The following is a 69,262-nucleotide window of genomic DNA, read 5'->3' as shown; positions in this document are numbered from 1 at the left end:
ATAAACTTTCAAAAAGTATATTAAGGGTTTAGCTACTATATATATGGGGAGTTCTATGGAAATTCAAGCGGTGCCATACTGCTATCCAAGTTATCAGGGCATACAGTTAAGGAGGACAGAATACCAAGCATTCTTATTGTTCAAAGTGTCCCAGGTATTTTGTCCTTTCCACATATGCATTGATGAAAATGTCCACAAGAGTTGTGCTACCCCAGATTCCTTAGAATTCTATGTATGCATATATACATACAGGAAAAGGTAAAGAGATATCATTATAATAAGTTGAGGCACTAGACAAGCCACTTTTTCTGAAATGACTCCAATATCCTGTACCTACTTTTGTGCTCAGCTTTATAGAAAATCCAAAATCATTTGATTGATGAGGTTTCTGGCGTGTTGTTGATATGAATGAGCTCCAGAGTCCAGATGGTGTTTTGATATCATGATGTTCATCTATCAATGCATTTTACTATGAATCAGGAAGATGACACCGTTTCACCATGTTTGGTACTAGGCACTTAAGGGGTATGCCACTTTACTACCTAAACTATGAAAAGTTTCATATACCCCTCTCAAACGTTTACATGTGCATCAAATAACCTCCTCTGTAGGCCTTTTGTCAGGAAAACGGTCATGTGCGGATCATGTGATCTTTTTAAGTTATTCAAAATACCCAAATTACCCTTTTAAAAGGGTTTTTCCTACATCTGTATGAGATTTTTCACTTACTAAGGGTTTGTTTGGTTTACAAGAATAGGGGTGTGAAAATCTGGATTCGAACCATTTCAATTTGAACTGTTTAGTTGGGTGGAATTGGAACCTCATTTCCATTCTTGGTGGAATGGCATTGCCTCCATTTGAAGGAATGACCATTTCTGTGAGTAAAAACCCCATTCCCATTCTTGGTGGAATGGCATTTCCTTCATTTGTAGGAATGACTTTTTCTGGGAGTAAAATACCATTTCAGCTTATTTTAATTCCCATTCCGATTCCTGTCTGAATCAAATAAACTATTGAAATAGATCATTCTCATTCCGATTCTGACCGCAAACCAAGCAGACCATATGTATGACTTTGACAGCTTTAGAATGGCATGTATGCCCATACAAAACTCAAATAAGTCTTTTTTCTAGATATTCACGTCTGTATGAGTATACTACATGCCATTCTAAAGCTGGTTTGCACAGTCGGAATCAGAATAGGAGTGATCTATTCATATAGTTTATTTGGTTCAGACAGGACTCGGTATTGTCCAATGCCCATACCGATTCCGATTCCCATTAAAGGTAATATGGTCATTTTGCTCTTGTCATTAACACTGCTTAACATGTGAAAGTTTGAGGAATATTTGAAACTTTTCATAGGTCAGGCAGTAAAGTGTTAAATAAATCCCCATTGAAGGGTTTTTGGAGTTTAATATTTGCTGCAATTGAAATTTGACATGTCAGAAAAGTATTTTTACTTTTTCGTTTCTCAATGTGCTGCATAAGAGGCGTGTTGGTGCAATGCCCCTCTTCAAAGAAACATCAAAATGTTGATTCAAATATCACCCCCCCAAAGCAAATATGGTTCACTTTGTTTCCATAGAAAATGCTGATGTGGCTAGTTGAATTGTCTCAGCAGCAAAGAAACGCTATGATACCAAACGTACCCCCAAGTAGAGAAGAATTGTTTAGCATTTTACATTTCATCACTAAGATGGATGTAGAGAGAAAAGTCATGGTTTTCAAAACTGGACCAGGCCGGATGACTGGACTGGAAAACTGGGAACCGGTTACCTAGCCGGTTCTGTTTCGCCCCAAAACCGTTTTTTGGTAACAAATGGTTAATTTGGTCAATGAACCGCTGATTTAGGCGGTTGAACCATCACCTCAGACAATGGTTTTTTGTTGTTTTTTATCTTTTATTTTTATTTTTTTGTCAGAACAAACCAATGGGAACAGTTCCCTGGTTTGGTTTTAAAAAACCTTGGAAAAAGTAGTGGAATTTGCAATGCTAGACCATGGTTCAAAGCAACGTTTTAAAAACTGATCCAGAACTGTTTTAGCCACTAGTTTTTGGGTCTCTGGTTCGAATGAACGGCCCGTTCTGACAGCAAAATTAAAAAATAATAATAAAAAATGGTTAAAAGTCGTCGAATGGATTGACGATTTGACCATTTGGGTCAATAATTTGTTAACTTTTTTAATGGTTTTTAACCAGATTTCGGGGTTGGGGTAAAATGGAACCGGCTGTCTGAACGATTTCTGGGCTGAACGGTCCGACCATCCAGATCAACGGCGGTTGGTTCAAAGTATTGACATGTGCATACACAAAAATTGCATATTGTGCAATGCAAAGGGGCAATGCTTATGGTTGCAAATTGTTTCATGTTTCAAGATTTAGAACAGGCCATGTGTAGGAAGGGTATTAATAATTGTTTAAAAATGCTTTCTTTCTGAATCCTAATATTTGGGCGTTTCAGTGGGTTAAAAAACAAATGCTTATCTTATGCTTCACTCATACGTTGCGATATTTTAAACCTCGGTCATGACATTGGCTCAGTTTGGGAAGAGTGCAATCCAAGATTTTGAATTTGACACCGTACATATTCTGTATTTGCATTTCTTCCCAAAATTAGTCTTACATCCTATTTACATGCTATGACTATGAGAATGAATTGCTTCAAGGACTTTCTTCGTAAACGGCCTAAATTTGAACCAAATTAGGCAATATTTGAATTTGACCTATTAATTATTTTAGATAATTAATAAATATTTTATTTATATAAATATATTATTTATAATTTATATAATTTAATTATCATATATAAAATATTTAAATATTTTATATATTATATATAAATAATAAATAATTGATCAAATTTAGATATTTATTAAATCGAATTAGGTCATATTTGTATTTAGTTCGATTATGTAAAATTCCAAATTCAAAATCAGATTTTCGAATAGTGTTGACACCCAGTATGGTCGTATGGCCTAAAGGACAAACAAGATATGGCTCAACAAGAAAAGATAATTTGTGCAAGGATTTCTAGTTTCCTCAAACAAACAAGAAGCCATACAAGGTCTGACCTGGCATAGAAGAGTTATGGCGCAAAAAGTGTGGCGTCTGTATCATTCAGACTGGGATACCCTATTTGTCATGGACCCAAATGATCCAAAACAGTCCTACATTATATACTGATGTTGGATAGTAGCCATATGAGGTCTTCTGTATCCTTTTATTGCATTGATCTGTGGGGAATATGGTTTTTAAAACCGGACCGGACTGGATGGTTGGACCAGAAAAAGGGAACTGGTCACCATTTTTCCCCTAAAATTATTGGTTTTGATCAGCAAACTGCTGAACCGGCCGGTTAATCGTTCGAATCATTTGAATGGTTTTGACTATTTTTCAAAATTTTTAATTTTTTGTCATAACGGACTGGCTGTTCGGGTCAAATGATCAGACCGTTCAAACCGATAACCAGACCCCTGACCGGTTTGGTTTTAAAAACCATGGTGGGGAACTCTTTGCCTTCATGAAATATGACTGAGGGGAGTAACATAGCGGTCACCACCATACTGGGTCGGATCTCTTTTGCCGTGTCTGAGAAGATTCTACTGCTACCACGGCCATAATAAAGGTAAATCCAAGCTTGATTTATTTATATTTGGATTTGAATCGAATATTTTTTTCCATCGGAGTTAATCAGATTCAATGGAACTGGGGTTGCAATCAGCATTAATAAATTAAACTGAGAAATAGTCAAAATATTAAATATTGTAGATTTTAAAATTTAACCATATATAAATATATCCATTTAAATTGAATTGAATTGAGAGTTTAACTATAGTATATTTCAAATATTTGTTGCACGTTAAATCAAATTTTCAACTAATTATTATGTTAAAGATGTAGTTCGGTCTGTTTGTTTTTCATTATTTTATGTTTCACAGTGTTTTTCCATTAAAGACTTTAACAACGTTAAATATTCAACTGTGACATGTCACCCTATCACTGATTTCAATTTTTTTCGCCTCACGGTGCAGTTTATGCAATATAGGTTTTCAATTATAAATGGATCAGATTTGGGCCACCCTTAACAGGATCAAATTCAAATTCAGATAAAGGGATAGCATCGGCAACCTTTAGCCCAGACTGCAGACCCAAATTCAGAGGTTGAGTTTGTGTATGGCTCAAATTCAACTATGTTTTGTCCCACTTCAAGATTTGCGTATCATCAAACATGTGGAAGAAATGGAGAATGCTTCAAAAATGATATTTTGGTGGATAAATTAGGGATGAACATGAACACAGAGGGATCAGTGAGGGTGAGAATCTAAAATGTTGTCAAAATTAGGGATTGGATTATTCACCCACAGTGGGTTTTGGCAGAATGGTTGGTTGCTCTGTTACAATTTGGGTGATTAGGGTTATGGAGGGTTCCCTCTCAGCCATTTGATCTGCTGCTGCTTGATTTCCACCATGGGTAGACGTTGGTAGCTTTAAGAAATAAGACTGATTATGTATTTTGTTTTGTTTTGTTTTAATGCATGGCTGATATCACTTGAAGCTTAGTTGGAACGGGTACAGATACAAATATAGAATGCAAAACCTTGTATTATATTATTATTTTGTATGTATTTGTTCTGTACATGTTTGTACTCTTTCCAAACTGAGGCTGAGTGATAGATGGCATGTGGCTGACCACATGAGCCAGATGAGAGTGGAGAAACAGTGTTTTCAAACTGCCGTTAATTTAGATGGTCAGACTGTTTGGCCCAGGAATCATCCAAGCAACTGGTTCTATTTTACCCGAAACCTGGTTCTTGGCTAAAAACCATAGAATTGATCAATAACCCCTTGATCCGGGTGATCAAACCATCGACCTATTCAATGATTTTTGGCCGTTTTTTATTTTAATTATTTTTAATTAAAATGAACAATCTATTCAAACCGAACGGTTTAACCATCAACTTAGAAACCAATGATTTCGATTCTTGGTCAATTTTTAAAACCTTGTTAACAAATGAATCTCTTCTTACAGTAAACCCTTTATCCTACTTGCAATGCAACCAATCACCTTCCAGCCAAAGAATATGCCTAACATGTGAACTGCTAAGCCGTAATTAAAGAAGACGTATTATTGAAGTATCATGCACATGCTCTACCAATCATACATTTGAATTTGAACTACCCAAAACCCAGTTCTAGTGTTAATTTGTTATTTTATTTTGTTTTTCGTTATTCTGAGCTAAGGTTGTATTTGGCATGTCTCCCGTCCCGTTTATTTATTGCCATTTTTTTATATGGCCACACTTGTTAGGTGGTGTTCTACAATATCGTTGATTTTGTTTTTTTAAAATATAAATGACCTTTACGTCAGCAAAGACCATATAATTTTACTGGAAAAATATGGACAGGCCCAATGTCATATTTCTAAATTCCATTGTACACCTATAAACATTCAAAATGTCAGAAATCCTCATTCTATACATCAATGCCCACCCATAAATTGACATCAATTCTGAACTGGTACCTACCTCAACTATACTTTGGGCTTAAAAATTCTGACCCTGTGCTGAACCATCATTCTCCCTAATTTTATTGATGTAGCAGTTGCTTTTAATTGATTTTTAAAAACAAAATCAACCACATTACGGAACACCTCCATAATGTTTCGTTTCTCAAAAGTTAACACAATGATGATCTCAGTTTTTATATAGGGGCATTGATTTTAGAAGCACTGTTTTGACCCAAAAAATTGGCAATGTTGTTAAGAATGGAGGGTTGGCAACAAAATGATGAAAGGGAGTCATTAGAAGCGTCGTTTTGATAAAAATTGGAAAGGGATTGATTCAGCCATCAAGGAGACCCACAACCTCCTTATAGTTGCCAAAAGACAACATAATTAGCTTTTTCAGTTCAGCCACTTCAACTATTATATATCAAAGGGTAAATTTCTTAAATTATACTTACCGTTTAGCAAATTAATTAACACTACCCTTACTGTTTAACTATTATCTTAAACTATCCTACTATTTTCGTCCAAAGGACCAAGCCCCGTTGACCGGTTATGGGAGGAACACTCTCTATCGCCAATCATCATCAACGTGACAAGAGTGCTCGTCTTTCCCAATGAGAACAACTAACCTAGTAGTGGGATGATTCGAACCCAAATGTTATCCCAACAAATAAATTATATTTATGTTTAGCATCAACTAAAGATGAAAAAATATTATTGAAAGTTATTATTTTATAAAATAATAGAATAAATGATTTCTCATATCCAAATTTCTATTAAAAAAAGTTGTTCTTAATGTCAATAAATTTATGTAAACAGAAATATTAATAATAGAGCAATTATTTTACTACTTAAAATTTGTAAATTTGAACATGACATCTACCTTAAATTTTTTATAAATTATTAATTAATATTTTAATTTACATTAAATAGCAACATATTTATTATTTACAAAAAATAAAAATATTATTTATAAAATACTTGAGAATATAGTATAAATTGAATTTTTCAAATCCGCTAATTTACTTTCACATCAAAAAGTTTTTTTTATTTCATAAAATATATATAAATAAAAATATTAATAATAGAATAATTAGTTTATTAATCAAAAACTATGAATTTTCATATGATATGTATTGTATAAATGTTAATATATTTGATATATTTTAAGATTATATATTTTTATAAATTATTAATTGAAAGTTTAATTAATTTTATAATAACATGTTTATTGTTTATAAAAATAAAAATATTTTTTACCAAACATTTGAAAATTAGTTTTACTTGATTTTTTTGTTAATGTTAAAAACTAAAAATAGTAAAATAGAAAATAATTGATATAATAGTTGCATATATGTATTGTGCCTTCAACTTCAATAGAAAATAATATGATAATAGCCTTTGTGCATGTATTAATTTGCAAAAATAAATATAATATGTTCTAACACTTTTGATTGATATATTATTAACAAAATTGTATGATTTCTAGGTATTTGGATATAGTAATTGTAATATATCTCTTCACATATACCATTAAAATATACATTTGCTTTAAATCTATGCATCAATTATGGTTATTTTGACCTTCGATATAATGTTATTAATATATTTGTAAAATTTGTATGCATTTCCTAGCATATCGAAGCCTCTTCATATTTTTTTCGTTTTTATCTATCTGTTTCCAAGGCGTATCCATATCCCTATCCTTGGTTTTTCACACCCTCATTATTGGCTTCTCCAAACTAGTGGACGTCAGTTATCTTCGTTGATCGAAGAAAACACTGCAGCATCTAGCATCTTCTGTGTATCGGTGTCCGAATTCTCACCACTGGACATCTTAAATTGGTGTGGATTTGCAACTTGCAAGAATCACCATGAGGTTCTCAAGCTCAGTAGATAGTTCACCAACTCTTTTGTTCATATCGATGTCAGCTTTCTTGCAGATAATATTGGCGAAACAACGATCAATACCCTTGATCGAAGTCAAGGCGAACATGATCTTTTGTTTCCCATCGACGTGTTCATGTTCAGAATACGAACAATGTGTTGGAAATCCTCATTTGCAACAAGAGACATGGTTGGGGCTTCCTCAGCACTCCTTTTGTCTTCTCTGATCCATAACGCGTAGAAAATCTAAGGGAGGAGAGCGGATTACCATGCGTTTTGTGCCCCCAAGAAATCTTTCGTTTCACTTCTCCACTCGATGCAACACCGAACTAGCAGCATCAACACCCCCTCCCCTCTTTCGCATTTTTGCAGGTTATGTGCTAGGGGGTGTGTTTGAGACTGAAATGATGTTGTGAGGGGGACGGAGATGGAGACGGCTTCAGATCTCCCTTCTATGCAGTAGAGCCAAGAACGTAGACGACCAGTGGCTTCAGATCTGTTTTCCGGAATCAGATCTCCCTTCTGTGCAGTAGAGCCGAGAATGCAAACGATCGGTGGCTTTAGATCTGTTTTCCAGAAACAACTTCAGATCTCCCTTCTGTGAGCCGACAATGCAGACGACCAGTGGCTTTAAATCTATCACAGTTTTTCTCTTAATTTATGGGCAAAATGGGCATTTTATCCTTTCTATTACGATTTAATTAACCACCATAACAATTATCAAAAATAGTAGGGATAGTTTAAGATAATAGTTAAACAGTAAGGATTGAATCGATCAATTAACTAAACAGTAAGGATAATTTAAGAAATTTGCCTTATATCAAATGACCCCTTAGAGGAGCACAAATTAGCTGAACTTGATAGATGTATTCAAGGCTGTATAACCAATAATAAAACCCCAAATCAGCCATGCATGTAAAGAGAGAAATTATATAGTTGTGGCCTGTGTGGCATATATACACTTTATGGCATAAAACTTTTATCAAGTTTAACTAATACAGTTACCAACAAAAAAAAGTTCAGCCAATCCGGACTCAACTTAGAGGTATAAATTGAGCATTTGTTAAATTTTGGAACGATCAAAGCTTGATGCAGATGCAGTGAAAATTCTTTTATTTATTATTATTATTATTATTATATGCCAAGGCCCAAGGACTTAAAGGTTAGTGTTTTTATGGGGTTAATGTAGCAAGGAGCATTAACTTGCAGAGCCGGCTACTTAAAAATAAAAAGGATTATACTAGCATGTGAGAGGATCATAGGGTATGAGAAAACTTAAAGCCTCTCATTTCTTGGGAGTTGAGGTCATCAAGTAGGGCCTAGGGTCACAAAATGGCATGCATGCAAATAAAAAAGGGGTTTAGTAGGATCTTCCTGAGATGTCATTGTGAGGCGTTATGTGTGAGGAGCAGATCCGGTCTCGTGTAGAGACGGGGTTTTGTAGGCACAAAATTTCCTGAGTGCCTAATTAGTGCGCTCATCTCTTGTGCCTAGTTGATCTGAACTCGTGGTCTCATAATTCATTCTCATAGCATAAAGTTTATAGTGTTTGCCTGGAAAAACGAAACATGACACAGAGAACCTTTCATTTCAAATGTTTGCCCAATGCAATGGGATACTAAATGATCAACTCAATTAAATAATGTTAACTAGGGATAGGGATGACAATTTTGTGAGAATTTTAGGATATCTAGTCCATTTTAACTCTACTAGGACCTGTTTATCAAAACTCTAATGGATTTGAGATAAATTTGGGTTTTGACTTTCGGGGTAGACGATACCCAAACCCAATTATATTTAATATGGGTACCCACCCCTAATAATATATATTGTAAGAAATAATATACATAGTAAAAAAGAGTTGAAAGAGGATTCAACCCACTATAAACATCTTTCCCACTGCTTATCACACCATTTCTACTTAAGAGGGACATCACATTTTGCTTATGTGATGTAGAATCAGGTGTAAGGTTCAAAGCATAATATATATGTCATAGAAGAAAAACTACATTTTCTTATAAAACATAAAATTAGTCATCTAAAAAATATTTTAAATTGATAATTGACACTGTAGAGGCAAAAAGAATTCACAGCTAATTTGGTTATGGCTCAACATCTGGGTATTTGCAAATGAATTTTCTATACTTTAATATACATGGATATACCTTCCAAAAAAACACATGGATATGATATGGTTCTTATTAATGCTGATTTAGCAAAATATTATAGAGTGGGCTAGTAATTAGAATAATTACATTTGAAATAAGCAGCTTGGATTCAAATCCTTATAACAACATACTAGTGTTATATAGGAATGGTTTCAAATGGATTTAATTGAAACTAATTGAGCTAATTATAAGTGGTGTGTTAAATCAGGTTAATTATAGAATCAATTATGGTGAGCATTGGTTAAGATAATTGCATTTAAATTTCAAATTTGAAAAATGATAACAATGATGGGATATGTCAAATAAGAATTGGGCATTTTCATTGAAAAGCCTTTAATTGAAGAAATTGTTTAGCTCAACATTTCTTTCTTTTATATTTTTAGCCATTTCTATCTTTTTTTTTTTTGAAGTCTTAGCCATTTTTGTCATTAATAACAATAATTTTTATTTAATATGATAAATGCATAATACGAAACATATTCATTTTTTAATAAATTATTTATAATATTTCACATTTTTTTATTTTTTATTAAATCTATGACACCATCCTATGATTCCTATTGAATTGAATGACCCCACTACTTGAATGAAAAAGCGACTAGGTAAGTTGGTCCCCACACCCATACTCCCCTCCCCCCACCCCACAACCTCGGTGACAGCACTATTTGATCCCAATTCTCCAGGCTCCACTGCAACCAACTTCAGACCTAACCAAATGAGACAGTTGGCATCGTCCTTTCATCACATTTGCTATGCATTTAATCGGTTCAATAATATTTGGAAATTTAGTCACATTATCAAATAACTCGCATCATACTTGTAAAATCAAAACGCAATGATTTTTTTAAATACAATGATTATTAATAAATAAAATTTTCAAATAAAAAAAAAAATTGAAATGCCACTTTGACCTATGATTCACCAAAACTCGCGTGGGTTTCCATTGGTCAAATACTCAAAGGCAAAGCTTTCAGGTACCATAACCATTCGGCATCATAGATTTATCAATATCGGGTTGCTGTTTTTGCGATAACGACAACAGTTAGAACACAAGCTGTGCGAAACATTACCTCACAAATCTTACTTGCGTTTCACATGTGATTCACCAAACAAGCTTCACCAAAATTCACATGGGTTTTGATTTATCCATGTCATTGGTCAAAGGCAAAACTTTCGGAAACCATACCTAATAGCGTGCGATCTGGATGCTCCTAGTTGGAGGGCAGTTCAGACGTCGATCGGTTACCAAGTTGGCCAGTCAAACTGCAAAGAAACATGGATCAAAGGACCCGGGGTGGCTTATATGGTATGGTCGTTCCGATGCTTAAGTCAATACACTAGTATGTGCGAGTTGAAAGCTTGAGAGTGTAAGTTAGTAAGCAAATAATCGCGCATACCTTGTACTGTTGGGGTTGGTGCCTTTATATAGATGGAATGCCATGTGCCTCACGAAACACCTCCGAGATCCTTGATACGTGCTGTTAGGAGTCTATTTCGCACCAAGAGGTGGATATCGTGTTTAGCCGATAAGGCTTATCGTGTCCCTCCAATCCAGGCAGAATGAGAATAAGACCTATAATCGTGCAACATGATCCCGAAGAGCTCAGAGACAGTTGGCTTGCTTCTAGAAATTTGATATGTGTCACCTCAGTAAGTTGGGCTACCACGAGCTGCTCGGTCCTCTATCTTGCCGAGGAGCCCGAGCGTTTCCTGGTTTGTTGAGGTGGCACAAGGTGCCAAATCATCATCCAATCGGCAAGTCACATCCATGTGTCATCTCATGAACAAGTTGGGTCAAATCACCCCTCATCAATACCCTTTTCACAAGACTGGCTTCAATGCTCACACCTTTCACACAACCTTTTACTACTGTGCATTGGGAATATCTCTATCATAGATTTACCCATTATCATAAGTCACAAAACAATCAATATGGGGGTGTTATTTTTGAGATAACAACAATGATTAATTATGTATTTGGTATAGCTTCAAAACCAAGAAAAAGTATTTGATAAACTATTTATTGACAATTAGGTGTCACATTAACAAATGTGATGGAACAGTAAATAAATGCCTAACCATTGGGGGAAACCTTAAAATAAATATTCCCCCAATGATTAATGTACATATAAATCAAGACCTCCTGATGGAATAAATATTGATTTAATAATAATATGATATCATTTATCAAATAAATGAAAGTCATACTAAACACCATATAAAACAAAAGCTTGTAAATTACTACCTTAATAATATTATCTGCGTTTTTCAAAGATATTTGAGAATTAGGGTGTTTTTCAAAGGATGTTCTGAGTATAATCTAACTTTGACTTGCGATTCACTAAAATTCACGTGGGCTTTGATTGGTCAAAGGAAATGCTTTCAGGAACCATATCCTTTCGGCATCATACATTTACCCATTTATCAGATATCAGAGTTGTTTATTTGGATAACGACACTGGTTAAAACAGAAGCCCTGCCAAACACTATGTTACCAATCTTATCACTATTCCTCAAGGATGTTATGGAATTAGGGTGTTCTCCAATCCATGCTGTGAGAATAATCGACTTTGACATGAAATTCACCAAAATTCACATGGGTTGGTTTTGATTGATGAAAGACAAAGCTCATTCAGGTTCATCATAGATCAAACCATTATCAAAACGTCACACCACAAACAATATCGAGTTGCTGTTTTTTGGATAACGACAACGGTTAAAACAGAAGCACTGCCAAATGCTACCTTACGAATCTTAGCTGCTGTTTATCAAGGATGTTTTGAGATTAGGGTGTTTTCAATCTATGCTCTTGAGTATAATCAACAACCTTTGATGATGATATAAAATCTAGTGCTCCTTGATAGCAAATAGCTTGGACATCGAATTGAGTAGGTTGCCTAGTTGAATTGCAAAATGACAATATTAGAGTGTCTAGTTGCTTTACCCGGAATAGGCACTTTGAGGCTTAAGTCAGCGAAGAATTCTTTAATTTGACAGTTAAAAAAGCTAGTAGGTTTTTTGAGAGCTAAATCGTGCATATTTTTTTTTCTGAGGAAGGGGACGCTTTTATATAGGCTAACAGTTGTGAGTTCCACGAAGTGCGTTCAAGATCATTGACTCGTCTGATTCGGAGGTGGTTTCTTGCTCAAAGACGTACTCTGCGTAAGTTGGTGGTGCTTATCCAGTTGCGTCCGAAGCGGGCAGGGCGGTAATCAGCTCCATCAACGTGTTGTCATGATCCTGGGGGAGTCGAAGGAGATAACTCGCTACAGGAGGAGGTCATTGCCCCATGTAGATCACTAATTGAATCTTGACTAGGTCGGGGGAGGCAAGTCGCCTCTTACATCGACCTGATATCTTTCGATCTGTTTGTATGTCGGCCTATTGAGGTGGGGCCAAGGAGGTCGCAACTAGTGTGGAGTGTCTAAAGCAAGGTTTTTAAAACTGACTCGGACAACAAACCGGTCAGGGGTTCGGTTCCTGGGTCAAACGGTTAGCCCATTCTGACAAAAAATAAAAATAAAATAAAAAATAGTCAAAACGATTGAACGGTTCAAATGATTAAACCACCTGGGTCAACAATTTACTGACCAAATCAATATTTTTTGGCAAAAATCCGGTTTGGGGGAAAACGGACCTAACCATTCCCGGTTTTTTCGATCCAACCGTCCGATCCAGTCCGATCCGGTTTTGAAAACCATGGTCCAAAGTGATCCCAAAGTCCGCTTACGTTGTGCTGAGATATCGTCTTATAGTTCTATGGTGCCAATCACCGGAGGGCCAAAATCACCCCTCATCACTTGTGGGCATTTAACGATTCTAATTACCGATTTTATTAAAGCAAAACGCATCGATGCATACCCTCTATTATATTGTCGTTTTCAGGGATCCACACAACGACAGATTATTACCCAAAGCATTTAATTTGTTTAGGCGTCTCGTTTCGCGGCTGTCCGGTTGTCGTTCCCCCCAATTTGAATCGCTAATCCTTTTTACTGAATTGACATAATTACCCCTCTTTCTCTCTTAGTGGAAAACTGGAAACTGTAAAAGCGGCGTCACCACTCACCACCCCTCGTCCTTTCTCATTGTCTTTCTGACAGGCTTTTGTCTGGGGAACATGAGCTGCTGAACCAGGTATAATTTTGAAATTCAATTACGAAAATATCCCTATCAATTTCATATTTTGTCAATTTTCTCCACCCTAATAATGATCTCTTTTAATTCAGGAACATACTGTCGGAGGTCAATTTTGTCACATTTTCAAAATTATATCCATTCTTACCCCTCCGCCACCTCGAAAAGAATCACCAAGGTTCGGAGCCCAGAGCCCAAAGCCCTTCTTCTCCCCTTCCCCCCCCCCCCCTCTCTCTCTCTCTCTCCTGCAACTCCTCGTTGCAGCGAGGATAACAATATAGCAATCATAGATGAGCAGAGTGCGAGCTCGTTGACAGAGCTGCAGCGAAAAATGGAGTCGTTTCCGGTTGCATTGGTCTTCCTTGTTTTTTTGCTTTCCTCTTCTCTGGTTTCTTCTTTAAACTCAGATGGTCTCTCGCTTCTGGCACTCAAAGCAGCTATTTCAACAGACCCAACTCATGCTCTTCGTACCTGGTATGAATCTGACTCCAACCCGTGCAACTGGTTTGGTATCGCCTGCAACCATGGCCGAGTGACCGAAGTCTACCTCCCCAACAAGGGTTTCACTGGTTACATTCCTTCGGAGCTCGGCGCGCTCGTCCACCTTCGCATTCTCTCGCTCGCCCATAACAACTTCTCCAAGCCCATCCCTTCTAGACTCTTCAACGCTACAGCCCTCATCTCCCTCGACCTCTCTCACAACTCCCTCACTGGTCCCATCGCGGAAGAAATCAACTCCCTCAAGTCCCTCATTCATTTGGATCTTTCTTCGAATCTCCTGAATGGGTCCCTCCCGGATGGTCTCGGCGAGCTTCATCAGCTCACCGGAACCCTAAATCTCTCCTACAACCAGTTCACCGGCCAAGTTCCTGCGTCGTTCGGGAAGTTTCCGGTGTCCGTGAGCTTGGATCTCCGGCACAACAATCTAACCGGAAAAGTACCACAGATCGGATCTCTCTTAAATCAAGGTCCAACAGCTTTCACCGGAAATCCCAGTCTCTGCGGATTCCCGCTACGAACTCCATGCCCAGAGGCTGGAAATCCTAGAAGCCCTACCAATGGCATATACCCTGTAAACCCCAAGGACGGTAACCCTGCTATCCCCAATGGCGTGAATCCCGAGCAGAACGCGAAGGCGCGAAGTGGGAGCTCGTTTGCTGTTCCGATAATCTCTGGCGTCACGTTCGTAGTTGGAGCCGTTTCGGTTTCGGCGTGGCTCTTCCGGAAAAAATGCAAGTCCGGAGATGTCAAAATGGGGAAAGAGAATTTGGACAGAGAGGACGACGACGATGAGCAGAAGGGCAAGTTTTCGGTACTGGACGAGGGTTTCGGGTTGGAATTAGAGGATTTGTTGAGGGCATCCGCTTATTTGGTGGGCAAGAGCCGGAGTGGCATTGTGTACAAGGTGGTCGTCGGTGGTGGTGGTGGAGGGTCCGGCGCAGCGACGGTGAAGGTTGCAGTGAGGCGGCTAAGCGAGTGCAGCGGTGACTGGCGGTTGAAGGAGTTCGAATCGGAGGTGGAAGCGATCGGAAAGGTCCGTCACCCAAACATCGTACGGCTGAGAGCTTACTACTACGCGATGGATGATAAGCTTCTCATCTCTGATTTCATCCCCAACGGCAGCCTGTACTCCGCGTTGCACGGTAACTTGCTTTCCCTACTCCACTCAAACAGTCAAACTATTTTGGTCCTCAAATCAAACGGTCAATATTTAATGGCCCAGGTTATTGGATCAAAGTGGGGCCCGGGTGACTCTTTAGACTACGTAGTGCTTTTTGTCCTTAATCTATTCCTGCCTCTGGAGGCGTTTGGCTCTAGAATCTGTGTCGAGTTCACATGCAACTAAATAGTGGAAATGCTCTGCTCGTGATCCGGGTCCGAGAACTGCAGAAACCTTGCAGAGTTTTTACTCTTGTCCTCATCGATCAGTTCTGGTCCTGTTTTGCTTCAATTCCTTACCACATTAGAGATTCTAGTCTGTGGCCTACTGGTTTCAGGGTCCAACTCCAGATGACATTTGAACAAACGAGTACAGAAATTTTGAATTAGATGCGGCTCAGTTGGACTGAACTGAACTGCCACTCTCAAAAGTTATTCTGTTTTGCAAATTTTGATTGACCATGGTCCATGGTGGCCTGCTTCAATCCGGGCCAGGCTAGCTGGTTTGAAAATGGAAACTGAGCTGCAGTTGCAGTGTTGCAGAAAGCTAGAATTCCCTTTTTTTTTTCTTTCTAATTTGATTGGAATTTGATGCAGGTGGACCTTCGAGTTCCACACTTCCATTATCATGGGCAGCGCGGCTGAAGATCGTGCAAGGAGCTGCAAGGGGTCTAGTGTATATTCACGAATGCAGCCCACGCAAGTACGTCCATGGCAGCATCAAAACATCGAAGATCCTTCTGGACGAAGATCTCAACCCATATATCTCTGGTTTTGGCCTCACCCGTCTCGTCCCGGAAACCGACAACAGGTGTTCGACGATGGATCAATTGTCCAAGAAGCAAAACTCGACATCAGCCCAGCTTGTGGTAGGAGGGTTGGGGTCCAGGGGTCCGCCCTCGTTGGCTTACATGGCACCAGAGGCGCGAGTCCCTGGGAGCAAGCTGACCCAGAAGTGCGACGTCTACTCCTTCGGCATTGTGCTCATGGAGATCCTGACGGGGCGACTGCCGGACGCAGGGCCTGAGAATGATGGGAAGGGGCTGGAGAGCTTGGTGAGGAAGGTGTTTCGAGATGAGCGACCGCTGTCGGAGATAATAGACAAGGCGCTGCTGCACGAGGTCCATGCAAAGAAACAGGTGCTTGCGGCATTCCACATAGCGCTCAACTGCACAGAGCTAGACCAAGAGATGCGGCCGAGGATGAGAACTGTTTCCGAAAGTCTTGATCGCATAGGATCTCACTGAGTTGAGTCACTGTTGCTCTCTCAATCTCTCTCTCCCCCAACATCAAGCTAACTTATTGGCTCAAGAGACATGGATGGGCGCTGTTATTAGTTTAGGTTGGATCCTGGTTCATGTTTTCTAACTGAGGAAGGCTATGGTTTATTATACTCCGACTCTCTTGCATGTACTCCCGCGTTCTCTGTATTTTGTATCTTTCCCCCCTTCTCTCGTTTTTCTGAAGTTCTCTAATTTTTTCCTTTTATCTGTTGCAAGCTGCAAGCAACCTTGATGGATGATCATGGAGCCCAGTAATATTATTATTTTGTCTCGCTTCAAGAGCTCAGTAAAATTATAATTATGGGTTAATTACTTAAATATTATATTCCCTGTGATCTATACCCTTAAAGTTATTTAAATTTCAATTTCAAAAAAAAAAAAAGTCACACCCTCTCCTTCTACGTTTTTCTCAGAGATTTGTTTCCTCCTCTCTCTCTCTCTCTCTCCATTTTAGAGACATCGTGTTCTTGACAGAAGAGATTCTCTTTCCTGTGAAACAAATAGTGGGATTGATGGGTTGTTGGGGTAAGGATGGAGATAATGAAGATAAGATGAGATCTGGGCAAGAATTACACCGTCACATTCACCACCACTTTCGCTTTCTAATTCTATTTCTGCATTATACTACAGCCACCCGGTGGTCTAGAGACAATATTGGTCGGGCACTCATCCTTGGCTTGGGGCAGTTGCAACATAACTTTAATATCAGGAAACTCATAAACCAGAACTTAAGTGTTACTTGAAACGCCCATGAAAAAAAAGCCGGATTTCCTGCCTACTACTCTACCCACTCTCCACCCGCCTTGAATTGCAGCCACATATGTCATCTTGTTTTGTGAGATGTGTGGTTTCAATGTAATATGGGCAGGGTATGGTAGAGAAAGTGTGTAGGAAATTTGGGTTCCCATAAAATATCCAACTAAACAATAAAAGAAATAAATGTTTAAAGCAGTGTTTTTCAAATAAACGTTTATCTCAAAAATACCCCATCAATAAATGCAAAGCAAATATATACTTCTCTAATAACAATATATTGCAGATTAATACCTTGAATTTGGGGCTAGTCTCACTTTAATACCCAAATTTCAAAACTTATCATTGTTGTACCGAAACTCCCCAAAAGATGTTAAGTAGAATCAAGGTTCAAAATATTGATACGCCTGATATGCTGGTAGGGACGTATCGAGTGTTTCGATACTCGTTTTTTTACCTTTTTTATATTTTTTTTCAAAACTAGCTCAGGGGAGCCAATCTAGGACCCCTCCATCCCCTGAACCGGTCAGACCCCCAATATACCCACTGTAGGGGCATACCAGAAGGGTCCCAGAACGATAAGTATCGGTCAATATGGGCTGATACGTAACGATACTTTGAACCTTGAGTAAAATGTAAAAGGACACAAATACCCTTCAAGTGTCATCTGATTTTCTTTATCAACCAACTATAATAAATTCATCTCATCATAACTCTTCTCCCAATGCAAAGTCCCCCTTATTATTATTTCCCCTCATCTCTTTACAATCTCACACAATGTTTTTAAACCATCATTGACCCAGATGATCAAACCATTCAGATCGGAAACCGTTCAGGTGATTGGTTCCGTTTTACCCCAAACCCAGCCTTTGGTCAAAAACCGTTGAATTAGTCAATGAATCGTTGACCCAGACGGTTTGACCGTTGAACCGTTCAACCTGGAGAATGGTTTGTAGTTTATTAAGTTAGAGCAAGAATGAAAAGATAAGATCTCTCATATCTGAGATCTACTAGAGAGAGAGAGAGAGAGAGATCAGTTGAGGGATGTGTGAGACAGTGAGAGAGGTTTGGTAGAGCAGGCTAGAGTCTAGATGACAGATCTGAGAGAGAGAGAGATCTAAGACAGAGAAATCTCAAATCTACTTTCATCGCCGCCGCTATAGTTTGCTATTGCCGTTGTAAGTCACTGTCGTCATCGCCACTGTAGCCTACAAGTGATCTCCTTCTCTTCTCTCTTCTCTCTCTCTATCTTCTCTCTCTCTTCTAAACTCTCTCAGCCATCAGCAGCTTCTCACATCTCTCTCATTCTCAAACAGTCAAACCTTTTTTCTCTCGTATTTATATACATCTTACCCTAATATTCCAATCTAATGGGTAAGATGACATATCACCAATTAAAATATTTAAACCATTTGACCCAGATGATCAAACCACTAACTCGAAAACCAGTAGCCAGAACGATTCCATTTCCGGGTCGGTTTTTAAAACCTTGATGTCATAGTCAGGAAAAAAAAAATGTTGCAAGAGATAGTTGATCGGTAACAACAACATGAATGGGGGGAAGAGGAAGGGTGTTAGGGTGGTGTTATGTAGACGCTCATCCATGTGATGTTATGTAGAGGACTGCAAATGCTCATTGGGTAAAACATCATTTCCTCCAACACTGCTATGGGCATGTGATAGCCAAAATTCATCCAAAACATGTAACCTACGATATTCTTTTCCTCTCCATCCAACTCTCACAAGAAAAAAAAAAAAAACCAACTTTTGAGGTTTTGAAGAAAAGGGTAAAATGATCTTAAAATTATTAAAAAGGGTAGTTTTGACATTTTCAAAAAAATTAAGTAGAACATGTGGTATTGTGATATAAATAACTGATGGATCGCTAAGGATAGGCACTAAATTAGCAGTTTTTAGAAGTTTAGGCTGCATTTGAAAGCGATGCAAATAAGTGTGAATGCAAATATGTAGTGTAAAACGGTTTATATAAATTGCAAAGTTGGGTTAGTTTTGCACTGACAAATTTACTTTCTTATCAAACAGACTTTTAGTTGTAATGGATGCAAACATGAATTTCAATAAAGCATATGCTCTTTTTATCAAAAGCCCACTTGAATATAAATGTACTTCTTTTTTATTGATGTACTTTTACATCTTATTATCAATGTAAATATACATTGGTCTGTTATTTGTCAATGCATAAATATAATGTTGCCAAATACAAACAAAAATGAATCAGAGTACAAATTTAACCCTGAACCGAGATTTACACTCCATTTGCATCATTTCCAAACACAGCTTTTAAGTAAAGTAATGACATATTTTGAAATCCTGATGCCAAAATAAGACTAATCTGCAATTTATCCTATTAATAAAGGACCTATTTGTGTCAGAAGAGGCCACTTCAAAAGTTATATGTTAGTAGTTTTTGAAAGCACAGGATACATTTAAATAATTAATCCTAAAATTATTAGATGGTAGTGGAATGATCCCAATGCTGAGCTTGGATGGGCTCCCCACACAACGCACCTTACGGCCTATCCCCCTTGGGATTTGGGAACATCCCTTACTTGTCAAGAGGGATTCAAATGGGCTCTCCACAGAGAACACCCCACTACAGCCCATGAGTGGGGCACACTCTGTGGGGAGCCCATTCAAACTCCATGGGGAGATGTTCCCAAATCCAATGCAAGGGAGGGACGGACTGTGGGGGCGCGCTATGTGGTGAGCCCATCTCGAATTTCCCCAATGCTGAATGGGTAGTTATAATTTTTTCTTTGGCATTTATTCTGTTAATAATGAAAATTCTTTCATTATAGCCGCAGGAGGGAACTTTTAATGATTTGAGTGTTGGGGTGGAAAATTTTAGTTATTGTTTTCAAGGTTTAAAATTTCGATACATATTGGGCCGTATCAGCCGATACATATATGCCTCCATAGGAGATGTTTCAGGTCAACATATGGTTTAGGAGGTAGACCGACTTTAAACTGGTTCCTCTGAATCAGATTCAAAAAATTAAAAATTAAAAAAACAGTACCGATACAGGCCGATACCCATAAAAGATCAACAATGCGTATGGATGTGTCAACATAAACTTGATGTTATTTTGGATATTATTAAAAACTTCTCCAATACCTTGTTTGCATATAAAAATATGGGGCTAAATCTTTTGATGGGGATGTTTTTTGTTGGGTCGAACCCTTGATTGGATTCCTCTCCTCAGCTGTTTTGTTTTTGGTTGAGTAAATGTCATTTTCGCCTATTGCCATCAATTTGCATAGGTGTCTCACAGAATACACGTTATAGCACATCCCAACTGTAAATTAGGAACATTTCTCTCAATACAAATATGGAAAATATTTCCAATGCACGGTAAGATGTCACCATAAACAGGTACGATAATGTGCTCAATGCACGGTGAGATGTACATCTGAAACGCGAGTGGGGCGCCAATCTAAACTCGTTTCCCATCAGTTCCAAGATAAATAAAGAGAAGGGCTCGGACGGATGCCTCGGCATTCAAGTTTAACTTCTGACCTCACATCATCTCCATCATCCAACTGTTTAGGCCCACTGGCAGTTACTTTAAAAGACATACATTATGACACTCTTGCAGTTGGTTAATTAGTGGGCCGTGGGCCACATTTTGTGTAGTACAATACAAATTTGAAAATTCACTTGTGGGTGAAAGTAAAAAATTTAAATCAGTGACCACCAAGTTCTTTTTTTTTTCTTGGTAAAGAATGTCAATGCAGTTAAATTAAGCAAAAATATCTTCAGTAATAAATGATTTTTCACTATCAATACAAGTCTCTGTTGAGAATTGAAGCTGCTCGTAGTTTAGCTGTCTAGCAGCTTCATATAAAGCAATTCCGACGCTCACAGAGAGATTTAGACATCTAACATAAGTTTCCACCATGGGAATCCGAATGGTCCCACCACCTAAAGCTTCACTATTGCAGTCGAGCAAGACTTCTGATGGTAGCCCACTAGTTTCCGAACCAAATACGAGCCAATCACCTCGTTTGTATGAGAATCCCTGCAACAATAAAAAGCATTTCAGTGTCCTATACTGCGATATCCCAAGACTATGGATCTGTTTGGTTTGTAGTTGAAATCGGAATCTAAATCTAAATCAAAATATGTTGGAATCGGAATTGGAAAAGAAATCAGCTGAAATGGGATTTCATTCCCGAGGGGGAGGGAATGGCAATTCGCTCAAATGGGGGAATGCCGAATGGGAATGGGATTTCGAATCCCACCCAATCAAACAGTTGGAATCGGAATGACCCATTCTTATTCCAATTCCAGACCCCTATTCCCGTGACCCAAATGACCACAAAACAATATGGTTCTGGGTAGTGTTTCACGCACTATTGGCAGCATTTTACAAATGTTTCAAGTCTCAAAGAAGGATGAAAAACCTCGAACAGTGAGACTGACTGAACTTGTAAAGAACTTACAGAATGGATTGCCGTTCCCCTCTTGGTAAATGCCAATAACCTCTTTTCCCCAACCTGCATTTGAAAAACATAGAAAACATATAGTTGTAGGGAATGGATGCAGAGAGAGAGAGAGAGACAGACAGACCTGTTGCCTGAAATATTCTCTGAATTCTGCCCATGAGGCATGAACTTTGACAACTACATATCTAATTTATTTCGTTAATTGTTGGCAAAATAAAGCAACTTGAAATGTATCCAAACATGGTCAAAGATAAAGGTCATAGAAACAGTAACTTCAAAACTTCCGAAGACTACTGTATTAACACAAAATTGGGATAAGTAGTAAATTCTGCAACTGAACCATTTTATTAGAACTTCAAAGCGCTTGTATTGAAATTTCAGAAACTTAATTGTAACACCAAGAATATTTCATGCTTGAAATGTAATGATAATAGACTGGGCCTGCAAGCAGATAAGATCAAATCAGATATACCTAGATTCAAATCGAATCTCTGTTGGATTCAGATATGGCATACCATTAATAAATTAAACTAAAAAAAATCAGAACATTATATATTACTAATAAAATGACCTAGAAATGTTTTTGATATTATATTTCATGAATAAAATGATTTACAAGTAAATTATATATGATTCTTAGTAAATGTCCAAAATCTAGTTCAGATAAACAGATACCATTTGCAGCTACATAATAAATATAAGAATCAAATAGGAATATAGGATACGGCCAGTAATCCAATCCAGCACGCTTTAGCTTTGTATCATCCACCTGAAATCCTAATGGCTATCAAAAAGAACAGAAGATTAGTCATCAAGACACAGAGAAGTCAATAATAGAAATAAGAAAACTACAGGGTTGCAGTAGATGACCATCTTATAGATACTGTAGGTCCGGGAAGATTGATTTTGAGATTGTCTGATTATTATTTATACTTACCCCAACAAGGTGCAGCCCAACAGCTGAAGCTGCACATGTTCTAGCAATGCATCCTGTGTTTCCAGGAATCTGTCAAGAACAAGAGAAATCTCAGACCAAGCTATGACATGTTCCAGGTTGCCTGCAACCCAACAGGAAACACTGAAATTACATGGTTTTTCTCATTTGCTAATAGCTAAAAGTTCTGTTAAAAAATCAAGAGAAAAAATAAATCAGGGAAATGGAATATACAGTAAATGCACTTCAATTGTTATATGGTAATCATGCAAACCAATGTAAGAACTAAAGTTATTCAGTTGAAATCTGTAATTGCAAAGCATATATCTTTGTGAATTAAGCAAGCATCAAAAGATTAAGACTTAGTTGGACCATATTTCATCAATTTATATTATCTTTTATTTGCAAATCAAAAAGAACAGTGATTGTAGGTTGCCCATTGGTCAGAGGCTTCCATGGTTTTCAGACCAAACCTGGAACAATCCATCATTTCACTGAATTGCAGTCCTTGTTTGTTTCTCCATGTTTAGTTTATCATGTTCTTTGGAACCTTGTCATTGAATATTTTAGTGTAAATGTAACAAACTAGAATTTTCTGATGCTAAATCCAAGGGTCTGGCTTCTATTGCTTCTAATAAAGATACAAAACAAGAAAAAGCAGGTACGAGAAGCTGGATAGATATTAAAACAGGGGCTATTTGGGTATAAGAAAAGGAGGCTTGTCCATTTGGCATTAGTAAGAGTACCATAGTCCAAAATCCAAATAACATCTCTAATCTTGAGGGTGAGTGCCCAGAGGACAATCGGGAGAAAAAAATGATGCTCCCCTGGATTAATCCATAATAACATCAAAACTGGCATGAATATCTTAAGTTTTTAACGAATGGATAGAGTTCAAATTGAGACTAATAAAATTGATGGCAATAAATGCCTTGCTGACTTAGAGATTTTTCAGTCCCAATAAATAAACATGAATCGGCAATGCTCTTGTGACAATTGTTTAACCTCTAATCCATGGGACAGGAACTGTGAATGTACAAAAAACACTAAAAGCAGAATTAGACAAGGCAGTTGAAAATGTTACCTTACGACATTTTTTTGAAGAATAAAAGAAAAATTTTATTGATAAAATAAAAGGCAGATTACAGCACTGACAAGGGTGTTAAGATAACACCCGAACCCACTACCAACAACAGCAAGACTTACAATGAACAAAACTAACAAAAAGAAGTACTGAGACCCCCCTCCCCCGCCCCCTCATACAGCAAGGCTTTCAAAGACGCAAAACTAATAAAAAGAAAGACTGGGAACACCCCCCCCCCCTCTTCATACATTGGCTAGTCTTCAGCATCAAACGACTCATCCTGCCCGTCATCTTCCTCATCCCAAACTTTTTCTTCTTTCCGTCACATCATCTTCTTCAATTTCTCTTCCCTTTACTCAATTCAATTTTTTCAAAAGCTCTTCTAGCGAACTCTTCGCCTCCCCAAAAGAATAGTCCTAAACTCTTGCCAATTCTAACCTCCCTGTCCACCAAGGTCTTAATCTCCACTTTCTCCCTCCCCCTCCTTGTCAGCTTGTTGAGACAAAGTAAGGCTACTCTCACCAGCTTGACCTCCCTCTTCCTTCTTATCCCCTGGCCCTGGTCTAACCTCCAGCCTTTCTTATGACATTAGCTTCATAAGCAACTGTTAAATAAAGCATGGTGACTCTTGGAGCCACTCAATAAGTCAATATCTTCTTAACTTAACCAACTGATGGTGGCTCAGTTGGTAGGTGCTCTTGCTAGTTGTAGAGGAGACTTGGGATCAAATCCCGCTCCCACCAGGTTTGCAGGGGTTATTGGTATGGGGGTTTCGCTACCCCCCGTTGTGTAGCCCCATGAAGCCAAAGAAGAAGAAAAAAAAGAAAAAAAAAAAGCACTATTGCCTGGAAATCCTACTATGCTTTCTGATGTCGATAAATATAAAACTACACTCGATATTATGTTTGTGATTGTACAGTATAAGCTTACTGTTTTATTATCTTACTTAATTCTTTACAACCAGTATATTTAGTTTGCCAAAGAAAATACATGGAGTAACAAATCTCAATAAAATTACTGCAAGTTATAGAATGTAAGTGTTAAAAACTTTAAGTCACTTAAAAAACTAAATACAGAAGTCTGATATTAGCATATAGAATAGATCCATATCCATGCCATGGATTTTAAGAAATGAAGAGTTGTATATACATTCTCCATATTTGTACCTGTGTCTACCATCTGGGCATCTTAGCAAATAAATGTCTAGAAACCTAAACCATTTCTTCGACCTCACTTGATTAAAATATTAACAATGCTTAGTAGATCAATTTCATAATTCATGATTCTTTGCATGATGTATCAATTGAAATGAAGAAAGAGAAGGGTGAAAAATTCAGGTGCTTCTCCTATTCTCCCTCCCTCCTCCCCCAAGCCCCCCTCTTGCAGGTTACCTAATGCAGAACACTTGAATGTTTCTTAACCATGTCTATTTCTATGCTTAGAGGTATAAAAGGGTTCACTCATTAGGATGGACAGAAAAAGTGAAGAAAATGGTGAAGTTCCTGCAAGGGCCTTTCACCAGGCTAGAAGGTAGCCATTGTTCCATTCCTCAACACGGGCTTTATACCAGGATAGAAGGTAGTCATTATTCCATTACTCAACAAGGGCATGTAAGACCATCTATCTGATCACTACTTGGTCATTATGAATCTACGGTTGCTGAATACTCAAGGAAAGTGATTGTTCAAGAAGAGCTTTACATAGAATAGCCCTTGCAGTGGAGATGCTCGTATTGGAATACCAACAAGTAGCTTTTAGTCGTTCAATTTTTCAAGATATATAAGTAAGAAAGGCACCAAAAGAGTTGCTCCAAAAACCATCAAATAAGCTCATTTAATCAATAGAAAGTGCATTGGTACTGGTAGTATCACAAAGGATACTCAAAGCTCAAAACCGTGACTCGGGCAATCCAAGACAACTGTCAAAAGTGGGTATTAATCTTTTTCAAGGGTAAGCTGGAGGTATTTTAAGCGAAAATTTTCTAAGTGCTCATTTAACTTGCTTACAAAGTTGTACCTACCTGATCCGAACTGGCAATCCAATGGGAAATAGAATTACGAGTCAAAAAGCAAGTTTTTCTGTTTTTGCTTGAAGAAAGTTGAACAAATATAATACAGTGAGGTAAAAATACCTGAGGAGAAACTAATACTACTTGCAGAAGTTTATCCCTTGAGATTTCATTAACCGCCTGGCCAGCGCCGCGAGGCAGGGAATTCAACTCGCTGCTTTCAACTGCTTAAAAAATTTAAGTAAAAAAAAACTATGTAAGAACACTTTTAATATAAGAACCTAATAGAACTTAAACAAAATGATTCAAATTTCACAACCAAAGTACCAGACAGAGATGGAGAGAGAATGAGAGAGAGAGAGAGATTACATGAGCAGCAATGCGGGGTCGGGGTGAGCCGTCGAGAAGGGGACGAAAGAGGAAGGTAACGCGCCTTTTTGACTTCTGCAAGCCAAAATGGGCGAAAGAACGAAGCTCTGGAACGGAAATAGAGAGGAGAAATGAAATTTAGGGTTCTTAGACCAGTTGAGTCCATTAAGCTCTGTCTATCTATCTCGCTCCTCACCTCTTCCTTGGTGTCTCCCCTGATAGCTCTGTGTGACTGTATGTAAGGGAGCAACCGAGAAACAAATTTGCGTTGCACCAGTGGACTTTGGTTTGGGTCCAACCCAACTAGCGAGTGCTTATTTGTGAAATAAGGGATTAAGGGGTGCTCGGTTAATTTAAATCGGTATTATCGATTTTTGGAAAATTAGTGATTGAAATGGAATCGAAGTCAATCGGTTAATCATCGGTTCATTCGGATGTTTTGTGATATATTATAAAAAGTATATAAATATATAATAAAAAACTCGAAATATATATATAATATTATATTTTAAATAATAAATACATATTATATGTTATAAATATATATATATTTTACATATTTATTAATTTATAATACACAAAAACTATAAAAAGTATATATAATATACACAAAATATATAGAAATATATGTATACCGGTTGGTTCAGTTAACCGCCAGTTTTCTATATTGGTTAAACAAAACCGAATCGGTACCTTTGATTTTCTAAAAATACCAAACCGATTGATTTGATTAATCGGAATCTTTTGTTCGGTTTCATCGGTTCGGTTCAATTTAAAATTTCCACATGCAATGCACGTGCACATTTATTACAAGCATTTGAGTTTATTTTTAGTCATATTGTTAATTTTGTTAATTTTCAATTTTTATCTTAATTATGATATATCCAAAATTTAAGTAATTAATATGAAAAAAAGTGTGCAATGCGCGTGCTTAATTAATGGTTAATTAAAGTTTATAAATTGATAAAAATAACATATAATATACCAAGTTAGAATAGTAGAGTGTACAAATATCCATAAAATACCAATTTATAAACTTTAATTAACTAGTAATTAAGCATGTAATAAAATACAAATTTATAAACAATAAGTACCAACATTTAAGTAGTAAATAAAATAATAACTAATGAGCTAGCAATTATAAGCATTTTACATTAGGTGTTTCAAAATACAAATTATCAAAATGACAAATTTAGAATAAAGGAAACATATAAAGAATCATCCACATAATTATACTAGATTTATGGTCATCCAATAGTTTAAAAGAAAAGAAACGATTTAGTTAATTTGATATGGCAAAAAAGACAATAAAAAGAAAATAAATACATTAGGAAAAATGAGAAAAATATCGAACTTATGATGTTAGATTTAGAATAATAAGGAAATAAAACTGACTTGATTTGTTCAAGAGAAACTAAAAACTTGACTAGCCCTTTTGGTATTGAACTCTCCTAAAACACTAGGAGAAACAGATAGAACTTGATTTGGCCTATTGGTTTTTCATTTTTACTCTTTTTTTTTTTTTGCCTCATGATTATTGAAGTGTTTCTTCCATATATTTTGAATTATATAAAGGGAAAATGCCCAATTAATACCCTATACTTTGGGCCTAGTGCCACTTTGGTCCCTTGAACTTTAAAATGTGACAATTTAATACCCGAACTTTCAAAACGTGTCAATCCAGTACCTACCGTTAATTAGTTGTTAATTAGTCGTTAAATGCCTTTAAAAAAAGACACAAATGCCCTTTGAGTGTCATTTAATTTTCATTATCAACCATCCAAACATTGACAAAAAATTAACAGTCCCAAATCGTTGCCTCTTTTATTCAATAAATTTGGGGTCTAGAATGCCCACTGAAACATGACCCCAACTTTCTTGAACAGAAGAAGTAAGGACTTGGGGTTGCTAATTTTTTGTCAATGTTTGGATGGTTGATAAAGGAAATTAGATGACACTCGAAGGGCATTTATGTCTTTTTCAAATGCCACTTAACAGTTGGTAAACGTTAGGTACTGAATTGACACATTTTGAAAGTTCGAATATTGAATTGTCGCATTTTAAAGTTCAGGGATCAAAATGGCACAAGGCCCAAAGTACATGATACTAAACGAGAATTTCCCCTTATATAAATGCATACAATATATAATTTTTGTATTAAATCACTAAATAATCATTAAAACTTGAGGTTTATGCCATTTTATGCTTCAAGATATGCCTCATGTCTTGAGAGTTGAGGCTTATGCCTCATCATGACAAAGGCTTAAACTTCACATCAAAAGCCTTGAGGCAAAATCTATACATCTCACCTCAAGATCTCAAGGCTTAAACCTTTCAAAACAATGCTTATTCGGGCTCATTTCCCAAATGTAAATAAGTTCTTATTGATGTGGTCCCAACCCAAATAAGTACTTATTTGAATAAGCACTTAAAAATTAGCACTCTCAAACTTAAGGCCCTGTTTGATTTCACTGCTTTTAAGTACTTATAAATTTTGGACAGTCTAGTCCCTAAAAGTTTTTCGTAATACCCAAACTACCCATGCAAATGGAGAAAACCCTTGTCTTCTCCACTTGCACATTTTGAGCAGGGTAGTGACAACAAGAGGTTAGAGGGCGGCCAGCAACAACTTTAACGACCTGAAATCAATCGGTGGGTGGGTCGCTTTATAATCTCCAATGTTTAGCTACAATCTAAAGTCGGCATCTCAATGTTTTTTGAAGTATTTTTAATATCAGTTTTCTTCTTTGCATTATTTTCCCAGATCTAAAATTTTGGTCAGAAACCCCACCGAAAACTTGTCGGTGACCACAAGTAAAGCTTCTTAGTCCTACTATTCTAGTTGTTTCATAGGTTTTTTTTTTTTACCTTCTTCTTGTATATTTTAGTGAAAATCATTTTTTTTTATTTTTCAGTAATATTAACCGAATAATGATGCAATTGTTTGTGGAGTATTACACAAATAATAGGTAATTACTAAATTTTTTATGTTATGATTTTGCATATTCCGAATTTTTCTTCATTTTCTTTGGAATTTGAATGTGAATAATTGGTGCTATCTTTTTTTTTTTAATTCTTATTGCATAGTTGTGGTGCTTCTTATGAATAATTAGTATTTTTATTGTTTTTTTTTTGTTGAAGATTAAGCTAATAATGTACTGAAATATACGGTTGTTGAATTTTTTTCTTGATTTTTAATATGAATAATTTGTTAATCCAAGTTATTTATTATTAATATGAATAATAAATATTGTCCTATTTTTTTAATTTCTCATTGCATATTTGTGATGTTTTTCCATTTTTTCTGATTAATCTGAATTTCTGTTTTATTTTTTATTATTAATATGAATAATAAACATTATTGTTGTTGTTGTTGTATAATGTAATATGTGAAAATCATTCTTTATGTGTGGATGAAATAGGAGCTAAAATAAGCACTTATAGGTAAAGTAGCTCACCAAACATCCCCACCTCAATAAGTGTTTAAAATACTAATAAGTGATTTGGCAAATGGGTCACCAAAAACATTAAATGGTTGTTAAAATAAGTACTTAGAATAAATTTGCTTCAAAAAAAATACTTAAAATAAGCACTTGTGTAATAAGTTATTATTTCTCAAACCACTTAATCACCAAACATAGCCTAAATCCTAACTTTTATACCTATATTTGTCCAAAAATATGCAAAAAACAATATCTATTTAACACTACAACTACACATTATTGTAGTTGGCCACTTATACGGGTGAGCATGGGTTGATTTAGTTTGATTCCAAGTTATAACCTAAAACCTACCCTATGAAAATTGGTTCCAATGTTAGTTTTGGTTGTAATAATTTTAGGGTTGGTTCCAAGATCTATTAATGAAGCTTGTTCTTTTCTTTTTTACCCTAAAATATGGAACTAAAAATTTGATTTACAATAATAATTCAAAACTTTTATTACCTTTATTAATTAAATTGAGTAATTTAAAATGTATATTATCATAATATATTAATATATAGTTCAAAACTTTTCATTGTAATTTAAATTTTGCAAATATCTTTTATATTATTTATTATACCAAATGTTAAATTGAAAAAAAATTGATCAACACACTTAAGTGACTTAAACGGTCAAGTGACACCATGGTCCTCATAACCATGAGTCAAATCTCTACGTCCTAAAGTGATTTAGAAATCTTTTTTCAAGGCAAGTTCGATTTCACCAATGCTAACCAAGGTTGGTTCCACTAAGGCCAATCAAACCCTAGGCCTTGGAATTAGCTTGGGTAGGAGTTAATTGACTTGATTCCAAGAATTTAAACCAAACGCTACCTAATAAAAGATTATGTAAAGTCAATTTAAGGTTGGTTTCATTTGTTTCCAAGTAAAACCTACCCATTTGCCTTTGCTCACCCCTTCTTAGGGGGACCAACTTAACATACCATTGATCACTCGACACTACATTTTTTTTGTAAGCAAACAATGTACTAGAAAAAAAAGGCTAAGCAAAGGGATACAAGAAGACAACCCAAATTAAGAATGTCTGTTCAGGTATTGGCTCACTAACACCTTTAACCAACTATGACAATTTCAAAAAAAAAAGTTGCTAGACTTTACTAGACCCTTCTTAGCCAATTCGTGAGCAAACATTGTTCAAAGACTTTTTTTACCAAAAAAAGACATTACAATAAGGCAACTTAAATAAAAACAAGCGATTGACACTACATTTATGTTAAGAAGTAAAAGATCACTATTGGGATTTCATATAAGTTACCAATTTAATGCAACGTTGCGGTGTAAGACAAACTTACATTAAAAATTTGAATTAGTTGAATACAACGGTTGTATGGTGAAATCCAAATATGAACCTCATAGAGTGTTCCTCACCCCCATTTTACAATACATATCACCATGCATTAGCAACATCTCCCTATAAATAACAATATACAAGTATTGGATATGTTCCTGATGTATGGTTAGAATTTGATATAAACATCTTCATGTGAGGAGTATATCCCAATTCAATGTATAGTAGGTTTTAAATCTAATGATAACAGCACGCCTATTATAAATTGGATATATGACTCATAACTATTTAGAATTTGCATGAGTACCCCATAGAGCATGCCTCACTCAATGTTTTAAAAGCGAGAGACACATAAAAACACAAAACTCCAAATGAGTCAAAGGTGCAAGGTGCAAGATGAGACACATGCCTTTTTGAAAACTGTACAACATTTTCAAAAAAATACAAAAAAAATATAAAATATATATAAATATTTTAAAAAATTTAGAAAAAATACAAAAACAATACATCTTTGTTAGAAAAGAGAAAGAGTCCTAAGTCTTTTATTAGGTTTATTAGACATTTTAGATTATTAATATAATTGGTTAAAGGCTTAGTTCATGAATTTAAGATTTAAAATATGATAATGCAATATAAATTTCTAATTTTTATTCTGAAGTCTAAACAATTAAATAATTAAAACAACATAGTATCAATAATTCAAATATAAAAGAAGTTAAAAGTTAAGAGGCAATATCTGCAATTTGCTTATAAATTACAAAGAATTTAAATATCATAAATAAAATATAAAAATACAGATATAAAAAAAAATTGAAAAGACACTTACCTTTTTAAGTTTTCCATGTCTCACACGTGGCTTTCTCATTTTTCTATAAATCTAGACACATGGCATTTTCTAAGAAGATGTTGTTAAAGCCCACAACTCACTACCACCATCAGACAAGTGGCATTATGGCAATTTGTGATAAATTCATATTAAAGTTCAAAACCCACTAGTAGGCTACAGTCGCCCCCACCATTCAAACATTTGGCCTTTTCATTTTTCTAGAAAGTTAGACAAATGGCATTTTTTGAGAAGTTGGTAAAGCCAACAACCCACTACCACCATTCAAACACGTAGCATTATATTAATTCAATAAATAGGATTCAAAAAGTGGGTAGTTTCACTCTTAAACATTCTCAATAAACAATTATTTATTACCTTAGCACATGTTTATCTAATCTATTAATTACAAATGGTGGAAATCGTTAAAAAATTATTATAAACCCATTAAGTCGACTATTTTCACGTGCCATCTCCCCTAATAACTATTCATTACTCTCATTTATATTTTTCAAAGATATAAGATTAATGACACCAAGTGAAACAAAATTCTTTTTAAGCAATTGGTAAAACTTAATAAAGATTAAGTCATTAAGTGCTTTTCATGTAATTGAATCCTATTTTTGGTATGAAGTTACATAAATTTATAAAAACATAAGATTGATTAATAAAATTAAAATTAAAAGTATAAACATATAATGGATTATAAAATATAATGTTAAAATCTTAAGTATAATTTTAATTACATGGTTAAATATGCTCCAATTTTTTTTACATTCAGATGCACTATATGTTAAACTATGAATTTTAATTGCAATATTTTTTTAATTTGGAGTCGAAACACCATATGAAATCGACTAATCAATTGTAAAACCTAAATAATAACAAAATATTGATTAAAATTTTATTTAAATAAATAAAAAATAATAACTAATTAAGTAAAATATTAAGTCAATGTTAATTACATACATAGTGCTTTTACCTTTCTTTATAATATTAATTACATACATTCTCAAACAATTCAATTATTTTATAAAGCTCATTAATAATTTCATTTCAACATCATCATATCAAAACTTCAAATTTAAGTAAAAGTCTACTACATGCAATGATTAGTGGTAGGGGTGTAAACGGTATTCGAGTATCCGATTTCGAATTCGATATCCGATGTAAACGAATCGAATTTGGATTATTCGATTAATTTAATGGTCAAATTTGAATTAAGTTTTAATACCGATTAGTTTGTTGAATCGGATTCGAATATAGGTTGATCCGATTCAATAAACATTCGAATTCGATTAAATATAAATATAATATATATTTTAATATAAAATATATATAAATATATTGTAATATAAGATTTCGTATCTTATAAATTTAATACTCTTACACCTTTTCAGAAAAAAAGGTGTAAGAGTATTATCAAAGACAATTAAAGATGTACAATATTTTTTCAGAAAACTAACAAAAACCAATAAATGTACAACAGTCAATTTGATTTTTTATATTATTTTTTTTCATCGAGACATGCATATCCCTCTATTTTCATCAAGCCTCTCCCCACAACTTTCACTTTTACAAACTTTTCTTCTCCTCTTCTCCTCACAACCCCTCTGTCTTCATCGAAACATGCATAACCCATTTTTCTTCTCCCATTCTCTTAACCCACAATTATTTCTCCCCATCTCCATCTCATCTCCCAAACCCCTAGTCATGGTCATGTTATCATAACTTGCAATCAAAGATTCAGATGTAGAAGAGAAAAATGAAAGAATATCAAGTTTCATCGAAGACAAATGAGTTTCATGACGTTCTTCTAACTTCTTCCATTCAAATTTCAGCTTTTTCTGTAACTTTTTTATCTATTTTTATTTTTAGATTTTTCAGGTGTTTTTTGTTATTATTTTCTTCTTATTTTAGTCTTTTGAGGCTTTTACTTTTTTGCTCACAGGCCACAACAAAGGGATTTTTTCTTGTGTAATCTAATTTTTAGATTTAGGATTTTTAATATTTATAGAATCAGTCGATTTCAAATCAATTCAAATATTCGATATTTTAATCAAAATCGAATTCAGTTAAAATTTTTGAATATCCGACGGATTTTGAATAGAATTTGAACAATGTCTAATTTGATTCGAATATCCGACAAATTTTAAAATTATGTTTATATTTTTTTCATTTTCACCAAATGCTCTTGTAATGACTTTGTTTGCTCTATCCATGGCTTCATAAGTGTAATCCATTGAAAGTTTTTTCTCATTATTCACCAAATGCAAGACTCACACAAGTAGATTGTAAACATTAAGTGTGAAAATTATGTCGTTCAAAAAATAATGCATCATCAATGTTACCCCTACCCATTTAACCTTTATTTTTTACCTATTTGCTTTCATTCCAATTTTTTGAATTGTGGCCTTATTCATTAACAAATGTCTCATTTACTAGAATAAGTGCATTTACCCGAGTGAATTCACTTATCTATTTTATTTTAATTTCTATATAAGTAATATAATATCATTTTTATTCATAAAAAGGTAATGTTAAAATAAATCAACTTCTCTTATTTTGTTTTATAAGCATTTCCCTAAGTGGAAAAGTTACTTATCCACTTGGGAGATGGGTAAGTTACAAGGGTAATTGAAGTTTTCTTTACCATAAGGCCCATTATTTATTATAACAATAACATTGTAAAGTTAGTCACTGGAATATATGCTCATTGATCAATTTTCCCCTCTTATTTATTATTTTATTTATATATGCTTTGTAGAGTGAGAAAGGAAGAGGCAAAGTATGTCTTTTCTAGTTGGAATAATTCTCTTTTATTTGTATATTTTTTCATTAAATTTAATAAATTCATATTATTATAAATATATCTCGTTATGTAATAATCATTTCAATTGCTTTTCTTATAATATGCAATTTTTCAATGTCTTCTAAAATAATATTTAAAGAGTATGCAATACACGAAGTCCAAGTTAAATGATGGTGTTTTCCATAAAAAATTTACTAATAGGTAATAGCATAATAAAATAATCAAGCATGTGCAAATTGAAAAGTTAAAGCATAATTTGAAACTATAAAAAATAATAAGTTATAAAAGTAAAAAAGTTTACCTAGTAAAAATAGTTTGAAGCATTGTCTATGATTATTTGAAGAACATTCATTGGTCTTATTCTTCTCACCATTTTGCCAAGTAATATAGACAATCTTTTAACTGTTTTCACATTATTTAAAGTATCAAAACTTTTTATAAATATGGTCATAACATGACTAACTATTGATTAAAAAGTTTATAAAAATCATATATTTTATTTATTTGTCCATCCATAAAATATTAAAAAAATAACTCCAACTTTCCCAAGGCTTACATTACTATTGGAATAATGTCTTTGTACATTTTAATTCATTTTTATAAAAGAAGAACCCACAACTCATGATAATCTAAGACTTTATATTTCAATTCATATTGTCCAATTGCCTTTATCATTATTTCAAAACTTTTTAAATAACCTGAATGATAGAACAATCTAATAATACGTATAAAAACGTGTTCTCATGCCTCTATTATATGCATCGCTAATGATTGTTTGTTTAAATCTTTTTCTTCATCATTTTCATTCCCATAATTTTTAAGCTAGATGTAGAATAAATCTATCCATAGATTCCCTTTATGGGTGATTGCCTATTAAGTTTAGAATTTTATTCCTTAGGCTTAAATCGTTTAATATTTGAAGATAAAATTACACTACTATTGGTACCATTAAATGGATTATGATGCTTTACACTAGATTTCACTTGGCCACTAATTCCAAGTATGTGAACATCATGTCCTAAGTCATTGGAATACTGAAAATGATGTTTTATTATGAAAATCATTGATTTTGACAAATGCACAAAAGAAACACAGTCATCTTCTTTTTGACAATAATGTTGCAGGTATCTTATACCTAACCCATTTCTAAAAAATGACTATACAATGCCTAAATGCACATACTTTTATCTAAAAAATCTTGTGCATCTACTCTTCTTGACTAATAAATAGCTTTATAGTATAGCAATGTTCGCTAAGTAAACATTCATTGTCTAGGTGGGGATATTTAATTTATAAAAATTTGACTTTTAATAACCACAACTTGAATGAAATTTTAATAAATACATTCCTATTCTTTACTATCAACATCTATAATTTAAACATATGAGAGAATTGATAATGTGTTGCATGGTATTGAACCACAATACAATTTAAAATAACATTAACTATTAATGAAATATTATTTATTCACGTATTTATTTTAAATCATAAAAAGAACATAAAAACACACAATGATACTATTACAATTATATAAATTAATCATCAAAGTAGTTACATATAACAGCCTCCAACCACTCAATTTCGGCATATTAAGTTAATATATCACAAAAGCTCATCCACACTCATCGATTAAGCAAATTGTTGGTGAATATAATGTGTGTTTTAACATACGGTTGGTGTCTTTTTGTGAATCTTGTATTTCTTACCCTTTGTATGTAATTTTTTTTGTGAATCTTGTATCATTTACTCTTTTCCTTAGTGACTTGCAATAATTTTTCAGCATACTCGATAAAGTCTGGATTAGGTAGGCACATTTTTGTAAACACGTCAAATGAGCACTTTCAATTTTTTTTGACACCTAACCTTTCAAATACTCCTAACCTAACCTTGAAAAAAGATTAAAGCCTGCTTTTAACAGTTGTCAGAATATTTACAAAATGTGCTTCCTATGTTGTGCGATTAAAGACTGCTTTCAAATACTCCTAACCTAACCTTGAGAAAAGCCTTTCATTGAATGTGCTTCTTATGTTGTGCCTATTGGATCCAATCCCTACTCGATGAGTGTTTCGCCATTATTATTAAGTAGCATACATTTTATAACCCAATATACAAGAAGCAATGCTAGCAAGTGAATACATATTTTCTAAGTCCATTATTAATTGAAATGTATATCAATATAAAAATATCCCACAAAGTGAAGAAGCTCTGTTTAAAAAAACGGATGATATGTGTCAAACTGATTAAATAGTAATATTCATGGAATAAAGTAATTTGAAATAGTTTAAAAGTCATAGATAAAAGCATAGTTTTAAAATCGACCTAGAAACGGAATCACTTTGGCCACTGGTTTTTGGGTTAGCAGTTTGACCATCCAAATTAACTAGCTTAAACATTCAAGAGTAAATCTCATCTTACCCTTGGGATTATTAAGGTAAGATGGATATAAATATTATGAGAAATGAAATAAGAGTGAGAGTGACATGAAGGTTTGTCAATTGAAAGAGGGAAAATTGAAGAAAAGAAGAAGAAAAAGAATGGAGTAATTATAAATTGGTTGTGTGAGTGGACCTATAGCAACAACTTTTGGACTAATCTCTTAGATCTCTCTCACATATCCCCTCTCTTTCTCTTTCTCTTTCTCTCTCTCCCCCTGATCTTAGAAATAAATATACTTCCTCTATTTTTTTTGTTAATTTATTTTTTGAAAATTTTAAATAAAGTGTATTTGGACCACAAATTATTGCTTCGGTTGAATAGTTCAACGGTCCAACCATCTGCGTCAACGGTTTGTTAACCAATTTAATGTTTTTTTAATAAAATAATAGATCAACATGAAAACATAATTGATGTCTTGACTGGTTTCCAAGCCGAATAGTCCAACGATCTAAGTCAACAACAGTTTTAAAACCATGGTAGAAAGCGCAAAACATGTTCAATAAACGCAAATGATAATAGACAGAACCAGTAAAAAATCCATAAAAGCAACCTTTAACCATAGACATCCCCTCATAACCTGAGGAGTCTTCTCTTCTTCTGTTACAATCATGAGAGTCGCACATTTAAGGGCACATTCCCATGTAACCTCATTCACTCCCTCTTATATTTCACATTCTTGATAAATGATAATAGACAAAACTAGTAAAAAAATCCATAGAAGCAACCTTCGATCATAGGCATCTCCTTATAACTCGAAGAGTCTTCTTATCTTCTATTGCACATTTATGGGCACATTCCCATGCAACCCCATCCATTCCCTCTTATAGTTCACATTCTCGATAAATAGTATGGATGTTGAAATATATAATGGGTGTATTTCAGAGATTCATAATTTTAACAATGCTTATATACACTCTACAATTATGGTTATGCTTTAACTTCATCTGGATGTACGTTGGGTTGCTTTAGCTGATGTAGGAAGTGGGATATGTTGCATAGGTGTCCCAAAAATATCCATTACGCCCTTAATAAATTCATTCACATTTTGAAGTGATCAACCGCATCCATTCCCTTAACTTTTTTCATCTACTCGAAAATGAAACAGGCATAAATTTGACACACTCGCCATGGTTATCACTATACTCGTTTTTTTCCCTTTATATGTTCCATTCTCATACCAATCTGGGAACCACTACTAAACCATGGTGTACCACTAAAAATACGTTTCAGACTAGATAATGAACATCGTCGCGCTGATCCTCCTGCCTAGAACCCCAACAATCTTGTCTTAACATAGGCACACTAGAATAATGCCTTACACTCATTAGCCCATTACAACCCCGAATGTCATATGTTTCGGACTAGATAAAGAATGTACATTCTTTTTTCTTTTTATGCATGTACATTCTTCTTTTTAATAAATCTATGATGTGTTCTTTTAGATCTCTCATTTTCTTGTATAGCCTCATATTGTAACAGATGCTCTCTATTAACCAAGAATACATGTGTCTGTCCTGATTATGTAACTGCCTATACATATATCTCATTCATACAAAGCCCTGGACACCCAGGGCACCTCAACAATAAGCCCCGACACCCAGGCATCTCTACAAAGCCTTGGACACCCTGGACACCTCAACAATAAGCCCCAACACCCTAGGCACCTCTACAAAGCCCTGGACACTCCGGGCACCTCAGCAATAAGCCCCGACACCCCAGGCATCTCTACAAAGCCCTGGACACCCCGGGAACCTCAGCAATAAGCCCCAACACCCAAGGCATCTTTACAAAGCCCTGGTAACCCCAGACACAAACAACCCCTAGCAACCCTAAGCACAGATAAAGCCCTAGTAACCCCAGGCACAAACAAGCCTAGGCAATCCTAGGCATAGACACACATCCATGAAACCATTGGGGGGCTCCGTTGACAGGAAATATAACCCCTACCACAATAAAATTTGGGAGGACAAACTTTACCCGCTCAATATTAGCGATAACACTCCACTTGCAAACAACACTCAACCCTCCTAAGGTTTTGTTGCAATATACTGAGTGCCCACTGCACACCTCCTAAAAGGCTCCACCTCTCTAAGGTATGGCAACACATAGTCCTAGAAAGGCTAACAAAACTACATTAGTGTTCATTCGCCCACAAAATGCACAAGTTCATTTCTATGCGTCAACGTACATCCCACACTTCAACTCTTTTGCTTGGTGTTTTCCCACACCTAATAATGTTTCAATACAAGTGCCTCAGAAAACAAATCCACATTGATTATCTCCTTTAATGAATTGCGATAAAATCACAACATACTTGCACTCGGTTACGATGAAACCCAATAGAGGGCTCGTTAGCCAATTGATGCAACCCTTTCATGCGATGATCCCAAGCACAAAAGGTAACATGCTGTGAACAAGTTTTCCCTTATATTTGCACTACGATCAAATTTCAACTATATTGCCCATCAAGGCCCCCCCCAGAGACTTCAAACACAACAAATGTTGTGACACTAAGCAACTCCCTCCTATCGCTATTATACATTCCATTTACTTATTTTTTACGTAACTTTATCGCACATAATAGTACCTCGTATATTGGAATAACACTACTCGATCTGCGATAAAGTTCACTATGTCTGTGCTAATACTTAATTATGATGGAGACCAATAAGCTCTCAACCCAGAAATACTTAATCCTGTCACATTTATGCTTCCTACAAACCTGCAAAGCACTTTTCAATATTAGCGAGAGCCCGCAACTTTTTTTCTCTTAACGTTTAACACTTGTGTTGAGCCTCCAAACTAAGGAGCACGCACGATTTCTTTTTATTAGTTCGCAATTAATTATTGATTACACTCGCAATGATGTTCGATTATGATTAACTCCTATAATATTTATGAAAAGTATTTATTTGCGACAGAGTGCACAAAGCAACCAATTTTAAATGATTTGATTACCACTCGACCTTTGTGAATCACGACAAAAATGAAAGGACCACGCGACTTTCTCGAAAGAAAACGTTCTATCAAGATACAGGGGGGCTATGCCCACTTCTCGGTTTACGCTGGGCTCCAGGGCAAAGATCACAAGAATCGTAGGGAGCCGCACCAAACGACCCTATATATACCATTGGGGAGCTCCACCAGCGATAACATTGAGCCATGCCCATTGCAATAAACCAAATGCATCTCACACTCATCGTAGGGAGCTGCACCGCTTTAACACAACGCTACCTTTACATTTGGCTATTTTCCTCACAACTAGCACTATTAGCGCACTACAATGAATTCTACAACATGAAAATTACACGGATGAACAACATCTAAAACTTTACTATCACAAAGTTTCTATTACCATACGAAACACGAGATAATCTCGTAGTGGTTTATTACAACAAGAGTCACTTGGCCCATTCCTCGCGTATAGCCGCTATGGTGTCAACCACCCCATTAGTTTCCTCATATATCTTCAAGGAATCCAACTCTATCTTATAATCTTCAAGGATCCACTCCAACCGCATGCACTCATCCCTCAAAGTCTTAAGTTTCTCAGTAATCCTTTTAACGCTGGTCTCAACAACCTTGCGATGGTCCCTGACATCCTTCATGGAACGGAATATGTCTACCCGAGGAATGTCTCGACTGGCTTCCCAAAAAGCATGTGCCAATATTACGATACGCCTTTCGATTTGACCCGTACAGAAGCCCATTGATGAAAAAGGCCAGCATACCTCCAACCAACAGGCGAAATTAATCCATGATAGTTCCTCTAATGGTTGGCCCAATATACGACTCATCAAAGTCGCCACCGTGTTCAGAGTAGGGCCCACGATCTCTAGGTGCAACTTTCCTTCTAATAACCACCCCGCTTGAATAGCATGGGACGCGAATGAAGTGACAGTGCTGGATATGTTATACTTGACGCCCCTACCCTGGACCAACACCGGATCCACCACCGGGAAGTGTAGTAGTGGGATGTTATGGCAATCACAGTACCCCAACAACTCTTGTCGTATCTGAAGCAACTTTTCTTCGTACGATAATTCTTCGGAAGGGAGAATAAATGTCGAATTCATTTCTAGGCTCCTAGGTCGACGCTTCAGGCCACCGGGAATTTCCAGTCGAGTAGAAGCATTATCACCGTTGACAGTAGTAGTTTCCCTAACCCTAACATTACCACCGTCGATAGTAGCAATGACCTCTTCATGCCGCATCGCTACACCTGAGTCCACTACTGTTTGCCTGACCTAATGCGTCGCCGATGGCACTACATCACAAATATTTTCGGCACCATCAACACTCCTCACACCCATGGATTTAGCCCTGGGAGCTGCATCGCCCCCGCTAAATGCCTGAAAAGGGGCATGTCCAACACACCATCGACACACTCGACAAATAAGCCCTACGATGAATCGGACACAACCAATCAGTTTAACAAATGCACGCCAAAACCCAAAAGAGAGAGAGAGAGAGAGGAGAAAAGAGAGGTAACGGAAGAACAGCCATAACTTACACTATAATCAATCTCATCGACCCCGACAACACCTTTGTCAGCTTGAGCCTCGTTGTGATTAACTCGCTTCAGGATTAAAGACTACTCCACAATCATTCCCCAAGCCATACAGTAAATACAAAGTACTGACACAGGTTTATATACTCACCAAACCTTCCCCATCACAGGAGTCCACCAGAACCCCCACCGATTGTTCAGAACAGCCTACCAAATCTTCATTGGCAGATCATCTGCAACCGCTCTCACTAGCTGCAAAAGTAAAAAAATGAGCAAATCAGCAAAACTTCGTTTTAACACAAAGGGACAATAGAGTATAGTCACCAAAGGGCTTACCGATCAACCATCTTTATGGCCACACCTAGAGCGTGGAGGGGCCTTCTTTTTGACCCGTAGCAGAAGGAACCGAAAGCGGTAGTCCTCCTGACTTTTTGACCAGAGAGACCTCTCCAATGGATGTTGTCGACTGGGCTCTTTGGTCATCTGCAGATACATGCGATGGATCGATAACCGAAGGCCTTGGCACATTCCCGGATTGTAACGGACGGGATACCCTTGCAAACTGCACCCTTTTGGTAATTGGTGGACAATTGCTATCCCTCCCCGAGGAACCTGTCGTGACAGGGACAAGGATTGCACCCTGGCCGGTAGCGTGACCCTTCGGAGGTGCTAAGGAATGACAAGGCTTAGGGGTCTTCCTGACCACCTCTTGAAAACCCGCCTGCAGTGCACAAAGATAGGACAATTGCAGGGCTCTGCACCTTGGCTCCCTGAAGAAACTAACAATTGGCAAGTGTACGCAACCTGGGAAGGCCCGATTGTGCCAATGAGTCCATTACAGGTCTTCCCCGGAAGCCTGCAGAAACTACCCACCCAAGTCGTCATACTCGAACTGATGCATCACCCGATCTGAACGGTATACAGCTAGTTGCGATTCTCCATTGCGATCAAGGTAAGCTATAACCCTGGGCCATGGTATCAATCGCACCATCCCCGTCGGAGGAGTGCCCACATCTAGAGCACAATTTTGATCCACATCACTAGGAACAAGTGCGCCAACACAAAATGGCATAGTGTTACGAACCAATTGGCAATAAGGCCTCCACTTGAACCCACCAAGGAGGCCAGCTGCACACTGACCTCAACCATCGTGAAGCTCTTGTGGCGAGTGGCCTACAACCATCGCTTCCCCCTACACACTTCTTATACTCAAATTCGTCCCTGTGTAGAGTTTCCACCAGGGCCCTGAAGGGTGCGAGCCGACGTAGGGTAACCGCAAGATCGAATCGTTCGCATAGATACATATAAAGGAATGGCGCGCAGATATAGCTAACCCGCCGCTTGCAACTTGGATCCACTAACTGCTTCACAGTATTGTCTAGCTGCTCGTACAGATACCCTATGAACATAGAAGCCAGGGGAAGCTGATGGCTGAACGCGGTAAGGACACCAAGGGGCACCAAGGAAGTTCATAACTCGTAATTTGGCGGACCCGGGAAGAGGAACCAGGATGCCACATACAACACAAATGCCGCAATATGGCTCTGACTGTCCCTACCCCTCACCATTACATTGCGACCGTCGCAAGATTCGAACCATAATTCTATCTAGTGATCCAACAACATTTTTCCACGAGAGGTAGTTTGATCCTCTCGCACCTTGAACAAACTCATTGCGTGGAGAAGCTCATCGCATAGTTCTCTGTAGTCCACCGGTACAGACTCAACGTGCTACAGATGGTAAGCGGACAAAGCACCACCAACGGGCAATGCCAACAAAGCAACCACATCCTCGACTATCACTATGAATTCCCCGAAAGCCCCAACGAACGTGCGGGTACGACAACACCACAGTTCCAACAGACGGCCTACATATTTCACACCTTCCCTACCAGACAAGCCCATGTAGCAATCAACAAGCCTAAGAAAACTGGAGTCTTGCAACATTCGACAGTACACGGGATTTTCGATAATGAATTCCGCCCATGCAATATAGCTGTTGGGGGACTTCGAACTATTGGTCCTATGTTATTGACACTTATAGGATATGGATTGGTTAGACTGACCACAAAAGCACAACAATTTGTTCCCCCGAATAGAATCTAATATGCCTTCTATACCTCTCGTCACCAAGATTGGAGGCCAAAATCCCTGTTCCCCCATATCAGTTAAGGAGGCCTTGCTCTTCAAGAATATTTCCGCCATATCAACTGCCCTGATGAAATCAATAAAAGGGCACTTGACCCCCTTCTCAGTCCTCTCCGTCCTCTGTCCCTTGATGACCCTAATATCCTAACGGTGACGTGGAGCCATGGGTAGAAATTAATGCGATATTCAAATGGCACTAAGAAAAAGGAACCTTGAGCACAAATCAATTATGGAAGAACTGTTCAAATTGCTTCCCCTAGTCTTATGAAGATTTTCCAACATTGGCATGCATAGCAGAGCGAACGGCGTTGGCGTAGATGAACGGACGCCTGTCCAATACTCGAAGCATCGCTTAGAGTAAAAGAAATCATGTAACATTACTCACACACCCATGAGAAGGCGGGACCGGCAAGACACATTAATTCAATCAATGTGCCATGTCCTTAACCGTTGTTGAACCGTATCGAGCATCGAATTTGTCCCACACGTGTGACTGAATCGTAATGATTTCACAAGCGCCAATCAAACAACCCTATCAATAGGTGCCACATGACCAAGCCTAACCAATCACGGAGTCCCGATGGGAAAACGAATCAGACGACCTTCACAACATCGGCACTAAGTTAGTAAAGTCGTCACTCAGGAAGGACCCTCCCCCTATTAGCCATTCCTCCCTCAAAGGGTTGAGCAACCGAGAGGTCTCACAGCGTAATCGTAACATCACCAGCACCTATGGCAATGATGTCACCGAACCAGGAAGCCGAATTAACCCTATGCCCAAATTAAGTACATTGGAGCACAGAGGATCTCATTGATCCTATGAATGCCATACACACACCCGATTAAACTCGACCAAAGCTTCGTACAACCCTCTCTTAAAGCACAATGCAATACAAAAATGACAGCAAATTAAGTACATCGGGACGAAGAGAATCTCATTGATTTCATTCAAAAAGTAATTTACATATGTGCAAACAAAATACAGTATTTATCAAGCGGTCCACTCATCCCTCACCGCTTCAATATCCCAAAGTAGAGGTTCCCGAGTCTCATACGCTGTAAGCTCAGTTATCTTCGCCTCGCACTCTGCCACCATGCAACGCTGATAAGCACACCGTGCCTCCAGGTCCGCGAGACTCCTCGCAGCTATGGATAGTCTTGCCTCTGCTGCCTCCACGTGACGGCGCACATCCGCTAAAGATCGCCCATAAACCAACGGTGAATCCCCGAGACCTGCCCTCCAAAATATGTGCACTAGTCGAATGACACGTTCCTCAACCTCTGCGACATGGAAATCAATCGTGGAGAGACTTTCACAAGTCCTCAGCCACTGTGCTAGGATTGGGCACAAAATTTGGTCACAGGGGTGGTTCATAATCTCGGACATCACTGACGTGAGCGTATTCAACGCCGAACTAACAATGATGGAGGGCAGCTCCACCGGAGGCAGCCAACCAAACCAAACAACCACCTCCGCAAATCTCACTATTTTCCTTGTCACTACAAACTTGTCTCGCGGACGAACGCCATGAACAGGTACCTGTCGACAACATCATACCCCAAGGGGGCTATAACATTCTCCCCACAGTACTGCCTAAGCAGCTAGCGGACCATGCCGTACTCTAGAGACAACGCTGACTCCATTGGAGACGACGAGTTGAAACCCATAGATTCGTTAATGGGCATTTGTGCATCATTATTGATTAAGAGCCATCCCCAACCGCGAATATAGAAAGAGAAGAAGAAGTGGTATACAAAAACAAGAAAAGCAGATTAAGCACTAGTAGTGATACGAAACAGGACACTCTGCACCTTTTTATAGGCGGCCTACAACCCAACAAAAGGAACTAAACACTCGTTAGTACGCCTGCAAGAAGATAGAACGCCCTGACACACGTAACTAGACGCATTGATACACCTAGCACAGTCACTTAGCCAGCGGGAACCCGAGCGACGCATATGTCACCTGTCACATCGACATAAGCGAAATAATGATCACAGCCGCAACTTAATCACCAAATCATCTCCAATGGAGTAGTCAAATAGGCGCATCCACAACCCTAAACCTAGTTATCTTTTGGTGATTTCCTTCTTGACAACATTAAGGGGGGACCAAAATAAGCAATTTACACAACAACACTGACTATTGCTAGAAAAAAAATCACCAAAAGACAAGGAGGCTAAGCCTTAGACTGTAATAAGCCACCAAGCACAAACATAGGGTATACGTGATTTATACAAAATCACGTGTCAAGCAAAAACACCAGACCCAATGAAATCACCACATAATTCAAAACAAGGGCAATATGCTTATCGATAAGCAGGGGGCTAATGTAGGTGTGTACAGCTCACTCAGACCCTCAAAGAGTACTCAGACACTAAGGATAATACCACAGAAACACTTAGAAGCAGTCTATAGTCAATTCTCCATGCTGTGATAAACCGACGGTCCATCACGACTATTGCAATGAACCTGCAACATGCTAAGCAGAACCATGATAAGATCGCAACCCACCAAGTCTAGTCAACACCCAAACCCAAACAAGCCTAAAAAAGACTTGCCTACAAGACCTAAGCACATTCAAGCACGCGATGAAGTCACACTCGTGGCGGTGTGCGGGAAACTCATCGCCTGCGAACCCATTCTGATTAGCGGGTTGGGGAGGACAATGGGCCGAGCCCATGGTGAGGCTTGTTTGTGCCCAAACACACACAAACCTATTACAATGAGGTACTTTGCAAATCGCCACGCAGCATTAACAGATACCGACCTTCGGACAATGACGTCATCGTCTCCACGTAGGATTAATTGTGGCACGTAAAAGGGTAGTAGCACACGTGAGTAATGAGGGATCTCGGGAATAAGGAAAACTGATCCTTGAGAGTATCTTCATGAAACACGTGGCGACGCCCAGTAGTGTACCCAATAATTACCAATGAACAATATATTCCCTTTCCCGATAGGAAGTGAAGATCTTCATCTCCTACCTTTTAGGATCTTGGGACCTTTTGTATAAATAGAAGGTCCTCTTTGCGATGGGAATCATCAAATCCAGAGCATTTCTCATCACTAATATCCTCGAACCCCCGTTGTTCTTCGAGAGAAGATTTCTTCTCCTTATTCTGATATCAAGAAAAGGAGCTTGGTTGACTTTCCTTGCAGGCTTTCCCTCGTCTTTTGAAGAGACCGTCTCCCCCCAACCTAGCCTAATATATCCTCCCTACATATATAATCAAATAATATAAAATATAGTATATAATATATTCTATTATATTAGCCATTTGTTTACTTTTTGCTAACATATATCATATTACCATTTTTTAATATTTTATTATATTTTTATTACCTTGTGACTTTTTATATTGTTGTTAATTTTTACAATATAATCTCTATATATAATTATATATGTACAAATATATAAATGCATATATATATAAATAATATAATAAAATATATACAGTAGTTTATTGTATATGTTATATAATATTATCTAATGTATATAGTATAATTAATCATATTTTTATCAATAGCTTTTTAGATTTTATATATTTGTTATTTTTATAATATAATATCTATATATAATTATATATATGTGCAAATAAATATAATATGTATATATATGTAATAGAATATATATATATATATATATATACATAAATATCTTTTATATTATATTATATATTATATGTATGTATATATACAAATATATATACATATATAATATAATAAAATATATACACATATTATATTATAAGTGTTATATAATTATTATTTAATTTTTTTAACAATACAATACAATTTTTTAATAATTTTTATTTTAATATTTTTATTACCATTTTACTTTTTACAATACAATCTCTCTATAAATAGTTATATATGTACAAGTATATATAAATACACACATACACACACATCTATATATATATAATGTAATAAAATCTATAATTAAATAATATAAATTATAGTATTATATATAAATTATAATATTTATATATTACATAATATTATATATGTTACATTCAAATATTATATTTATTAGGCCACTCGGTTCAGATATTTGTTTGTTTTGAACCGAAATAGATTGGTTCAAGTAATGTATTCGGATTTTTTAAATTAATTTTCTCGTATTATACATAGGTTGGTTGAACTGAAATAGGTTTTAGAAAAAAGTGGTTCGGCCGATATTATTTCCATCCAAATAACGAACGGACCATATCTAATATTTCAAAGCGAGTCGATCTGGTTTGATCAAACAAACCATGCCCATCATAAAAATCAAATGGTCAAGAGGTTATTTTCAATCTCTTGACACCAAAAACAACACAAGTATTTAATGGACAAATGTTGCACCCAACTTTTGTGCAGTGATTATTGCACGTTGACAATGCATAGATGTGGGGACAATCGAACAAATGGCCGAAAAAGAGACCATTGCTGACCTTGTGATTCCCATCTCTAGTAACATACAATCTACCATGATGTTTTTAATGAAAATGAAGATTGACGTACTTGTTTAGAGCAAATTTGATGGGCAAAATTGATGGAAAAGGCAACGATCTAGAGCAATGTCTTTTTTTGGTAGCAACAAATCTCCTCTCCTTCAATGGCAACATATATTGTCTTCTCTAGCCAAGCAAGTACACAACACACGAACTTGGGCGATTTTGTAAGCAACCAGTGGGGGTGGTGGGTTATGTGTGTCTACCATTTTATAAATGGGACATTGAAGGGGTAAACTAGTCTTTTGGATGGGCGAATATATTTGTTGGTCATCCGTAACATGTCATTATAGGTCTTTAGTGTTCAGTCCAATGTTTTAAAAACTAACCGGAGGCCGAACCATTTTTGCCTCTTGGTCGTGGGTCACTGGTTCGACCGGCCGGGACGAACGGTTCAAATCGTGCCACATCATCGCATATATATATTAATTATATATATTTATATACACATATATATGTGTACAAATATGTTTAGATATGTTATATGCATTATTTTATATTTAATTATTTTTTTAGTTCACTTTTTAATGTTTTATTTATAAAAATATTAAAAATTGCAAATTGAGGTTAAAAAAGGGTTTTTCTCCAAACAAATAGCAGGGCAAGGTGCCTATGGCTCCTTGGGACACATAGATCTTGAAAAATTACCCAAAACAGAAAAGAATCACCCCAATTAGACATTGGAGTGCAAAGTTATGGCCTCCAAAAGTTTTGCATGCATTGAGTGTGCAACCCGCGACTTGGTCACTGGGTCTAACGGTTCTTGCCCAAGTCAACATTTTTTGATCGTATGACAGATCTTGATTGAATTGGACCCAGAATCTTGGCTGGGTGACGGTTTGGACGATTTAACTAACTTGGTTAACGATAGATTGAAAGCAGTGGTTCAAACCTATCGAACACGCCTTTTATTGCTGAAAGTGGTACGATACCACTTCGGTGATGAGCCTTTTTAGTTATTGAATGAGCCCTAAAAAATTAAAATACTTTGATTTATGTACATGGGATATTTGGGGAAACGTCAAATTCTTATTTCCCCCAACACTTGAAATGAAATATTGATTTGGTACACTTTGAGCTAGAAGGAAAGTAACTTTATGGGATGTTACTTAAAATTCCTTGCAGCCAGTTGCACAGCCATTGCATTTACCTAACCCGCCAGAGTTGCACAGCCATTGCATTTACCTAACCCGTTGGGTATTATTGGCTCCTCAGCCAGCTGCATTATTGTTTTAAACCCGACTGCAAGGATGAACCGCTTTTCTGTCCGGGTCAATGGGTTAGCAGTTCGGCCAGAAGGATGTGAACGTGATGGGTTCATTGAATCCAGAGTATGATTCCGCTTCTGTATATAAACCTCGCACCATTCCGAGTGATGACTCTGCGGAGGAAATTTGCGGTTCTCTCACCTGTTCATTCTGGACGGACGGACGGAGGGCAATAGCTCATCGCCTCATCCCCCATTTAGGGCAAGTCGAATCATTCAGGACTATGTTGTTCTAGTCCAGCAACGAAGAGGTATGATGAGAGTTTTTTTTTGGGTTAAATCTTAGATTGCATTATTGGCTTTCTTCACTTTTCTCTTCTCCCTTTAAAACCAGGACTTAGTGGCAAGATTCATGACTAAATTAAAGAGGGTTATAGGATTTGATTTTGGTTCATTACTTCCTGAATAACGGTTTTATCTACATTTCTGTCAGTCTTTCATCTTAGGGATTTGTCGATTGCAATTTCCATGCTATCTTTTGGTTTTCGGCCTTTTCTGTCCGTTCTTTTTTACTTTATTTTCTTTTATTTTCTTTAGTTTGCACTTGTTCCCTTTAAGGATCGTTCAAACAAATATAGCCTTTGTTAGACTTTGTTGGGCTCAATCTCCTTGTATTTGTACAATTTTACTAATGACGATTGATCGTTTTTCTGGTTTTTAATTCCTGTTTAATCTACCCATATAGTGGATTATTTTTTTCTTGATTTTATATCAGGGGCTTTGATTTTCTTCGACAAATAATAATTTCGGTTCCTTGCTAACGATAAGGGACGAACACTTACCTGGTTGATGTGTTGATCTTTCCATTGGAAAAATGGGAAAGAAATCGGTGGTTTTGGACTTTTAGTTATCCATTGCTACAGAAAAGCTTTATCCCCCATTTCTGGATTTTGGTGGTATTCAATATATGAAGCAGCTAACTCTGTGCTTTAATTGATCAATTGGTTGCTCACTTTTTCATTTTCTTTTCATGAAATTTTATAAATATTATTCTTCCAATGCATGGGAGTTAGTCTTCTTCTGATTTGAAGCTTAAGGAATGCAGCCCGTTCTCAATTACAAGGATCAGCGTATGGAGTTACAATTTGGAGCCTAAATTATTTGGACAGCTTTGCTTCTCGAAAGCCGTTGGTTTCCATTAACGGGCTTAAACAGATTTTGGCTTTCTCCCACATGGATAAAAACGTGGCTTCTAGTTTATTTGTCAATGATGGTTCTTTTATGGAAAGGTTTAAACAGCTTCAACAAGAAAAGGAAAAGGAAGCTGCATTGGAGCAATCTAAATCAGGCACAAGTGCATGTGCATCTGGGAATTTGAAGGCCAATCCTCCCATTAGTAAAATGGTCTTGGATTCTAAAGCAAATGACGCACGAAGAGCCACCCCTTCTGGTTCAGGTGGGAAACTTGCATTTAGCTTGAAACAGAAGTCAAAGCTTGCGGCAGCCCCTGTTAGATTATGTGCAGATGAAGATGAAGAAGGAGATGCAGGATATGGTTCTGCTGATGGATCAGTGAAACGACAGAAGTTGGCTCAACCAGATGCCTCTGAGTGGCCTGCAGAACAAGAGGGTGTTGGTAATTACTGCTTGTATTCATATCCTTTTATTTGGTTTAGTTGGCATAACAAATTCACTCTCTCTTCCTCTCTAGCACTTAAATCCTTCTATCCCATCTAAGGTTTGTACAAAAAGAAAAATTTTGAAATTTGAACTGCAGCATTTAAATGACTTCTTCTACATAGTTTCTGTATGCATGGAAGAAGTAAAGGCTTGGACAAATGAAGCACATAAAATGACTTTCCCTACCCAGTTTTATTTTTGAAACACATAGGAAAGTAGGTGAATCTATAACTTCCCTACGGTCTTGAATTTGTAGATTCTTAAACAAACTCTTTCTACAACATCCCTTTTCTTGAAGATGAAAAATTTATTCTTTGATGCTAATTGACATTGCAACATTTGAGGACTTGTAGTTTTCATCATACTGATGGCCAGGTCCATCAGTGTAGGCTTCTATTTCTTTTGGATAACAAGTAACATGGTTTAAAAAGTATGATTCTCCTTTTAGACGAGTCCCATATGGATCCAATTCACCAACATCTTATTTTAGAACCAAAAGCTGGATACCTGAACTGTGACCTAGGAGATTGATTTTGTTCTCCATGAATTCTTTCCATGCTTCAATATCAGCACCAGTACAATTATCATTTTCTCTTGTCCATTTTTTTTGCTGCAAGGACACCTATCAGTTCTGCAATTCAGTTCCTTTTCAATTCATCTTGGGATTTATGTCTTCTTCTTAGCCTGGGGAAGATGGGAACAGGACATTCTTGAAGGTTTCTTGTCTCATGAATGCAGCTTATGTCTTAAGTCTCTATCGACTTGGGTGGAAAGAGATGTTGAATGAAAGAATTGGAAAATGTGGCACGCCTGCTACAAGAGTAATTTGCATTCCCTTGTTCATGCTCTTGGTATTAATCAGTTCTTTAAGTGACATGCAGCACCACCTTCCCCGAGTGATCCTGCTGTGGAGAAAGTTGCTGACAAATTAGCAAGTTTTGTGGCAAAAAATGGAAGGCAATTTGAGCACATTACACGCCAAAGAAATCCTGGAGATACACCTTTTAAGTATGTTCCTGAGTCTGATGGTCATGATTTCAAGATTATATGGTGTTTATGTTTTTACCAATTCTTTATGCCTCTCCTGTTAATGATTATTGTGTTTGCTTATTTGCTATATTGTGCCTTTTCAGATTTCTATTTGATGTTAGCTGTGCGGATTACAAATATTACGAGTATCGGCTTATGGAGGAAGAAAAAGCTCTTGCACAGACAAGGGATTCTCAATCATCATGTAGTGGTTAGTACCACAAATCCTATGGTCCAACCTCCCAATGGGTTAAGTTGTTTCCTTTTTTAATGGTACTGTTAATCATGCATTGATTTTATTGAATGTGTCAGACAGATGTCTCAAAAGTCAAAACAATTTTGTTGAAAGAACTAGAGTTTGGTTTTAATGGGAAAGCCAACATTTATTTATATTCAAGTTCTCTAGTTTCTGCAAAATGCTTTCTGAGAAAAAAGTCGTGAGACATGCTGATACATAAATGTTTTCGGTAGAGTAGAATTTGGGACCACTAATTCGATTAACTCAGAACATGGGTTAAAGATGAAGCATGGTTTTGAAAATCAGACCGGACTGGCTGGTTGAACCAGTTGATCCATGAATGATTATGGTTCCGGTCTGGTTTTGGACCCCAAAACCTCCTGACCAGGCTTCAAACCAGATGGCCAGGCTGTTTGACCCAGGAACCAGTGGTCAAAATGGTTCTGTTTCTGCCTGGATTTCAAAACCATGAGATGAGGTATCAAACTGACAAGTATATTTGAAGCCATTAGTTTGCTTGCTTGATATTCACTACAGGTTTGTATGAGGTACTGACTGTAAATTTGTAATATGACCATTATGTGTTGAACTTTGCTCTCTCCCCCAATGGTTCTACCTCTTTTTTTTGACTAATTCAATGGGTTCTCTTGTATGGTTCTATGTACCTTTTTCACAATAATTGGTAGACATTGACAAGCTACAGATGGATAAAATGGATGCATCGTGCATATAATGTAATGAAGGTTCTGACAATTGATTAAAAAAAAGGTTCTGACACTATAGTATGTTTAATAGATCATATAAAAGTGGTACCTCTTTAAATTCTCATGTCTGGACAACATACTCTCTCTTTTCTGGACCTGTCTTACATATGCAATGTGATGCCAAAAGAGGGGCTTCTCATCTCTGTGCTTTTTATTTAGTATTTCAGTTTTGCCACACCAATTGCAGTTGTTTATATGCTTAGTGTCTTCTTCTTCTTCTTCCCTGCTAAAGTTTCTTCTGTCTACCTTACTTTGAGTTGTATTAATAATGTTTCTTTCCTTTTAAGTTCAGCCAGTACAATCTCTTCAGCTTCTAGAGCTTCAAGTTCTCAAAGATCCCATCAGCAGCACTCTAATTACCAAATTCCAGCATCAGCTTTATATGAAGCCAATGCTAACAGACCAATTCAGTCAGCGTCAGCAGGAAGAACTATTTATGGTATGTTTTGCTTCTTTTAAAATTTGAGTAGTTCACCATTTTTTCTACTGGATTTTTCTATCTACTGAAGTGTTGTCAATGTGATGAGGGAATGGCTAGTCATTTTGGCATCCCATGATGATGTAGTGAATAGTTGCTGCCTAGGGGCTTGCTGGTTGACTACATAGAAGATATGTTCTAATAGTGTTTTAAAAGGTGTGCCTAGTGATTTAAAAGCGCACCTAGGCGCACAGGCGAGGCGCATTTTGGGGTATGCACCTTGCCTAGGTCCTAGGCGCACCTCTTTCAAAAGGCGTGCGCCTTGCACCTTGCGTCTCAGCCCAGACGTGCACCTTTTGAAAATTTTGCGCTTTTTGCTTTTTTTTGAGTTTAACGGCTGGGCCAGGGGCTCTGCCCGGAGCGGAGAGAACCCCCTATTTGCTTATGTTGTTCATTCATTCATTGCAATAAAATATCTTCTTAAAAGGCCATGAAAGTTGTAAAATCATTATTTTTTATGTGAGAAATAAGAATTTCAGACCCCAACATAGACTTGTTCGGGCTTGCCTCAAGGGGCGTGCTGTAGCTCATAGAATCAAGAATGCAATATGTTTTACATCACATTAACTACTTGAAGCAATGCAATTAAGGAAAAAAGAGATTGTGGTTACATGTTTGAAAATGCTTTATATGTTTGCTTTTATTTTTAAACTTTCGTTTGAATACACTTTACATGTTATGTTTGTGTATTTTAATTTTAGATAATAGGTTTTTTAAATCATTTATTTTAAAATTTAAGTTTATATTTTTATTAACATTAATATTTTTTATTTCTTTTGCATTTTTGGAATTTTCTGACTTTTTTTTTTTATTTTTTAGCCTTTTTTTTGTAATTTTGCGCCTTTCTTAAAAAGGTGTGCACCTCGCCTTGCGCCTCCGGTGCAAATTGGCCCTTGCGCTTTTAAAACATTGGGTGTGCCTTGGTGCATAGGTGAGGCATATCTTAGGGCATGTGTCTCACCTGAACCCAGGTGCAGCTGCAACCCCTTTTGAGAGTGCTTGTTTGACGTGCTTAGCACTTCAGCCCAAGCATGCATCTTTTTTAAATGCATTTTTTTGGGTTTTTATTTGTAGATTTTTATGTGTTTTACACCTTTTTGTAATGGTTTGTCAACTTCTAAATTATCTTCTATTGTTGTTTATACACTAATAATGGTCTATTGGCTTTTAAAATAAGCAAAAGAAAACTTAGTTCTTGCATGTGGGGTCTCAAATGTCAAAATTTCCACTAAAGAAGCAACAAAACACAATTAATATTTGATCCATAATTCTAAAATATAATAAACTGTGACTAAAATAAAAAACCAACCCTTTTAATGATAAAACCTTGGGTTGTCAAGTTTGAGAACGTGTGTTTGAGTCTTTGAGTGGCCACTTTGTGCAAAAAAAGTCCAAAGGTTAGGACTGCATCCAGTCCACCCCTCCCAAGACCACCCCAAATAGCTGGGATGGTCAATGGCCTCTTAACCCTTTTACGTGTATGGACCAAAGAGTTTAGGTTAGGGGCACTGCCCCAAATCCCTGCATGGACTTGTTTGGGTTTAGCTCATGTGGTTTTTATAGAGGTGGACAATCAATTTTCCTAGGTGTATGAATGCAAGATGTTTGACATCACACCAGCTACATGAGGTAAGGCAACTACGAGATGTTTGAGCTTTTCTTGCACCTTACTCTTTTAAAGCACAATGTTGTAAATTTTATATGTTAATGAAGGCTACAGTAGTGCAAATAAAGATATAGCATAGAACATTTATTCAATGATTTAAAAGGCGTACCTAGGCGCATTTTAGGATATGCGCCTCTCCTAGGTTCTAGGTGCAATACTTTCAAAAGGCGCACGCCTGATGTGCCTTGTGCCTTAGCCTAGGCATGCACCTTTTTAAATTTTTACGCTTTTTTTGTTTTTTTTTGAACCTAGCGGCCGCCCTCAGACCCCTAACCATGCCCCTCGAGGGGCTTCTTTTTATGCTTTGCTCGCTCACCGAAACTCTGAGAACCCCCTATTTCTTAATGTTGTTCATTCATTCATTCTAATAAAATATCTTCTTAAAAGGCAATTTTATTATTTTTTGTGTGAGAATTAAGAATTTAAAATCCTAACATGGACTTGTTTGGGCTTGCCTTGAGGGGCTTGGTACAAAGACAGCTCATAGAATTAGGAATGCAATATGTTTTACATCACATTAGCTACTTGAAGTAATGCAATTGAGGAAAAAAACAGAGATTCTTGGTTTTACATGCTTGAAAATGTTTTATATGTTTGATTTTGTTTTTAAAATTTCATTTGAATATGCCTTACATGTTATGCTTATATATTTTAATTTTAGATAATAGGTTTTTTTTAAAACATTTATTTTAAAATTTAAGTTTATACTTTTATTAATATTGTGTTCAATGTTTTTTTTTTTTGTTTTTTTTTTCATTTTTGAAAAAATTGGCATTTTTTGAATTTTCTGACTTTTTTTTATTTTTTGTATTTTTGCGCCTTGCTTCAAAAAGGTATGCGCCTTGCCTTGCGCCTCAGGCCAAATTGTCCCCTGCGTTTTAAAATATTGCATTTATTACAATCTTAGGGTCCATTTGGTTCATAGTCGAATCGGAATCAGAATGGTCCATTCCCATAGTCTGTTTGGTTCATACAAGAATGGGAATGGGATTTAAAATCAGCAGGAATGGGATTTCATTCCCAAGGGAGGGGCAGGGAATGGCCATTCCAGCAGGAATGGGAATGATATTCCGATTCTGGCCAACCAAACAGTTGGAATCTGAATAGCCCATTCCAATTCCGATTCCAGACCTCTATTCCCGTGAACCAAACAGGGCCTTAGTTTTGCAAATATAAAAAAGTAGCTGGAAAGGCCAAGATGGAGAATGAAAACTTTTACTTTTCAACAGAATAAACCATTATCTATCTGATGTGTTGCTCTTGTTTGTTGCAACTCCATAATAGGCACACGTTTTAGTTGGAGGAAAACATAATTAACTTTTCCACCTTTCATCACCAATCTACATGTCATATTGCTATCACCACTTCTTGAATCAGTTTGTATGAAATGACAACATAAAGGCATATGGTTTACCATTTTTAATAGTTCGAAATAAAACTTTATAATAAGTTTGTCCCTAACTAGGCCAACTAGTTATTAGTCAATCTATTGAACTTCTTTGATTCTTAGTTGTATTAGGTGAGTGCATCATTGGTTATGATTTGACTGGTTAATGATGCAATTGGTGGCCATCAATTCTCAATTGATTTGGTTGACTAGTCATTGACAAGTTGATGCTTTGATAACACTGCCCTGGTTAAACAAGGGTTTTCGTTGGGCTTAAATTGTTTTTCTCCCTTGCTCTCGTTTCTCTTCTCTTGTTTCTTTTGTTATTGCCTTGAGGAATTGCCCAGGTTTGTCTCTTTTTCTTCCTTGGTTTTGTAGCACTTCTTTTTGTGTCTCTCCTTCTCCTCCTGCAACAAGGGAAAGAAAAGAAGAAAGAAGACATGGTAGATTCATGAGAGGAATTGCAACAGAATATTTATCTCTTTGGTCATTGACTTTGCTATGAAAGTCTGTACCTACTCATGATTATCTGTCTTCTGTCTCTTCCCTAGAAGAGGTTGTGGCATTTAGTGCAGACTTGTAATATCAATATTGCACATGGTGTCTCCTTGCAGGTGAATCCAGTGCCTCGACAGCTACAGATCCTATAGCAATGATGGAATTCTACATGAAGAAGGCTGCACATGAAGAGCGAAGGAGACAGCCTAAACAGTCAATGGATGAGATGCCTCCGCCTGCTTCTCTTCAAGGTCTAGATATACTACAATATTTTATGTCCAATATCTTGTGAGTTGTACATTAAAAGAGTATCTCTAACCTGCTACACTTCATATATTTAAAATATTGGTGAGTTATATTGTGAGATAAAATGATTAATGTGCCTTTACCTTCTTTCTTTTTTGATCAATACCTTTACCTTCTTTTTTGATGAGTAATCGTAAAATTTTATTAATTAAAAAACTGATTTAGAGTTGTGATTTCATACAACATCCAAGGGAGAGGCGCAAGCTGCAGCCCCTCCTAGAATCTTACAATTAAACTAGGAAAAAAATACATGAATCACAGCTGAGCCCAAAACAATTCTTTCCTATTTACCTCTTGCTTGGCCAACACATCGGACAAAGTATTTGTTTATCTCCCCACCCACTGTAAAGAGACCAACATATTCCTTGTCAACCAACTGAATTTCTTCATTTCGTTCTTGTAGCACCATATAGCATCTTTAGGAATATTCAACCAACCTACCACCACCTTGGAATCCCCATCAATTATCAGATGCTGTACCCCTAGCTGGTTTGCAAATTGCACCCCTTGTACAGAAGTTAATGGCTCTGCCCTGATAGATTCTCTAACTCCTAAAGGACCTGAGCAAAGCAAGGCAATTTCTCCATTCTCATTTCTCAGAACACCCCCATTCCGGATAATCCTGGATTACCCATGCTACTTCCATCAAGGTTCAACTTCAGTGAGACTTCAGATGGAGGAGACCAGCTTGTAATTAACTTGTCCTTTAAGGGTGAATACCTCATTACTGCTGACCAATTTCTTCTAAGGTCATTAAAAGAGAATTGATGGAAGATTTCCAAAGTCTTCATCCAAAGTATTGCTCTATGCAACACACAGTCTTTCAGTTCCTGATTGCCCCTTTCCTTTTGTTGAAAAATTCTAGCATTTCTTTTTCCCTAAGAGTCCAAATCAGGGCAACGCGAGTGCATTTCCACACAAGTCTCTCTCTTTTTGTAGGCCAAGAGAAAGTAGAATGGTCAAAGTTAATGTGAACTTTTGCTGGTAAGCTCCAACTACCAAACAATGAAAGTAGCTAAGCCCAAAGGTCTGTAGAAAATAGACAAGATATTAGTAGATGGTAACAATTCTCCCCGCGAGCTCTGTAGAGGATACACTAGTTGGGAGAAATACAAAGGAAAGGTCTTCTCTTTTGTAGGCTATCTCCCATGGAATACTTCCAACAAAATGCCATAATCTTTGGGGGGAACTGGCCTACACCAAATGACCAAATTTCCTTTGACGGAAAGGGTTGTCGAGTAGAAGAATGAGAGATGGACTTGAAATAAGAAGCATAAGTAAAGGTTCCTTTGGGTCTAGGAGCCCACACCCTTTTATCTGGCTTGGAGGGATCCGAGTAAACCTGATTAAGGCAACATAGCAAGTCAGAGAGAGATTCAATTTTATCATCCCTTAGTTCCCTATGAAACCCAAAATCCCAATTAGCAGCCAAGGGTGTTCCCGAGGGTGAGACAAATTTTGAGACCACCTCTTTTTTATACAAAGAAACAGAAAATAACAAAGGGAAAAGATCCTTTAGAGGGGTGTCTCCTACCTAGATATCCTCCCAAAAGTGAATGACATTGCCAATACAAACTTCATACCTGATAAAATTGAGAAATTGAGGAAATGTGTTGTCAATGGCCTTCCAAGGTGCTGCCAGGTTAGCCTTCCTTGACACACCAACATCCCATCCATTCTTTGAACTCCCATGAATGCTTCTCACCACCTTATGCCATAGCCTCTCACTTTCCAATGGCCATCGCCACAACCATTTCCCTAACAGAGCTTGATTTTTTTCAATCACCCTCCCAAGTCCCAAATCCCCCTCTTCTTTACTTTAGCAAACAATTTCCTATTTAACCAAATGATCATTTTTATGTTGTCCCAGCTTCCACAAGAAGTCTCTCATCAACTTCTCTAGCTTCCTAGCTTCCCTAGGTGGTATACTAAAAACAAGCAGAAAGTAAGTGGGTAAGTTAGCCAAAGTAGCTCTTATTAAGGTGATTCTCCCTGCCAAAGAGATGAAATTCTTCTTCCATGAAGCTAATCTCTTCTCAAACTTTTCTAGCACTGGGGCCCAAAATGGAAGCCCTAAGTAAGACATAGGCTAAGAAGAGATGGAACACTCAAGACACTCCGCAATAATCTCAATCTCTCCAACCTCCAAGTTTATACCCAATATGCAACTCTTCTCCACATTTATTTTCAGATTAGAAACCCTTTCAAATCCTTTGATTAGCTCTTTAGGTTTGTTACCTTCTCGCTAAAACTTCTTTCACAAAAGATCATTAGGTCATCTACAAACTGAAGGTGGGTGATTGGGATTTGGTGTTTCCCTATTCTCCAACCCCTAATGGCATCTTCTTTATCGGCCTTGGTAATGATCTTACTAATCAAATCTGCTACTAAGGTAAAAAGGAAGGGAGAGAGTGGATCCCCTTGCTTGACGCCCCTGCAAGTTGGAAAAAAACCTTCACCATACCATTTACCAAAATAGAGTAGTGACAGGTACTAATACACCCAAATATCTGGCTACACCACTTGTCCCCAAATCCACAACTTCCCATCACCTCTAATAAAAACTCACAGTCTTCAAGTCATAGGCCTTTTCAAGATCCAATTTACAAACAAAACCTCTTTGCCTAGACCTTTTCATTTCCTCCACACACTCATTAACAATTAGAATCTGATATGTTATTTGTCGCCCTTGAATGAATGCCCCTTGAGTTTCACTGATGATAGAAGGGAGAATTGTTTTGATCCTCAAAGAAAGCACTTTAACCAGAATTTTATAGATGCTTGTCACCAGACTAATAGGCCTAAAATCTTTTGGGTGGTTGACATCAATCTTCTTAGGGATCAAGGCCAAAAAAGTGGCATTGATTCTAGGGCTTATTACATGATTGTCTGCAAATTCCTTAAAGACTTCAGCTAAATCCTCTTTTAGCACTTGTCAACAATCTTGATAAAAAGCCATTGTAAAGCCATCTGGACCTAGAGCCTTGGATCTATCGATTAGAAAGAAAACTTTCTTAATCTCTTATTCCTCGAAATTCCTTTCCAACCACCTTGCCATTCCGTCCTCAAGTCTTGGCCATTCCACTCCTTCCACGATTGCTCTCTCATTCAAAGGTCTTCTATAGATTGATTTGAAGTGGTCCACAAGTTTTTTTGGCTATGCCATCTTGGTTGGTAATCACCTCCTCTTCTATATCTAGTTTGGTTACAAAACTTTTTCTTCGTCTCTCATTGGCCAAGTCATGGAAAAATCTAGTGTTCCCATCGCCTTCCTTAATCCACTTGTGTCTAGTTTTTTGTTTCCAACTGATTTCTTCCCTCAATAACACCTATTCCAGATCCTTTTTCAATCGTCTCCTTAACACTCTATCATCCGCGGTCAAACCATTTTGGGATTCTTTTACATCCAAGTTTTTTATTTGAGAGATTAGGCTCTCAACCTCTTCAACTTCTTATGAAACCTGACCCCCTTCCATCTTATCCCCCTCACCTCCTCACCCCGCCACTCCTTCACTTTTTTCACAAAATCTGGATGGGTAAGCCACATATTTTCAAATCTAAACGGTTTGGGTCCAATAGGAAGAGACTCAGTGCCTATTTGGACAGGACAATGATTAGAGGTGACCCTAGGTAATGCTCTAGTAACCAAATTTTCCAAACTGTTCTCCCAGACTAGATTAAATAAAAATTTCTCTAACTTTGAACAAAAAAGGGGTTTCCTGAAGGTTGGACCAAGTATAATTGGTTTGCAACAGAGGTATTTCCTTCAACTCACAATCTTCAATAAAACCATTAAATTTCCTCATGCTTGTTGTGATTGCCTGTTGGGGATTATTGGTTTCTTTAGAGAATCTAGTGACGTTAAAATCCCCACCCAGGCACCAAGGGCCATCCCATAACCCCTTGATTGCATGTAATTCCTCCGACATTTTATTTCTCTCTATAGGAGTTAGGGCCATAAACATTGGTTAGAACCCATACACACCCATCCTCTACATTCTTGAACTTAATGGAAATGGAGAATCTTCCTATCAATTCTTCCATTGCTTCCACCACGTCCTCCCTCCACAGTGTTACAATCCCCCTCGAGGCTCCCCAAGAAGGAGCTGAAGTCCAACCTACACCTCAAGACCTCCAGAAATTCCTAACCCATCTCCTATCTAATTCCATCAGTTTGGATTCTTGTAAAAGCACAATGTCAGGTTTGTCCCTTTGGAGTAGGTCTTTGATCACCCTTCTCTTTCTTGCACTCCCTAGACCTCTTACATTCCAGCTAATAATTTTCATCGAGACAATAATAGCAAAACACCCATGAAGAAGCCTTTGTCTCCTTATTTTAGGCCCTTCCTCCTATCCCCTCTACCACTAAATTCTAAATCTCCCTCAATGTTCGAGATTAGCCTTTCCACTTCAAATCTTTTTTTTCTTTTTCTTTTTTTTTTTCCTTTTTCCCCCTTCCTGATACAATAAGAATCCTCTTCTCTACATCCTTTCATCCAATGTCTGAAATAGATCTTTACCATGCTCACACTCATTTTGGCTGCAACAGTTCTCTATGACTCCTTCCTTTCTTTAGTTCCTCCAGCCCTGTACAAATCAATTTCCAGATTCTGTCCGCCTCCTCACTTGTCCCCTTACTATTTCCACCACCCCCTCTCCTTCCACTATCACCCTCTCTCCTCATCCATTATCACCCTCTCTCTTACATCAAATCCTCCTGGATGGGAAGCTGGAGTATCTGTTACAGGCATAGCACACAAGTCAGTACCCAAAAAAGAAAATGACACCCATACTTGGTAGGACAGGGGGAGGACTAGGACCACTGGATTTGAGTTGCTTAATGTGCCTTTACCTTCTGGAAAACAACCTTTTGTTTAAGATTCAACCTTTGCTATTTTTATTTGACCATAAGATCTTGTTTATTTGCTTTTATCTACAAAATCACTTCCTCTGAGGCATTTCTTGTTTATAATGGCAGCTCCAGTTAAAAAAGGCCATCATATGGGTGATTTTATACCACGTGAAGAGCTGGAAAAGTTCTTGTCTAGTTGCAATGATGCTGCTGCACAGAAAGCTACCAAAGAAGCTGCAGAAAAGGCTAAAATTCAAGCTGACAATGTTGGACATAAGCTTCTATCTAAAATGGGTTGGAAAGAAGGTATTCACTTTTCTTGGTGTATTTGTTGTTGTGGTCCTACATGAAACAAATATTTGAACTTTTTGTATCGGTCTGCAACTTGGGAAAATTTAAGATCCTCTCTGTTGGTATGCCACTTGAAAAAAATTGCTGTTTGGGTCTCCAATTCAATAAATACCAAAACTGATGATGTGACTTGGTGGTGGTTTGATGTAAGAGCAACTGAGCTAAATCTGGGATATTCCTCTTTTATGTTTTTACCATAAGTGGCCCATATGATGCATGAACTGGTGCTAAATATGCCCCATATTCTACAAGGATGATTAGATTCAGTTCCCTGATAAAAAGGAAACTGAATCAGTTCTGGATGAGTTGATTACTAGCCCCACATTCAATGTTTTTTGTTTTTTTTTTCAAAAATTCTAAAAAAAACACCAAATTTTGAGGGATTAGGGAGAGTGGAGAGTTGTGATGTACACAAGAGACCGACATATAATCTTCTTAACTTCTTTCTTATAGCACCAAACAGTCTCATCAAGTTTCATTAGCTAGCCCACCACCACCTTCGAGTCCCCCTCAATAATTAGTTGCTGTACCCCCATTTGGTTTGCAAATCCAGAACCCCCCACCCCCCCCCCAAAAAAAAAAAAAAAAATCCAGATGGCCCTGGATTGCCCAAACTGCTACCATTGAAGTTCAGCTTCAGGGAACCTTCAGCCGGACTTGGGATTACCCTTCTCTTGATGGAAGAGCACCTCACTATTGCTAACCAGTTTCTCCAAAAGCATTCATAAAAAAAACCAGTTTCTCCAAAAGTTATTAAAGGAGAACTGATGGAACAGGTCCAAAGTCTTCAACCATTGTATTGCCTTAGCCAACACACAGTCCAATTGCCCCTGTCTCCTTTTATTTTTCGAAAAAAGGGCACAATTGTGTCCAGAACAGTTTCTCGGACCACATTTCTCAAGACCGCAGGGTCCACCTGAATACCGCCACCTCCCTGATGTGTTTGAAAATTGAAAAAGACCCCTGGAACGTCTTTAGTTGGCTCTCTCTGCCTACCTCCACATGTCAGCGGAGCCAATGGGGAACCCCCTCCACTGAAACTGCCCGTACACTCTCTTCCCTCCCTCACCTCCCCTGACTCCCCTAAGCTCTCCACCACCACCTCCTTCCCCAGTCGCCGGTGGAACTCCCCCTCTGCAACAGTCTCCCTAGAATGACACTTCCCCAATCTTCTTTCTGTCCAACACCCTCTGCCTCGCTGCCGCTGCCCCTCCCCAGTGGAATCTCGCCAGTCCTAACCCACCCCACTCCGCTGAGGCAACCCTGGCCTTGGAATCACCAGTCATTTAGGAGGACCTATAAGGAGAGAATTCCTTCCTCACCATTACCCCCCGAGGCCACCAGGTCTGCTACATCCTCCCATAGAACTTCTAAAAGGTCACAATGATTCTCCACTATAGGAATCACCCCCGGTAAGAACTCTTGCGTCTTGCCAGACCGCCACACCATAAACTGCATTTCCCCCCAAAATATTGACTGTTGAAGGCAAGGTATATCTTTCTGCTTCACCTCCAGTCTCACCCTTCACAAGTTTGCTTTCCCCAGTTTGAGAAATCTGCTTGAATAAAGCCCCACACACGGCACAACTCCCCTATCGCTTCAAAGATGGCAGAACTCCAAAGATGCAGAGGCAACCTGAACACCCTTATCTAATAGGATCCTGTCCATTCTTCCTCCATCATACACCCCACCCCTACATGCTTCCTGATCTGACAGGGGAATAAAAAGCAGAGCCCCAGAGCTGAGACATTTAACTTCAATCGGCACCAGAACTCTCCATTTCCTTCGCATTTTCAAGGCTACATCCTCAAGTGAGAGAATGGTGGGTCATCTTCAAAATTACCAACTAGACAGCATCTTAGAAGCTGCAACCGAGAATTGTTGCCTTCTCCCTGAACAATGATATAGTTTGCTTTTTCTCCCCTGAAAACTTCAGTGATGCAGTGAAGAGGCCAGTTGGAAAAACTGGCAGCCTCAGCAAAGGATTTGCCCTCTTTTCTAAGCCCCTGATTTGCTGAGACAGTTGACCTACTAGCCCTATGAATGCGATTGCCTTGCCAGAGCCACAGCAGGCACACATGTTGGCAACTGGTCATCAACACTGGAGAATGACTAACGCGTCAGCCATCAATGCTGATTCAGGAACACTTTCACGTTTCACCTTTAAATGATAAATTGAACTTGAAGGTTGCTCTTGTAAACTGCCTATTAACTTCTTTTTCAGCCATGTCCCAAATATGCACGTCTGCCTTTTTGACATTCCTTGTAGCTCTAATCTCATGACATACCTGACTGTTAAGGGATGAGGCTTAAAGGTCCTTTGTCTTTTAGGTCAGTTTGGGAAGAATGCAAATACAAGGTTTTGCACTGTACATATTTGTATTTGCACTCTTCCCAAACTGAAACTTATTAACTTGAGACCTAGTGCATGGTCCACTAGACAGCCTGCCTAATGTGAGTGGAGGTAATCCTTTGTTCTGTTATAGATGATATTTTCCAAGATTTGATGTGATGTCATAATTTGCGAGCTGATAAGTGACATTATCACACTGAAAAAAGTTTAAATGGAATACTGAAGTTCATTATTTTTTCTGTTTTTAATTTGATTCAGTTTATGCACCCAAAGAAGTTATTTGTAATTGTTTTCATTTAATGACAATGCCATCTTTTTATGCAATCATGTTGCAAATAAGACATTGTGATAGTAGGAATGTGTTTTTGGATTCTGATGCTTGGTGCTTTGTTGGCTTTAGGTGAGGGTCTGGGGAGTTCCAAAAGTGGTATTGCAGATCCAATTATTGCAGGTAATGTGAAATCGAATAATTTGGGAGTTGGAGCGGCACAACCTGGCGAGGTAACCGCTGATGATGATATTTATGAACAGTATAAGAAGAGAATGATGCTTGGTTACCGCTATAGGCCTAATCCCCTGGTAAAGTCATGGTTGTCTTGAATTCTTCAATGGCTTGTTCTGAAAGATTTCTCCAGTGATTTACTAGATATATTGGTTACTTGGTTTATTTGTGACAAAAAAGGAAGAAAGAAAAAACAACTCTCCTTATTCATTTGTTACTTGTGTTGCAGAATAATCCCCGGAAAGCATATTACTAGTTAAGCTTCTCTGGTAATGAATGCTCTTATGCTGACAAGACGGTGTCCATGAGACTGGTATGTTGTAAAGATCGTTTCTGAGAAATTCAAAATGACAAAAAGATTGGATTGGTAGCTTGTAAGGAGATCGTGTTTTATTTTGTAGACTTGAATTTTAATTCGAAGTTGAAACTTTTAATCCCCTGTTGAAAGTAAATTTGGTGGTTATTGCATTATATGCCATGGTTATTCTGAAGGAAGTATAAGATGTCAATGCTTTTCTGCCTTCTAATTTTGCTTCTTGTTTCAGCCTTCATTTTTATATGACGATCAGGAACGGCCTTTATTCGGCCCAACCCAAGCCTGAACTGATCTAGTCTGCATTTTTGCACAGGCTTGGATTTTTGGTCCTTTAGTTTGGCCTGGTCCTAAAACCCCAGCCTTTTACTACTTTTGAGCCCGAGACTGGATTCTACCCAGCCTGGACCTGAGCCTGGTCTGACTGCACATGTATGCATTAATAAATATATGTATATGCATGTCATATGTTTTCGGCTTCAGTCAGGGAAAAGCCCATTCGAGCAGCCTTTGCTGCCATGCATTGAGAATATCTCTGTACTTGTGTGCTTTATTTTATGGAGAGATATTCTCAATGCAAGGTTGTAAGAGGCTGTTAGAACGGTGTGGGCACAGATTTTCACTGATAGAAGTCGATCTCATGTCATACACATGTATGTGTATATACTTGTATGTAAAATATATAAAGTTTCTATTTGAAGGGTACGTTATTGATGCCAAATTAGGCCTATTTGAAGGTTGCATTATTGATGCTAAATTAGGCCTATTTGATCCCAATTAACCAACCTGAGACTAAGCCCAAGCCCAGGCCCAGGCCCAGGCCCAACTTGTTTGTCAATTTTCAGTTCAGGCTGGGCCTGGGTTAAAAAGATTGGGTTTGACTGTTTGACCTCAGGCCCGGTCTAGTTTTGGGTTTTAGGCTCAATATTTAAGATCATCCAAATTTCCATTCAAATTCGATTAAGGGTGACCCGAATTCAATCCATTTTTAAACTGGATTGAATATGGATTCACCCCTATCCTATCTCATATAATCTGTTTTGATTCAATTTAAATATATGTGCTCAAATATACTTAAAATTTATATTGTATTTATTAGTAATTTGAATGTTGTCTTTTTAATAATTTTTTTATAGGTTCGACTTTCATACAAGTAATTTTTATTTAATTTGGTTCATAAGATACAATATCTAAGCCATTTTTAATTCATTTATTAAGGAAAAATGTATGATGCTAGAGAGACATGATAATAGAAAGGCTTTGACCAAACAAAACCTCCGTAAATTTTGATGAAAACACATCTATTAGTTCAATCCATTTGCAGCCCTACTCCCAACCAGCAAAGTTCCTGATTGATCTACGACTAAAACTATGTAAATGAGGTTGCCATTGTCATCATCATCTTTATATCAACTAAGCCTTGTCCCAAGTCCCAAATGGGCCTAAAGACTTTTCTCTTTTCTTGTAGAAAAGCAGCCCTAATAATCATACGTCAGGCATCCAACAAAGCTACCATGCCTGTTAAGTGAGATTAATTTCCTGCGATCACCGTTGCAGGACAAACTCGAGTCACTCAAGTGATTTTTTAACACGCCAGTGTTTTGGTGGAAAAGACAAAATATCACATCAAGCTGGTGTTTGATTAAAACATTGGTACGCTCAAAAATCACTGGGGTATCAATTGGTCCAATCCCTTCTGATTCAATATAAGTCTATTGCAGATGGATCAGGTCCAATCCAATCCAATGAATACTTTAGATCAATTTGGACTGGTCCAATTTAATGCCTGAATCGTTCAATCTGTTCAAATTGATTTTAATTTAGATTGGTTTCAATCAAGGTTTAAAGTATCAATTGACATGTATCGGGCTGTATCGGTCGATACGTATTGTTTTGGGAGCTCTCCGATATGCACCTACAAAGGGTGTATTGGAGTTATAACCAGTTCAGGGGGTGGAGGAGTCTTAAACCACTCCCTCCTGAACCGGTTTTTAAAAAAATAAAAAAAGTAAAGAAAAGTACCGATATAGCCTGATACGCCCCTATCGGCGTATCAATATTTTGAACCTTGATTCCAACCCAACCTGGTTTATTAACACATGTATTCTTATCTTTTATCAGTGGACTGGATATTGGTTCAAGTGGACCCAATCCAATATAAATCCATTATGGATGGACCAGGTCCAATCCAATCCAATAAATACTTTGGGCTATTAAGTCTGAGCTGATCCAATTCAATGTATTGGTCTGTCCAATACGTCTAAATTGATTTTGATTTGGACGGACTAATCCATTCCAAAACCAGTCCATTGACACCCCTACCATTAAGTAATAGGGATATTCCAAAAAAAAAAAAAAACATTAGGATGCGTTTGTGAGTGTGTGTGATTTTTGTTTAGAAAACAAAAAGAAATTTGTATAAAATTTATGTGAAGTCTCTCCATATCAAAAAGTCGAAAACCATAGAGAAACAACATCAAATTTTACACCAAATGGTCCCGGCCATCCTGAGTCTTTGGGAGGAGTAAGATTGTATATGGACCTAATCTTTCTTTTGCCTTTTCTGACGAGTTTTAAACAAAGTGGTTGCTTTCAAACTCCAACCTACTTCCCATTCAGCCTGAGATTTTACTTACTAGTGGCCTCTATGATGGCAGCTTTAGGCAAGCCCAGAAGTCCATATGACTTGAATTTGGCGAGTTCAAAAAGTAGTACCCTTTCTGTTCAGTAACCTCAAGAACAAAATGAGTGCTGTGTCCGTCCTCATCATATCATTGACCATCTCTAACTCTGGTAACCTCATGACTGTGAATTTGGACACAAACTCCAGTCTCAGTCTCAGATGGGGACATGATATACGGTTAGAATAAGTGAAATTTCTTTAGTTAACTGTTGCCTTTTGCACTACAGTGTCCAGACAAGAATGATGTCGGGGAAGGCTGCCATCTCTTAAAAAGAGTGTTCATTGAACCTAAGCTATATGAGTCGATTTGCCTGACAACCCAAATGAGATGAGAGAGAACCATTCATTAAAGTTGCACTCTGATTTTGATGCATTGGTGGAATCAGGAATGATGCTTAAGCCACGGTCACAGGTGCTTTGTCTTGACTCGGAATTAAACCCAAAACCTACTCTGCTATTAATTGGTTAACGAATCAGCCCCAAGAGTTAGTTCATCAAAGCCTAGTTTGCATGGACCATGCATCGCCATTTATCTTATCCTGAAAAGGGCCATTACCCAATGTTAGTTGTAGCTACTTGGGGCCTTGGGAGGGGTGGACCAGATAGAAGCCTAACTTTCATGGGATGCAATTTGGGGAATTCAGATTCAGTCCTCACAAGATCGTATTCACACCGTCCT

The 69,262-nt window shown here is 37.3% G+C and overlaps 3 protein-coding genes across 5 annotated transcripts; 2 read left to right on the top strand and 1 right to left on the bottom strand.

Moving 5' to 3' along the window:
- Positions 1-13,656: 13,656 nt before the first annotated feature.
- Positions 13,657-16,966, top strand: LOC104603452 (receptor protein kinase-like protein ZAR1). The gene is made up of 3 exons (XM_010267479.3): positions 13,657-13,701; positions 13,794-15,344; positions 15,958-16,966. Exons 2-3 carry the CDS (start codon positions 14,033-14,035, stop codon positions 16,605-16,607), a joined length of 1,962 nt encoding a protein of 653 aa, XP_010265781.1. The 5' UTR covers positions 13,657-13,701; positions 13,794-14,032; the 3' UTR covers positions 16,608-16,966.
- Positions 16,967-20,977: 4,011 nt separating this feature from the next.
- On the bottom strand, positions 20,978-26,565 carry AGL26 (tRNA (cytidine(34)-2'-O)-methyltransferase). Its single transcript, XM_010267480.2, has 7 exons — positions 26,259-26,565; positions 26,013-26,113; positions 22,801-22,869; positions 22,589-22,647; positions 21,988-22,048; positions 21,861-21,914; positions 20,978-21,436 (listed from the first exon to the last, which is right to left on the bottom strand). Exons 1-7 carry the CDS (start codon positions 26,422-26,424, stop codon positions 21,158-21,160), a joined length of 789 nt encoding a protein of 262 aa, XP_010265782.2. The 5' UTR covers positions 26,425-26,565; the 3' UTR covers positions 20,978-21,157.
- Positions 26,566-49,625: 23,060 nt separating this feature from the next.
- On the top strand, positions 49,626-66,039 carry LOC104603454 (SURP and G-patch domain-containing protein 1-like protein). 3 transcript variants are annotated; one of them, XM_010267481.3, is made up of 9 exons: positions 49,626-49,794; positions 50,589-51,119; positions 52,045-52,171; positions 52,297-52,403; positions 53,487-53,633; positions 57,340-57,474; positions 62,508-62,687; positions 65,486-65,664; positions 65,817-66,039. In XM_010267481.3, the coding sequence occupies exons 2-9, from the start codon at positions 50,717-50,719 to the stop codon at positions 65,841-65,843; spliced, it is 1,305 nt and encodes a 434-aa protein (XP_010265783.1). In that variant the 5' UTR covers positions 49,626-49,794; positions 50,589-50,716; the 3' UTR covers positions 65,844-66,039. The 3 variants fall into 3 exon arrangements, with proteins under 3 accessions (XP_010265783.1, XP_010265784.1, XP_088755270.1); XM_010267482.3 differs by having other exon boundaries at positions 49,654-49,794; positions 50,575-51,119; XM_088899144.1 differs by having other exon boundaries at positions 49,662-49,794; positions 50,259-51,119.
- The last annotated feature ends 3,223 nt before the right edge of the window (positions 66,040-69,262 follow it).

This window comes from Nelumbo nucifera, chromosome 2, assembly GCF_055504915.1.
Source record: "Nelumbo nucifera cultivar China Antique chromosome 2, China Antique-T2T, whole genome shotgun sequence".
Taxonomy (NCBI): Eukaryota; Viridiplantae; Streptophyta; class Magnoliopsida; order Proteales; family Nelumbonaceae; genus Nelumbo; species Nelumbo nucifera.
This window is presented reverse-complemented; position numbering and strand designations above follow the sequence as displayed.

What these genes read in the sequence shown, in the direction of transcription:
- LOC104603452 (XM_010267479.3), top strand. Translation starts at nt 14,033, where the DNA reads ATGGAGTCGTTTCCGGTTGCATTGGTCTTCCTTGTTTTTTTGCTTTCC. An exon ending in CCTGTACTCCGCGTTGCACG is followed by an intron (nt 15,345 to 15,957) that starts GTAACTTGCTTT and finishes AATTTGATGCAG; the next exon opens with GTGGACCTTCGAGTTCCACA.
- AGL26 (XM_010267480.2), bottom strand. Translation starts at nt 26,424, where the DNA reads ATGGACTCAACTGGTCTAAGAACCCTAAATTTCATTTCTCCTCTCTAT. An exon ending in TAGTATTAGTTTCTCCTCAG is followed by an intron (nt 22,870 to 26,012) that starts GTATTTTTACCT and finishes TGTTCTTGACAG; the next exon opens with ATTCCTGGAAACACAGGATG. An exon ending in GCTGGATTGGATTACTGGCC is followed by an intron (nt 22,049 to 22,588) that starts GTATCCTATATT and finishes GAAATAAATTAG; the next exon opens with ATATGTAGTTGTCAAAGTTC.
- LOC104603454 (XM_010267481.3), top strand. Translation starts at nt 50,717, where the DNA reads ATGGATAAAAACGTGGCTTCTAGTTTATTTGTCAATGATGGTTCTTTT. An exon ending in TGCAGAACAAGAGGGTGTTG is followed by an intron (nt 51,120 to 52,044) that starts GTAATTACTGCT and finishes AGTGACATGCAG; the next exon opens with CACCACCTTCCCCGAGTGAT. An exon ending in GCTATAGGCCTAATCCCCTG is followed by an intron (nt 65,665 to 65,816) that starts GTAAAGTCATGG and finishes CTTGTGTTGCAG; the next exon opens with AATAATCCCCGGAAAGCATA.